At 30.5% G+C, this 62,264-nt stretch overlaps 9 protein-coding genes across 10 annotated transcripts; 5 read left to right on the forward strand and 4 right to left on the reverse strand.

The window, feature by feature from the left end:
• Positions 1 to 389: 389 nt before the first annotated feature.
• LOC137821808 (EPIDERMAL PATTERNING FACTOR-like protein 6) lies at positions 390 to 1,475 on the reverse strand. Its single transcript, XM_068626565.2, has 3 exons — positions 1,296 to 1,475; positions 1,026 to 1,108; positions 390 to 826 (listed from the first exon to the last, which is right to left on the reverse strand). Exons 1-3 carry the CDS (start codon positions 1,462 to 1,464, stop codon positions 593 to 595), a joined length of 486 nt encoding a protein of 161 aa, XP_068482666.2. The 5' UTR covers positions 1,465 to 1,475; the 3' UTR covers positions 390 to 592.
• A 6,974-nt stretch (positions 1,476 to 8,449) lies between these two features.
• Positions 8,450 to 12,533, reverse strand: LOC137820400 (IQ domain-containing protein IQM1). Its single transcript, XM_068624473.1, has 9 exons — positions 12,185 to 12,533; positions 11,326 to 11,836; positions 10,983 to 11,097; positions 10,834 to 10,899; positions 10,627 to 10,715; positions 10,418 to 10,505; positions 9,951 to 10,181; positions 9,661 to 9,762; positions 8,450 to 9,277 (listed from the first exon to the last, which is right to left on the reverse strand). Exons 2-9 carry the CDS (start codon positions 11,775 to 11,777, stop codon positions 8,831 to 8,833), a joined length of 1,590 nt encoding a protein of 529 aa, XP_068480574.1. The 5' UTR covers positions 11,778 to 11,836; positions 12,185 to 12,533; the 3' UTR covers positions 8,450 to 8,830.
• A 9,548-nt stretch (positions 12,534 to 22,081) lies between these two features.
• On the forward strand, positions 22,082 to 23,839 carry LOC137822483 (uncharacterized). Of its 2 annotated transcripts, none has more exons than XM_068627372.2 (4): positions 22,082 to 22,238; positions 22,595 to 22,787; positions 22,907 to 22,968; positions 23,414 to 23,839. In XM_068627372.2, the coding sequence occupies exons 1-4, from the start codon at positions 22,217 to 22,219 to the stop codon at positions 23,629 to 23,631; spliced, it is 495 nt and encodes a 164-aa protein (XP_068483473.1). In that variant the 5' UTR covers positions 22,082 to 22,216; the 3' UTR covers positions 23,632 to 23,839. The 2 variants fall into 2 exon arrangements, with proteins under 2 accessions (XP_068483473.1, XP_090152047.1); XM_090295921.1 differs by having other exon boundaries at positions 22,099 to 22,238; positions 22,595 to 22,746.
• A 2,329-nt stretch (positions 23,840 to 26,168) lies between these two features.
• LOC137822482 (uncharacterized) lies at positions 26,169 to 29,184 on the reverse strand. The gene is made up of 10 exons (XM_068627371.1): positions 28,758 to 29,184; positions 28,449 to 28,543; positions 28,085 to 28,152; positions 27,938 to 27,981; positions 27,766 to 27,843; positions 27,529 to 27,682; positions 27,024 to 27,176; positions 26,785 to 26,895; positions 26,575 to 26,640; positions 26,169 to 26,448 (listed from the first exon to the last, which is right to left on the reverse strand). The coding sequence occupies exons 1-10, from the start codon at positions 29,006 to 29,008 to the stop codon at positions 26,350 to 26,352; spliced, it is 1,119 nt and encodes a 372-aa protein (XP_068483472.1). The 5' UTR covers positions 29,009 to 29,184; the 3' UTR covers positions 26,169 to 26,349.
• Positions 29,185 to 33,919: 4,735 nt separating this feature from the next.
• On the forward strand, positions 33,920 to 35,346 carry LOC137820514 (Ribosomal protein S16 family protein). The gene is made up of 3 exons (XM_068624638.1): positions 33,920 to 34,173; positions 34,301 to 34,346; positions 34,738 to 35,346. The coding sequence occupies exons 1-3, from the start codon at positions 34,041 to 34,043 to the stop codon at positions 34,958 to 34,960; spliced, it is 402 nt and encodes a 133-aa protein (XP_068480739.1). The 5' UTR covers positions 33,920 to 34,040; the 3' UTR covers positions 34,961 to 35,346.
• An 8,876-nt stretch (positions 35,347 to 44,222) lies between these two features.
• Positions 44,223 to 44,949, forward strand: LOC137822439 (uncharacterized). Its single transcript, XM_068627326.1, has 2 exons — positions 44,223 to 44,720; positions 44,905 to 44,949. The coding sequence occupies exons 1-2, from the start codon at positions 44,223 to 44,225 to the stop codon at positions 44,947 to 44,949; spliced, it is 543 nt and encodes a 180-aa protein (XP_068483427.1).
• Positions 44,950 to 45,069: 120 nt separating this feature from the next.
• Positions 45,070 to 47,709, reverse strand: LOC137822440 (uncharacterized). The gene is made up of 5 exons (XM_068627327.2): positions 47,581 to 47,709; positions 46,971 to 47,506; positions 45,850 to 46,835; positions 45,350 to 45,624; positions 45,070 to 45,270 (listed from the first exon to the last, which is right to left on the reverse strand). The coding sequence occupies exons 1-5, from the start codon at positions 47,707 to 47,709 to the stop codon at positions 45,070 to 45,072; spliced, it is 2,127 nt and encodes a 708-aa protein (XP_068483428.2).
• Positions 47,710 to 49,641: 1,932 nt separating this feature from the next.
• On the forward strand, positions 49,642 to 52,980 carry LOC137820844 (nucleosome assembly protein 1;2). The gene is made up of 11 exons (XM_068625126.2): positions 49,642 to 49,837; positions 49,920 to 49,963; positions 50,138 to 50,233; positions 50,636 to 50,728; positions 51,063 to 51,141; positions 51,219 to 51,280; positions 51,397 to 51,581; positions 51,689 to 51,866; positions 51,954 to 51,997; positions 52,148 to 52,337; positions 52,629 to 52,980. Exons 1-11 carry the CDS (start codon positions 49,792 to 49,794, stop codon positions 52,695 to 52,697), a joined length of 1,086 nt encoding a protein of 361 aa, XP_068481227.2. The 5' UTR covers positions 49,642 to 49,791; the 3' UTR covers positions 52,698 to 52,980.
• A 1,913-nt stretch (positions 52,981 to 54,893) lies between these two features.
• On the forward strand, positions 54,894 to 60,782 carry LOC137821753 (DNA repair protein recA homolog 3, mitochondrial). Its single transcript, XM_068626502.1, has 8 exons — positions 54,894 to 55,159; positions 55,267 to 55,324; positions 55,601 to 55,818; positions 56,211 to 56,298; positions 57,615 to 57,787; positions 58,230 to 58,376; positions 59,366 to 59,500; positions 59,939 to 60,782. The coding sequence occupies exons 1-8, from the start codon at positions 55,088 to 55,090 to the stop codon at positions 60,323 to 60,325; spliced, it is 1,278 nt and encodes a 425-aa protein (XP_068482603.1). The 5' UTR covers positions 54,894 to 55,087; the 3' UTR covers positions 60,326 to 60,782.
• The last annotated feature ends 1,482 nt before the right edge of the window (positions 60,783 to 62,264 follow it).

Below are 62,264 nucleotides of genomic sequence, written 5' to 3' on the forward strand. Positions count from 1 at the left end.
GATTTGTGAAGTGTATAATTTCTATTATGCTGTTAGCATATCAGCTCTTTTTTAAATTATTATAGTACCTTATCTATATGATGCATATACATTACATTTCTATTATTATTTTTTTTCTATTTTTCTCGAATATTAATCTGCTATATTATTTATTACAGTTTTCATTTATCCTAATAATCATTTCTTTTTTGTGTGTGCTATTTCTTTCTTTCTTACAACTTAATATTTTCTAAGTTATTACAAGCCCTTAAGATGTGGTGTAAGAGGGAAGGTGTGCTATTACATATTTAATCACACTGCTAAACCAGCTTAAGAAAATTGTCATGGAAACTTTTACAAAAGAAAAAACCATGTAACTAAGAACAGTGTAATTGTAAAGCTAAGCCAGGTTTCATAACAGCAAATTAGCAACAATATAACACCTTGAGGTAAAATAAACAAATAATATAATATTTGTTAGGTTTAATTAGCAACCATTCATCTAAGATCAATGTGGAGAAACTTGCTGGTTTTAGCACAAATCTGAATCAGTTTGTATCCAAAGATTCAAATTTCAAGGCTATGCACAAACATAGAAGTTCTGGTTAGGTGATCATGGGTTGAAGTAAGTATTGCCACATTTGCACTTCCATCCTTCAGGCTCGTAATTGGCATACTGAGCACCCAGAAGATCTTTGTTGGTAGGAATTTGAATAGGATCACAGGGAATGCAGCCTCCACATTTGTGCTCACACCTTGGTGGTGTTGATCCTAGCCTGTTCAGTCCCCTTAATGCTTCTTGGTACCTTTTGACCTTTGATTTCAATGTAGTTTTTCTTTCATTCCCCTGCAACAACATGAACATGTAAAACACAAAACAAACATGTAAACTTATCAAAAATGTTTGTTTGGCACATGAAATGGAAAATATATGTATGACATATGATAGATTTAATTAGAAGAGATGTAGTGGTACCCTATGATCAGTGTACTAAACTTATACATGCCCTTAATAACGAGTTTAGTTCCAAGACATGTAGTGGTACCTGTGTAGGGTCAAAAACATGTTTTGAGAGGCCTTGAATTCTTGTTTGTTCATCAGCTACTGTGGAAGACTGTTTGAAGGGTGCTGTTGGTGATAACCAAAAGGTGGAAAAGGCAACAGTTCATTAGAGAGAGAGTGGTAAATGGGATTTCTGCTACTTGGACTATGAGATAAGTGAAGCAGTTAAGTGTTTATGTAGATTATATGATGTGAAAGGGGAAGAAAAGTGATTCTGTGGCAACATGTATGTGGATGAAATGAAACTACTGACCTTGTTGAGTTGAAGCATCAAACAGGAACAAAGGCTTGCTTTTTACGCAGACCAAGTGTGAGAGTAGAATTGAAGCCATTAGAATGTACCACATTCTTCTTGTCTTCACAGTTGTGGACATCCTAAAAGGATTTATGCGAAAGGGTGTTGTGAGAGAAGATAGGTCCATAATGCAAAAGCACTTCTAGCAGAGTTTTTTGGGTTGCAAATGACTCTCACTTGAAGAGACCAAATACCACTTTTGCTAACTGAGATTGGGGCAACGTGTCACAAAAAGAACAAAAAAGTGAACACTCAGAGATATGCTCAAGACCCCACCAAAGATCTGTGGAAAAATCCTTTATCAAAGAGAAGGGAGTTTCTCACTCCTCAAAAAAGTGGCATACAGGTTGGCATTTCTAACATTTGACTTGTCATATGAAAGACAGATATCAATCCAGTAACAATTTCTTGATCCTATTTGATTTTATCCCTTTCACATCATTCATCACTTTTTATTTCTTCTTACCTTTGCTCTATATACTCAGTAGTAGAGTGTCAAAAATATTTTCATATATTAAAAAACTATGATGATCTACCATGTCTTAAAAACTTCACAATAAAATGTTTTATGACAAAAGAGAGAGAATCTTACCTTGTGTTATATAATAAAATGTTAAAAACATATAATATAAAGTTCTATCCATTAAATACTAACTGCAGCAGGTGCACCTGATTCGGATTCGTTGTTAATTGATTACTGAGCTACAATGTCCCTATATAGTGTGAAGCTTCAAAAATATGCAGAAGACTGCCTAGGCTGCAGAGCCACTTCTGTCATAATTTTTCATTTTTAACAGTCTGAAATGACTTCCCCATACCGACTCAAATTCCTCGGTTGAAAACATTATTAATATATTATATAGTTGTTGTTGATTAAGAATTGGAAGTGTACTTTTCACCATTAGAGGAAATTATGAAGGAAATATGTAGCGGCTAGAATCATACAAGTCATAATTGCAAGTGCCTCAAACTGGAACAAATGGTACCATGCAGGCTAGTGTGGCAGGAACAAGATTGATTAAATGGCAAACTAAAGCAATAGAGGCAGAATGGAATGCATCATTTCATGGTTAAGTCAATTTCATGCAGGTTGGTGGGAACAGGAAACATGCAGTGAATCAACCCTCATTGAATTGAATCACTATGAATGATGGTCAAAGGTGGGTTGGAGGAGAGCAAGGTTGATATATTCATGATATTGACTAAAGTGGATATGCATGAAGCAGTCTTTATTACTTATCTCAATCTGTACCCTGTGCTCACTCACTCAAAGTTGTTTCCACAGACACCATTTTCAGTTTGATTTTCCATTAATGAGGAGTTGAAATTTCATAAGAAGCTTTGAACTCAGGTGAGGTAGTATTATGTTGACAGCAACCAAAGAAAAGGGCTTATTTCGATTGGACTTGTCATATTTAAGAACATTGTCTTTTTTTATCAACAACATCTCTCAACTAAAAGTTAACTTTTTTCTTCTTTTATAGTGCAAGATCATCAAAGTGAGTTTTCTTTAATAAAACCTTCTTCATTTATGTAACTAAAAATCAAACACATAGTAACTTGTTTAAGGAATCTAGTGTTTTTGACTTGGACTGACCTTGTTCACCATTGCATTATATTATGACTTCAACCCCATGATTCTTGCTTAATGTGCATTTTAACTTTATGCTTCTTTAACTTGGATAGTAACTTATGTTCTTGGGCTCACACTCTGCATTATGACAACTTCTTCACTCTCATCAAAACTAGTTCCAAAGATTGAGATTGGTCATGAATATTAGGACCTGTTATAAATATACTTACATATAATGACTCAGTACCATCATGCTTTTGTTCTAAAAGAAATGAAAATATACTCACTTTTCGTGCATGTTTGGTCATCCACCAAAATCAATTTCTCTCGTGTTGGTATACACATATAAAATCTTGATTGAAATTAATGATAGCATATTTCATACGTGCTTAACTATTTAAAACTAATGTTACTTAATTGTATACAAAACTCAGTTAAACAGTGATTAATCATTCAAAAAACAACTACTACTATAAGTCTTTTATAATGATCACAAACAGTTTTTTTCTTTCTTTTTCTGACAAAACCATTAAATAGTTCCATAAATTTTAGTTTTTTTTAATAAACTGTGGGATTAACACCATCGTCTAAATAACATGTTCTACAGAAATCAAACTTACATTATACTTTTCCTACAATCTCAATGTCTATTACCAAGTGTCTTACACTGATCATTACCAATAACTATGATTTCATTGATCTTGTTAGATGGTGTCCAGAAGATCTTGTGCTTTATGAAAATTCCCCCCCTTTAAATTCATCAACAAAATGATATAACTTTACAACATGATTTTATATGGTACAAATGAATTCCATAGTTTGTGACATGCACATGATGGTGTGTCATACTGAATAGGCAAGAGGGGATGTGAGAAGATAAACAAAGATGTCCTTTATCTCCCATTTCCATAAGCAGAAGCCGCCTTGGAAGAAAAAAAGCTTCAGCAACAGAAGAGGGTATGACTGATGAGAGATATTTCAGTGTATAAATACTTTGACAGTGATGGTTGCAGAGTGTGGTAGGGAGAAAGATTGGTGCAGTGCAGTTTGTGCATTACCCAAGTTATCTTTGTGTGCCCTGAAATGAGATTTTGGATTGTGGTCCCTCTTCTGCAGCTATATTGTGCAGTGTAGTCTACACACTGCAGTCTGATGCCAAAGATTACCATATCAGTGCAGTATGGACAAAAAGAGCTGAAAGAGAAGTGGCCCCTACAAAATTGGTGTGACTACCCCAAAATTAGTTAAGACTATTTCATGGTGAACCAAGTGATTTATAGATTAAAAAAAATATGAAAAGAACAAGAGCAAGATCAATGAATGACACACTTTTGTGGCCATTCTTCTTTTCTGGAGTATGGTGAATGATTGAGTGATTTGATGATTCGGTCCTGAATTGTCTTCACCAATTGATATCCAATCAAACATCAACTCAGAACTCTTTGCTTTGTTTATGTTAGAAGCAAGGAAGGAACAAAGTGAGAGAGTGAAGAATATATCACCTATCTCCCTCTTTTGTATTCCTATTACTAAAACTATAACTATATATGTATAATTTATTCATGATATTTTTAATTAAAAAACATATTTACTTTTAAAATCTATCTTTGAAAAAGAAATAAACACAAAGAAATGTTTCTATAGTAGAAACCTACAAGTTCATGTAACATATCCTAGAGGCTAATGTCTAATTATTACTTAAGAAATCGTATTAGTTTTTATTTGATTACTTTGTATAATATATAATAATTTGCTTATTCAATCACTTCATACTAATTAATCTTCCTCTAAGATATATATTTTGGTTGATCACATGGAAATAATATTTAGAAAAACATTAAAAATAGATATAAAAAATTAGAAACTAAGCATGCAAAAATATCAGTTCTGATTATGTCAATGGTCCACCAATTAAGTATGTCTAGTCATGTTAAATTAAATTGATTAATATTAAGAAGAATGGTTAGTTCTTAAAAGGCATTCAAAATAATAAAATAATGTCAGACTTATAGAATTAATAAATTAGTTCTTATATAGAATGAAAGACTATTTTTTTATTTATCAAAAAAGGAATAAAGAGAAATTATAGGAATTGGACTCCAACTTTCTTCTCGGAATTCTCCTCTAGAAAGTTAAGATAAAATTTCTCCAAACAAAATAAACTAAAACCATTTTGAAAGTAAAGTTTGAATGAATAACTTGTTAAATATAGAAACTTAAAAAGCCTCCAAACTTTGAATTTGGATCTTCTTTTATTTATAGCTAGATCACAATGACTTTTAGTGCTGTCAAGTTGGGTTTTTCAGAACGACCATATTCATACATCATTATCATTTGGATATCTTAGTTTTGACTAAGAAACTCACATTTTAAACTTATTTGTGCTCTTTTGGTCAACTTGGGTGTTTGCACACTTAGAACAGAAGGTGGATTCCACTAATAAATTATAATAAAAATCAAATAAATTTGTAGTAAAACAATTAAATGCAAAAGAACGCGCTAGAGGAAAAACATTCCACAAAGTTAATGCATGTGTAAAAAACGACTTTGTAAGAATTGCTCACCTAGGATTTTTGGATAGAAGGTATAATGGTCAAAGTTTGGTGGGGATTCGTTGGTTAGTTGTTAGGGTTTTGTTCTTTTATAATGATTTTCATCTTTTAAGTAGTTAGGGTTGTTTTTAGTGTTGTGAGATGGAGACTCAAATTTTTATGATTGTAATATTTTTTTGATGTCTCAAGGATTAAAGTTGTTCTTCACCAATCAAGTCATTTTATGTGACTCAAACACAAAAGAAGACTTTTGTACAAGTCTTGAATAATACATGTAATATTCTTCTTTAACAACTATTTTCTCCTTGTATTAAGGGAGATTAATGAAAATGTGTATCTCACAGATTTTGAAGATTGCAAAAGTTACCTTTACGGAAAAATAATATTATCTAAAGGTGAAAAAACTTTTACTCATATGAACATGTGCAAAAAGTTGGATCTTGTCTGGAAATATCTAAAATCTTATAAAGTTATTCTTTTGGGAAGAGGGTTTTATGAATTTGCTTTTTCATCCTTGTAAACATGAGAAAAGTCCTAGCATTGGGGTCTTGAAATATCAATTTGAGTATCTTGAGAGTCATTAATTAGACTAAAGACTTTTGTGACATCTTCCATGAAGCTCACCAAAGCTCAAATTTAAGTCAGGACCCACGGTCTTCTTATGCAATATTGGCAACCAAAAGCAATTCTCTCTACAACGAGAAAGATTGATACTCCTCTTTCTCTTGATGACTACACCATGAATAAATCTAGATGTTTTTTTTGCTAGAGTGTTGGTTAATATTAATATGTTATTTGCTTTTCCTAATCAAATTTTGGTGGAAAGATTGGACTTTGATTTTATCATAGATATTGAATTTGAGAAGTTGCCTTCATTTTACTTTTTATGCAAAATGATAGGGCATGATATTTCTAAATGCGGACGACATCTTGATAACCTAAATAACACGACCAAACCGCTTACTGTTTTGTCAACACCTACTGTTGTACAATATAAACTTGTGGCTATTTAGACCAAGGAAACTAATGATGTCCCTCAGTAGGAAGTGGTTGGTGTCACAGATAAACAAAATTATGCGGTAGAGGTACATATATATCATAATGTATGGGTGGTGGAAGTTGAAGGAGATGCTATTGATTTTGATATCCTTGTTGAAGTTGTTGTTAATTAGGTGGAGAGTGGACCTCTTGTTGGTTAAAAGTTTAAGAAATCGTCTAAAGATATAGGGGTTAGTTCATGACCTCGGGATGATATTTTTGTTGATATACCCTCTTTGGAAAATGTTTATTAATTTGATGATTTGCTACAAAACAAAGAACTCATTATCCCCTGAAAATTTTGGTCTTTAAGAAGGATTATCTAATCTCAAATTTGCAACTAATGCAAAAAAATTCTAAATTAGTTGTTACCAAATTGATTACTTTTAAATCTATCTCTCAAAATTTAGACTTGCAAAATTGTTTTGAATTTCTTTCTGGTGATGAACAAGAGTCATGTCCGACCATCTTGCTAGCAGATACATGTGAATCTAACCGACTGGTATTTTCTTAAAAGAAGTCAACTTGGTCTTTAAGTTCTGAGTTGAAAAGATGGAAAATGAGGAATCATTAAGTGAAGAAGATGAATCAGTTCAAACCTCTAAGAGACTAAAATGTCCTCTTAAAGCTAGAGTGAAAGTTAATAAGATGACCTCCAAAACAAGTCAAGCCAAAAAAAAGTAATGGTAGTGATGTGAAACAATATCATTTGATTTTATTATCGTTGTTGAATGTAAATGGGGGTTCATCTTTTTAGATTTTTGAGATTCAATCGTTCTTTTTTGTTGTCTTTTTGGGAGCTATGCATTAGAGAATGTTCTTTTGTTTTCTTTATTGGCTTTTATTCTTTTTTTCATTTTGTTTTTGGTAAAAACTTCCAATGTAGTTTCTTAGGTTACCACTACAAAAAAATCATATTAACCCACAAATTATTATCCACGGATCTAAATTTGTAGGTAAACTCAACATTAACTAAAGATTATTACTCATAAATCTTTATTCGTAGATATTATTTACGGATTTTCATCCATAGGTATTACGTACGAATATAGTATGTAGCATTACTTACGAATATGTATTTATAAGTATTACCAACAAATGATAAATTTACTCAGTCATTTATATATGTGAGTATTATTAATAATATTAATAATAATAATAATTCTCATTAATAATATTTTTATTAGTTTATTATTAATAAGTTACTAATATTATCAATATTATTAATAATATTTATTATAATAATTAATAATATTAAATTTATTAATAACATTAATAACATCAATAATTTTAATAATATTAATAGTATTAATAATATTAAAAATATTATTAATATGAAAAAAATTAATAATTAAAACTTAAAAATATTTTCATATTAATTTTTTATAATATATGTATATATATTAAATAAAATAAAAGATAACCCCTGCTAGCCCACCTTTTGGTTGGGTGGGTTAAGGCCACCAATATCTCTAACTACATTGGGTTAGCCGATCATGTCTCATCCATCTTAATTTCATAGGATAATATTCTAAAATCCGAACAATAAAAGAAAACAATTAGTTAAGCATCAAACTCAAATTTAACTCAAAAAATATATTTCTTAATTTAATACATTCTTTGAAGTCAATGGTATGCATTTTTTGCCTAATTTTTTTGGTACTGGAAAGTTATTTTTGAATTCAAAATTATTCTATTTTTTTTTTAATTTAATGCATTGTTTGACTTCAATGGTATGCATCATGTTGCCTAAAACTTTTGGTATTTGAAAAAGTTACTTTGAATTCAAATTAGTCTATGTTGAATTACATAAACTCACCTCACATGTTGATAATAATATATTGTTAATTTATTAAAATTTATTATATTGATTAGTAGAATTAAAGTTAGCAAAAAATATACAAACACGTTTTTTTGTGTGCATATATATATAAGTAAAAAGCTAATAGTTGAAGACAAAAAAAGTTATTTCATTTATAGCTGAATTTGTATAGCAGACAAAAATTGATGTTGTGTTTAATTAGAAACTTATACTCTAATTACAATGAAGAATTAACTAATGGCCTTTTTAGAACAAAGGAAAACAAGAGATTAATCAATAGTGTTAATACACAATGAAGAAATAAACAAATTCTAAAACCAAAATAGAAGAGGTTTTTTGTCACTAAGTGAACTATGTACTTGGTCTGAGGCAATCCTTAACTTCACCATTAATTCTCTTCCATGCTTCTGGTTCTGTCTGATTTGTTGTGAAATTTCATATGCACTTCAGATATGAAAAATGGAAAATTTTCAGAACCAAAACAAAACCAAACATGCACTTTGTTGTCTTAACTTGCAGTAGGAATTGAGCGTCTTGGGCTGGGCAGGCCCATGTAAGCAAGCCTTGGAGACATTCTGACTTTTGGGCTGGGCCTTGGGGATGGGATTGGGCCATAGGTATATGGGCGTGCAGAAGCAGGCCTAGGGGAGAGGTTAACTTGCTCCAAGGCCCTTGATTGAAGATGTTCAGGGTAGTCACGCACACACCCTATCCTTGGTCCTGCTCCTGTGGACCACTTGCATGTTAGCCTCTTAGAAACATCAAAAACTGGGACCTCAACCTTCTTTTCAATCTCTTTCTGAACTGTTGTTGCATTAATGGTGATGCCATTGTTGTTCACTGCTGACCCTGATTGGAAAGGTAGAGGAGGACCCTTCATTTGCTGTGACTCATTTATGTCACTAAATGAAGTGGACCCTACAATTGAAGGGGCATCATCATCAATGGCACATTTCTGCAAGGACACAGTACAACAGATGAATTAGTAACCGATAAAATAGTTATAACCGATATAACTGATAAAGCCGTTACAACAGATAAAACATCGATGAAGTCGTTACAACTTCAATACAACTGATAAAGCCGTTACAACAGATAAAACATCGATAAAGTCGTTACAATTTCAATACAACTGATAAAGCCGTTACAACCGATAAAACATCGATAAAGTCGTTACAACTTGATCGATAAATCGTTACAACTACAACTGATAAAACAGTTACAACTATTACAGTTACAACTGTTACAGTTGATAATCTAAAATATTATAGAAATACTTTTCATAGATTATTTGTTTCACTCTCAATAATTAATTTCACTTGGTTAAGAAAAATTTACCTTCACATTGGAAAGGTCCACATTGTGTTCGTCAAGAAAGCTTATAAATTCCTTGAAGTTCTCTTCTGTGGGGTGATAGTGACCACTGTAAGGCCAAATAGCCTGCATTGTTTATCAGCACTTTGTGTATAAGTCACAACAATAATTTGAGTACGTGACAAAATGCATTAAATTTCTCTAAAGTGATGTAACGTGTAAAGTGGAAAAGTTTGTCTCCATGCATGATTCAATTAAAGTACTATCTTTATGAACTTTAGATTAGGAGAAGGAAAATATTATGTGTTATTTACCTCAAGTACGCCCTGTTGAGCCACTAATCTTCCTGCAGCTGTTGTAGCAGCACCAGCTAGAAAGCTAGAGTGTTGAAATGAGCCTTTCTGCTTGCGCCCCACATACAAGGACCTTGTGGTGCTGAGAACAAATATCCATTTGGACTTTCCATCAGTGTCCACAAACCTTCCATCCTCTCTGTAAACTAGCTTCCCCTCTTTAACAATTACTTCATATTCTTCCCTTTCTTTCTGCAATGGTTACAACAAACATAGGTTAATACTTATTCATGCACTTCACAAATTAATGTAAAAAGTTTTGTGTTGCTAATTAACCAAAAGGACTTAATAGTTATAGTATAACTTTTAAGTAGTTTGCAAATTGTACATGATGGTTTCTGATTAAATAACAATATGAAAGACTTTACACCCTTAAGTACTGTTTATTTTCTTCATTAGAAATGTAAGGTTGATCAGTGATAACTTACTGGTCCAAGATATTTAATGCACTGGCGTTGCAGGATGGCCCTTGGGCATTTCTCAAGATTAATTTCTTTACCATCTCCAACATCCAACCTGCAAATCATAAAGGACAAAGTTAACCATCCAGATCCTTAGCTTCTACAGTTTTTGCCAGCAACAAGATAAATGTAGTCAGAAGATATAGATGATTAGATATCTTAGAACAAGAGTTTACCAGTAGAAAAATGGCTGGGTGCTTTGGCTTTCAAACCAAATATCATAATACATGTGCAAATTGTGTCCATAACGATGACGTGGGTCAATCTGTTCAGAAAACAAACAAAAAAATGCACATTCACAACATTAGATGAGACCATAAACTAAAATGTAACATAATTTCATGGCTGAATAGGAGTTATTGATGAACTAATGGGTAACTTACAGCTTCAAGCCAATGTTGCAGGGCCAACTTTTGAGCCTTATCATCCTTGGACAAACCTTTTCCAACCTGTTCACATCCCAAATAAAATTATAAGAATAAGAAGATAAGATAAATGAATTTAGAGAAAGTTGAATTTCAATGGAATATACCTTAGCAGCTCTTGTCCTTGCTCTCGCCCACCGTGACATAGCTGTTTCTTGTTTCTCCCCATTAAAGAATGAAACAGAACTCCTTTTAAGAGCAGCAAAGTCTAATGCTTTCCACCTAAATCAATTAAATATCATAACCAGTTAGTAACATACCAAACATAATGAATGATAATCTTGACTGAAAATCCACATAAAGATATGATTTCACTAGTAATAATTGGAGAAAGGCACCAAAAAAACACCAAGAAATCACATCTAGATTTTGATTTCATTGTGTGTTTGTGTAGATGTAACTTGCTAGGATGAGAGGATCCTAATCTAAAAGAACTTGTTTGAGACTTACCAGAGCTCTTCCACAACAACAGCACAATCTGCAAGGTTTCTTCTGGTGCGGTAACTCTTGTAGACTTTTTGAAGTTTAGTTGCGGCAGCATCAAGCTCACTAACTGGTCTTGGGGAAGAGAAAACCACTTCTTTAGGCAGAGAAAGAACAGGCACTGGCTTCTGTTGCATCTGTTCACTTCTCCCAGAATCCATGATCTCCATTCCTTGAATGCATGAAAGGTTTTTTTCAAAGATCATGTGCTCGGGTCTGCAATCCTTCAACTTGCTTGAGCCAGAGATACCCTTTGATAACACAGAAGTGGTGTCTGATTCTCTTTTCTTGAAGCTAGCTGATCTCAAAATCACAGCCCCATCTTTTGAACCGAAGCTGAAATTCAAAGACAGACCAAAGAGAGAATGTCTCACGATTTCTTCCCAGGCTGATGAGAGTAAGGAAAGTGATAATCCCATAGAGATGTAGATCCCCCACTCTTCAATTTCTTTGAAGAAAACTATCACTCTTTTGAGTCCTGCCAATATAACACACTTGTTTGTGTTAGATGAGTTATTATAAGTACACCACACATCCACCCCAGAAAACTATTAGAACTCCACATTTTGTTGAGCTAATTTCATTTCATAATTGTTCTAGTCACCACCGAATTTTGAAAGAACAAAAAAAAAGTCCCTCACAAGCAGAATCACAACTTTTCTTTGTCCTCTTTCTGTTTTGTTGATGAAGAAAATGAAATAGAGCATGCATAATCCATTACTTGTTTGTTTAACCATGCAACCAACCCCATGAATAAAACTAGTTTGATTTTGTAACAAACAACTTCATGAAAAGCAGGAGATAAAATCCAACATGAACTATTTACCTTTGAGTATTAGATATAGGTCTTTGGTCTTTGTTGCAGGATCAAAGAAGACAATATAAATGAAGAAAGATAGGATATGTTAGTGGCTTTCTCTGCTTATATATAAGCTGTAAAGAACACAAAATTCCACACAGGTAGCAGACTTTCAAATACGTGTCAAGAATGGAAAAAGAGGGTAAAGGGTTGGTCTTTGAATTCCACAAGGAATCTGCCAACGCAACTTCGAATGGGAAAATAAATGGTGGATGGTCTTCCAAAGTTTAGCCGTGTAAATTATATTTTTATTTTTCCAAGTCCAACCCACAACATGGTTTTGAGTGGTTCAAAGGTTACGGTTTGAAATCGACCCATTTTTTTAGATTTTTAAAGGTACATAGACCCTTGTAGATTCCATAAAAGGGTACAACAAACACTAAAATTTGATTAGGGTTAGGCTGCTGGTCAAACAAAGTTAGCTTCTTTGATGTTCCATTGGAAAGGAAACTCTAGCATTGTAAATGGGTACACAAATTTTCACTCTTTTTGTTCATATTTTACTCCCTACCAAACAAGGGTCCTGTACCTTATCCTCACTCATCATCAAGAATAAAGTCAAATTGTTATTAATATCTTAAGACAAAATTATCATTTCAGACATGAATGTTTTCAAGGTATTGTGGTTTTACATTGATGAATTTATACTTAAATTTTAATTTAATTAATACATTTAATTTCTTATAAAAAAAATAGATACAACACATGGTCTTTTAAAGTTGGAAGATTAAATGCATTATTCCTTATGAAAGTTGGATATTAATTATGTTTAATCGAAAATTTTAGTGACACTATTTCATTGACAATAAAAAATAAATAAGAAATATTTAAAATACTATGTGTAAAAACTTAATTAAAAAAATTAAGTTATAAATGAAGTAAATTTAACTACTATTATTATTTTTTTGAAAGCAATAGTGATTAATTAGTGAAGAGCACGTGTTTGATAAAATGTGTGACAGACAAGAAAAAGCTCTGTAGCTTCAACCTGTTACTGTATTTTGTGTCCTTTTTGTGTTTCTTTCTGTTCTAATTTATGACTTTTTCCAATTCAACATCTCTGTTTTACCATTCTACCCTTTCATGGAGATTCATCTTCACGACCAATTTTCTATGATGAGGTGTTAATTTGATTTTTCAACTCACATGGTGGTAATAATAAAAATAATAATAATACATACCATAATATTAATTTATAATTAATACTAACTCAAAAATATTTTAATTACACGTTAACCCTTCATATAAATAAATATAGACGGCTCACTTCACACTCCAACTGATATTTTTATTTTTTATTTTTATTATTGTAAAATATAATTTATATGTCGAATATAAATAAATATTTTCATTTATTATTTTATAAATATATATTTTTAGATTTTATTTCATAATTGACTTTATTATATATTTTTTATTATTTATTTTTAGTAAATAGTAAATTATTAGTTTTTAAAGTTTTTTTCTTTAATTATTTTATGTACACGTTTTTTTTTACAACATGCTCAAATTTAGAATTAAAAAATATACTCATTTTTATTTTTAATCTGTACAAGCTGAGCCACAATTATATTAAAAAGATGAGGCTTATTAATCAATAAATTTTATACGAATCAACTCATCTCAATCCATTTTTTAGGAGTGAAATAGGAAACAGTTTATAGCACAAGTTAAACTCTATAATTAATAAATTTTTAGATATTATATTTAACCTAAAACATAAATAATATGAAAATTAAAAAAATGGCATTAAAGAATTAGAGTAGTTAGTGAGGGTCCCTTGTGTGTTGGATCCGAAATCAATACCACGTGTTCCCTTCTCATCGTACAGTCGTGAAGATTAAGTTTGGGGATGTTGAATGTTCTTGTACGGACACAAATCTTTCAAAGTTGGAGACCAAAGTTATTATATGTACCAAACACTAAATAATTCACATTTAATTTTAAAAAAAAAACTTATATATATAAATATTTTCTTAATATCATAATGGAATAATATTCTTGACATACACACCATTCGACTCGAACATGAATCATGTTGAAAAATACTCAAACTTCAGATACAACGAGATCAACTAGAATAAGTAGTTAATCACTCTCTACAAAGAATTAGGAGAATATTAGGCTTTCATGGATCTAGGATAATCCTCAGACCCATAAGAAAATTATAAATAAATGAGAATGATTCTTTGACTATACTACTTGTAATCTAAACATATTCACTGTTGAGTGTTGGAGTATCTTTGCAGGTATTCACCTCAATATACTAGGAGATTCAAGAGTCGAAGAACCGAGAGATACTAGGAGATTCAAGAGTCGAAGAACTGAGAGATTGAAGAAACTGAAACCTTGATAGAGAAAATCTGGCTTTGTTGAATTCTGTAAAAACAAAAGTTATTTCAATTTAATATACTTATTATATTTCTTTTTAGGTATTTTTTAATAAAGTTTATGATGTTAGCAACATTGCTATTTTATATTTTCATATTAATAAAGAGATAATATTATTGATCATTTTCTTAATTAACCAGAGAAATAGTTATTAAGAGATTAGGTAAAATAAATCAAGATTATATTAGAAAAAAATAAAAACATTCTACCATCTTGATTATTTTTTAATCCATACACAAAAATCTTAAACAAAGAATTAGTAAAATTTGACTTTAAAGTAGAATGTTAAAAAATATGTTGTCTTATTCTGAACGTGAAAGATGTCTTGTTTAATGAAAAATTGTTTTCGAAATGGGTTCAAAACATGTTGAAACATAGGCAAAATAAGTGGTTGGAATTGTCTTTGTAATAGGGTTTTAATGTGGCGGTTGGACATTAATAAGGTATGTGGAAAGACCATTTTGTCACTTTAATATATGCTTCTAGATTCATCATTTCATAACTATGCTAGGAAATGCATAAAGATAAAATATCTCTCTTAGTACGGTTAATTATTTATATTTAAACATAAATCTTAAACTCTAATTTGAAACCTCTAACTAAGACTAGATAATAAATTTATATTATATTTAATTTTAATTTTTTTATAAAAACTCTTAGATATCACTATAAAATTTGACATTTTAATTAGGTTGACCCCTCAAGTAACAACAATTATCTATCACCACATGAAAAAAAAGTATTATTAAAAGAAAAAAAAATACAAAAAATATAGGGAAATTAGACCAAAAATCTATATATTAACAAAAACGGTACATAGGTAATATATACCTATTAATAAAGAACTCTAAGAAAAAGGGTAGATGGAAGCCTATTATACCAATAAAAATACTCTTTGAATAATAGCAAGCTTATCAGGACATGCATTCCCTTCACGAAAAATGTGAAAAACCCTAAACCCTAAACTTGATTTTCACACAGTAATTAAGACAAGTATTCCACATATTACAAAACATCCAAGGAACATTAGTCATAGGAGTAAATGTAGCACAAACCAAGGCAGAATCACATTCAAGTCATAAACTAGTAAGACCATCTTTTGAGCTTGTTCAATAACATGTATAATTCCATAAAACTCAACAACCAAAGCAGTCTGAACATCAAGAAAAGCAAAGAAACCACTAATAAATTCCTCCATATTCCCACAGAAAATACCACCACAAGTAACAAGACTAGAAAAACCCTTAGCAGCACCATCAATATTTATTTTAACTCAACCTGAAGAAGGAATCTTTCATTGAACATGAAGAGGAGATAGAACTTTATCAATAGGAGTATTAATACCAAAAATTTTAAGCACATTGAAATCAAATATATAATTTCGCATAGAACTTTTAGACGAATTACTCACTAAACAAGTGAGATCTTTAATGACTGAAATGACTGTAGAAACATCAATTTTAATGTGAAATAAAACATAATTTCTCATATGTCATATCATCCTAATAGAAAAAATTATCACAACAATTTTCTAATGTAATTATCTTACTATTGTATGAATACTTAATTTAAATTATATTGTATAGATTTTGGAGTTATCGCAATATATCAAAATGCTCTTAAATATCTATCTTGATAATGATGGGACATATCATATATATTATTATATTAATATCCATATTCTTGCTTTTAAACAAATATATGTATCAATAATGGACTTATTTTCTTTAGAGAAGATGACAAAATAAGAAAAATTATATTAAACAGTTTTTTTTTTATAATATTGTGATGATTTTTTAATTTCATCATATTATTTTGAATGTACTTTTTTAAAAATAGATAATATATTATTTTTTTAAAATGGATGATAGCAATGTTAACACTTGACATGAATAATGAATGACATTATTTTGTTTATACAAGTAACACATTACAAGAGGAACAAATGTCATACAACATTACAATAATGTTATCACCATAGAAATTATATTGACTCATTCTTCTTAAAAAGAAAAATCAAATTAAGAACATTCAAAATAGTTAAACAAAACTAAAATAATTTATCATGATTCTAAAATAAAAAAATATTCAACTTAAATTCTAACTTTCAACCATTACTTTACATATAATGAATTGTATTACTAAAATAATAAGTATTTTGAAATGTAGTTAACATACACAATCAATCATAGTACATTTATAATCAATTATAAATTATTCATCATTAATTATGACTAATTTTAATAATAATATTAAAAATAATAAATAAAATTAATGAGAAGATTATGTAAACAATAAATAAAGTAGGAGATAGTTAGTGGAGGAAGTACATATGCAGTTGATGTGAAATGATACACATTCCCATTAATGACTTCAAAGACTCACACATAACACTTCTTAACATGGTCAAGCTGGGAATTGGTCCATCATACACCATCTTACCAATCAAATCCATATTTTTTTTTATGTAACATTACAAAGAAAGAGAGACAAAGGAACTTCACAATCATAATAAATAATGAAAGGAAAATAAGTTATAAAGAAATATGATGCACCATCAATTTGCAAAATGATGGAAATATTAAAAATTAAAGCCAATGAATCTCACTATTAAAAAAAATATTAAATCAAATTTAATTTTAAAAATAAAAAATATTTAATTATTATATTAATTAAATTATATATTATTTTAAACACTAATTTTTTTTTAGTATCGTTTACAAATTTATAAATTAATTTTTAAATGTATGAATTTGTTTCTAAAACTAAATATTAAGATTTTAATTACCAAAATTTTAGCTATCGATTATTTTATATTCTAAAATTGATAGGTAAAATATTGGTAGTTAATTAAATATTAATTAATTAATTAAATATCAATTAATTAATTAGATATCAATTAATTAATTATTAAATTAAAAATCAATTTATAAATTTAAAAATTATTTTAAATAATCATTTAGATATTATTTCAAAAAAATTTAAAATAATAATAATTTAGTCAAAAAATCTTGGTATAAATTGTTTAATTGCCTCAACTATTTTCTTCTCCTAAGTAATGTTGCACAATAACTCCACCCCACTATAGGGTTAGTTCCAAAATATCTTTCAATCCTTTGAATTTATTTGAGTTTGACCATCACTTCACCATGGTGGACTGGTTTTAATTTCCCCTAGTCATAGGACATCATATTTTTGTTCTTTGCCGTAAACAAAAAAAAAACTTGGTACAACTAAAATTTGTGTGAAAATTTGGGTTACCAAGTGGGTCAATATGGTCAAAAATCTTGACTATTCAATAATGTGTCTATCTTTGCATTCTACCCTTTTTTTCAATCCACGTTTTGAATGGTTAGGTATTTTCCTTAGGTCATTCTATACGTTCCAAGAATACTTTATTTCCCTCAACTTTATGGTTTGAGATATTTAAATTTGGTCAATGCATAAACTTGTACTTAAAAAAATCATTAAATAAAAATTAATTTTAGAGACAAAAAATAATTAGTTACTACGGTTACTAAATTAGAGACCATTTTAAAGACTACAAAATTTTTTGATTTCTAAAATTGTTTCTATTATTGATAAATAATTTTTAAATTGATATCTAACTAGTTACCAATCTTTTTGCTATCAAATTTAGAATCTAAATAATTGGTAGTTAAAACCTTTGTAGCTAATTAGATACCAATTTATAAACTATTTATCAATAATAGAAACTAATTTAGAAACCAATAATTTTGTCTGTCTCTAATTTAGTCACTATAGCAACTAATTATTTTTTGTCTCTAAGATTTGTTTCTATTTAATGATTTTATTGTACAGTTGCATTGAGACTTTGGTGGTGCATATGAAATTTTTATGTATAAGAAGATGGTAGGAAAAGAAAATTATATAAAAAAAATTATAAGAAAAATGGTAATATCTGATTCTCTTGTGTATATTTAAATTACTCCATGTATAAAAAATATATACAAGTGTATGAAAACTTTATCTCCAAATTACAAACTAATTATGTAAAGATCCACTATTATAATCTATTTACGGTTTGATATTGGTTAATTATAGAATTAAAAGAGGTATTAAATTTTAAATATATAAAGGTTAGAATAATAACGAAGTGTATCTCTTTATTCAATTTATTTATTTATTGTTAAAAAAAAAAACTTGCATTGAAACTGGTAAATGTATTTGGCTAAGATGTGTACCTTCAAGTGGACATTATATTATAGATATAAAATACACAACATGAACAACTCTTTTGACTTTTCTGTTTATTGTTCCCAAAACTTCACACATGCTCTTAGTTTTTTTCATTTCAATGTATTGGCCACTTGCATTCTTCCAAAGCAGCCATGTTAAATTATCTTATCTATCTGTATTAATTAAACTTGTTTGATTTAAATCCAAACAAATATATGTCATAATCACAAAATGTGCACATTAATTTACTACTTAATGTGACACCAACTTATGCCCACACTCTCAACCATTTAATACTCACAACCGTACCTCATATTTATACTTTCAATGTTGAGTAAGGCAATACATTTTTATTAACAAAAAACTAATTTACTAAAATAATTAAAATAGTTTATTTTTTAAGACTTTCTTACAAGTTATATAACATATTTTATCTCCTGATTTCTAATTTATACGTAAATTATAAGTTTTTACCATCTTTAATTTATTTTAGGATATAAGTTCAAATAGTTTAAATAAATAAACAAATTTAAGCATATACAATTTTTAAAAATAAGTTGAATCATTAAAAGATTAATAAAAATTTAATTATTTAAAAAAATAATATAATCACATAATAATTTATAAAACAAAAAATTTATTTTTATTTATCAACTAGTTTACCAGTTATTTATACCAAGTACTGTATAAATAAAGCTTGTAATCTAAATTTATAAACTAATTTTTTTCAGCTTGTATGACTTATTGCCTAATTGCCAACTACTAATTAACTTATAACCTAGTTTTTTTAAAACACATGTTGGAGATCCCACATCGACTAGAGATTAGAGCCTTTCATTGTATATAAGTGGGTGCAAACCTCACCCTGTTGAGCCGGTTTTATGGGATTGAGTTAAGCTTAAAGTCCATTTTATAATAACACATCCTTAATAAAAATAAAAATAAATTTTAAATATTAACATATATGACTGAGGGAGAAAGAAGAGTCTATATAAAAATAATGGCCAATAATTTAAGCATGTGACAGAATGAGATGAAATTTAGGGTTCATGGAAACTTCAAATTGATTAAAGTATTAAAGTAAATTTAGGGTTCATCTCAAGGCACATTGTTAATTAATTTAGTACATTAAGATGAGTCATGTCCACGTACTTCATATAGAGGACTTCATTTTTTTGTCCTTCTGCAAATCAAACCATACAAATCCATTGACCAAGACTTTGTTTAGAAGACGAAAATCAAAATAAAATAAAAATAGACATGTTAATATAGGACAAATAAATCAAAATATACAAATAAAATAAATGGTATTTTATTTCACTTTTTAATTTTTTTATGGTTTTTTTACTAAAGGTGATAATTTACGTTGACTCCCTCACATTGCAACTATTTTCAACGAGATTATCAAACAACAAAAGGCAGTAGAAGAAGATAGGGAAGAGGAAGTTGCTTAGTTTATCTCAAAGAGAAGAATTCGAAATAATTGAAGTGATAATTTTAATAATTACAAAAAATATATTTTAGAGATAAAATTGATTAAGTTAAATACTATGTTATAAATTAAAAAGTTATTGATATTTAAAGTATTTTTTTATTATTAATAAAAAATTATAAATTGGTATTTAATATTTATTATCAAAATTTTAACTATTAATTATTTTAAATTATGAATTAATTATATAAAATAATTTTTAGAATTGTAAAATTCAAAATACTATATTCACTATAACGAAGAAAATGATAAAAGATACATGGAGTTAAACTTAATTTTTAATTTTATTAAATTAAATATTTTGTCACAAAAAAAATTGGAGGTAGGTTATAAAATATGAAAGTGGATGAAGAAATTATCTTGGATTGGCCACGAGCTCTCCAAGTAGAATAAAGGCAAATGCTTCCTACACCCAATTATTTTTAACCTGCATCCAACATATTTTTTTAATTTCCAAAAATGTTCTTAATTCCAGAAATAAAAATCCAGAATTGAAAATAATATATTCCGAAAAAATAAATCTGGAAGTGATTATTGAGTTTCGGAAATAAAAATCCGAAAACAAAAATTAAAATTCTATTTCGAATAAAAAATCCAGAATTGAAAAATAATACATTCTGGAAAAAAAAAATCTGAAAAAGAAAGTATTGTGTTTCGGAAATGAAAATCCAAAAACAAAAATGAAAAACTCATTCCAGATAAAAAAATCCATAATATAAAATTTTGTTCCAGAAAAAAAAAATCCAGAACACATATTTTGAATTTTTTTTTAAGGACAGTTTTGTCTTTTCCGTGGGAGCGGGTGCAGTGATAGTGATATGGTGCAGGAAGCAATTGCATAGAATAAAAATCTAAAAAACCAGACACGTAGATACACACAAAAATGCAAATAACATGGACTTTGATAGCAATAGGCTTTCAGAAAATTCTTCCTCCACCATATCAATTTCAATCTACACCAATCTACACCTGATTTGTCACTAAAATAATAAAAATATTTTTATAAAATGACAAAAATATCTTAAATGAAAGGATAACTATGACTACAAGAAAATCATTCAATTCAATAGAAACCGATTTTAAAAACAAAAATTAATTATTTGTTATATTAACAAAATTAAATATTACTTTAGAAACTAAAAAAAAATTTGATATCTAAATTAGTTTTTATTATTGATAAATAATTTTTAAATTGATATCTAATTAGATACCAATTTTAAAATCTAAATAATTAGTTTCTAAAACTTAAGTAGCTAATTAGATACCAATTTAAAAACTATTTATCAATAATAAAAACTAATTTAGATACCAATAATTTTTATAGTCTCTAAAATAGTATCTAATTTAGTTACTATAGAAATTATTTGTGTCTCTAAAATTAGTTTTTATTTAATGATTTTTCTAATAGTGTATGGATAAAAGAAATACTTCAAGAACCCCTTTTCTAAAATAATTTTTTTTATTTGAATTTCTAAAACACGTTTCTGAATTTTAGAAAATTTTTTTCAAAATATATTTCTAGATTTTGTGTTTCAGATTTTTTTTTCATAATGTATTTTTAACATCTCAAATTATTTTTTCAGAATGAGATTTTGATTTTTGAATTATGAATTTTCAAATTTAGAATAAAAGATAATTTTTTAAAAAAATTAAAAGATAATAAGATGCAAATTAGAATGTTGCAATTTCTGTGTGGATGACAGGTTGGCATCTCAATCCGACAAATCGTTTGAGTAAACGAAGTGAACGAAAAGTTCCCTTCACTTTCTCTTTCTCTTTCTCTTTCTCTTCATCTCCTTCGTTTTGGTCGTTTTCGCTTTTCCAACAAACTCTTCCATAAAACCACGTCAACACTTTCTCAACAGGCCCACATACATTTCTCCGTTAACCTTAAAACCAGCAACCTTAAACCCATCATGCCAACAAACTCATTCTCAGGTACGAATACCAACCCTTTTCTCTTAATCAATCCCATCTAATCATTTCTCCCACCATCTGCAGAACCTTTTATTTCCCATTGCAATTGCTTTCACATTTCTGCATTTCTGTTTATTTAATTCAATTTTGCAAAATGTAACCCTTATTGCATTATTCAGCAGATTTTGCATTGGATTTTGCATTATTGCCTTTTAATTTTTCTGGTATCAAATGTTAATGTTAGCAAGAGATTCGGAATAGAAGTGTTTTTTTTCATATTGTAGGACCAAAAAATGGTAAATAAGAACTGATTCGCAATATGGGAAGTTTGTTATGCCTAATCTTGGTTAGATGATTATGGTTTTTTGTGGTATCAGTTAATGAAGAAAGAGCAAAGCATTATTCAGAGCATGAGAACAGGGAAAGTCATGGACTGAGTGGTGGTATCGATGAGAAGACTTCAATGGATGATGTTAGGGCTCCAAATGTGTTTGAGAGAGCAAAGGAGGAGTTTCAGGCCCTTTCTGAGGTATTACTTCACAAGAAAAAGATTCCTACTTCTGATATAAGGTTATCATCCCCTCATTACACACATCTTTTTATAGAGAAAAACAAACAAAATTTGGCTGCAGAAAAGGGACTCTGCTGCTGACAAACTCTGATTTCTATGTTTAATTTGTGATATGTAGAGATGAAAATCAAATGGCTGAGTCAATCAAACATTACCAAGAAGCCCCAAGCTCTCCATCAGGTATATATGTATGTATATGGTAGAAGATCTCAAATTGAACTAGAGATTATGATATTTCATAATATATAAATGAGTACAAACTTCCTTTATTGAGTTAAGCTTAAAGTTCACTTCTTAATATACATTACGTGAGTAAATTTCGCTGCTAATTGTTCCAATTCTTTTAAATGCCTGCATACATCCATGTTGGTCGGAGGGAATGTGGTAAGGGAAGAAAGAGATATGATATTTGAAGGTTTTTGTTTTGTTCAATTTTAAGAACAGAAAGAGGGAAGATGAGTAGAGGAGAAGAATTGTACTTATGTATTTGAATGCAAAAATCATGTCTTGGCATTCACAAATAACCAAAGGCTTCTTCCAAACCAACATGGTTGTTGATTGGATATATAAGTTGAGGGCCAATAATTTGTTGACTTGATAATAATAAGAGATTTTTTGCTGGCAGAAAGAAAAGCAAAGGCAGCAAACATATTTGTGAAGGCTAAGGAAGAGATTAAAGGCATGATACACCATGAGAAGTCAAAACACCATCATAAAGAAACTCATGGAAAGAATGATGATATCAGTGATAATACTCCTACCAGTGAAGTTAAGGGTCCGAATGTCTTTGAAAGAGTAAAAGAAGAGTTTGAAGCTGTTTTCCAAGCTATGCATCCAAAGTAGGGAAAAATGGCAATTTTCCTGCCTTAACATAGAAGGATGGTGAAACTGTTTGATTAGGACTGTCATCTGCATTATAAACTACAAACATGTTCTTATAAATACCTTTTCTGGAATTGTAATAGTATTACACTCAGTTAAAGTATTCAAGTGTATGTGCTGAATTCAGTGTATGGTAAGTATTAGTGAAGCGTGTTGGTGTTTATCTAAACACTTTTGTGACCTTTTTCCTCCTTATTGTGGACCCATTCATCATCATCTTCTTCCTTCACCATGACGATGCCGTTTTCAGAATCAAGCTTGTTTGGTTCCTTTGCTTTCACTTCCTGAATCACACTCAGAAACATCCATTTTTGTTTCTTCTCTTCCAAACAACACTTTATTTTGCTTTATCAGTCTCAACGTTCATGTCCATTTATTATTAAAGTGTCTCACTCAAATACAAATACAATGTGATCGTGTATATTTATATTTAGAAAAAATGTTACATAGTTAAAATCATCTCTTTATGACTTTTTAATATTTCTTCGTGGGTTCAGTAAAAGATTATTTATTCTTCTAATTTTATTAGTTGTAATTGTTAATCTAAACTCTTATATTTACTAGGGTTATAAAAGAAATAGTTTGTCATAAAATAAAATAATAACAATAATGACACAATTCAATATTCGTTTTACAGAAAGGAAAAATCATTTTTTGTTTTGTTTTAAGTCATTGTATTTTTATTTTTCGTTTTTTTTATTAATTTAGCCGTGAAAGATAAATTTCATTTAGAGTTATTAAATTAAGGAATAAAAATAGGATGAAGAGTAGTATTTTCAAAAATGTTTTTCCAAAACAAAAAAATATTATTATCAATTAATTATAAATCGTGATTTTTAATATATTTATCGTAAGAGTGTGATTGAATAAAAATATTAAAATAGTATGCATTATTTTTTGCTCTCGTTTATCTACTAAGTCTTTGTAGACTTTAAAATCAGAATGCGTTTCGAATAAAGAGCGTATAAAATTTTTATACTTGACATTGCATAGAAAATTAAATTAAATTTTTTTATTAATGTAATATTCAAGTTAATATTATAGTATTTATATATCTATGAAATATTTAAGAAAAACACTGATAATTAGTAAGAAAAAAATATTATTATTATCGTTGTTGTAATTTATTATAATTATTTTAAAGAAAAGTAAACACCTATAGTACTTTAGATTTTATTAAAATTAAATAAAAAATAATGTATATTGATATATATATATATATATACATATATATATATATATCATTATATATAGTCTATTATTATTTGCTCAATTCGTAATTATTAACTTAAAATTAAATTATATAATAAATAAAATATAATGCCACTTAATACGGTACTAAAATTACCAAAAGAAAATAATAATTAAATTTATATATAAATACAATTAGTGCCAACAAACAATTTTAAAGTTTCTGAGTGTGTACATATTAAATTTTTAAATTACATAATAAATAATACTAATATGAAAAATTTAATACATTAATATAACTATGTCTATTAAATTTGATCATATGTAATTAACGGTTACTCTAAACTTCACTTTTAATTAATGATAGTTAACAATTTAAACGAGTTTCTTTGACTACTTAGGTAACCAGTCAGTTTTTAAAAATATTATTTATATAGTATCTCATACTTCACCTTAAACTTAAAATAATCTGACTCGACTTAAAAATAACTATAATTTGACCAATAATTATTTTGGTCAAATATTACATTTAAATCAGGCTGAATTATTTAATCTTATATAATTAGTCTAATTTTAAATTTTTTAATTTAATTAATTAATATTTATAATTATATAAATTGAGAAAATTATTACTTTAATATATTAAATTACTTTATTATAGTTATTATTTAAATTATTTAAATTTTAATAAAAAATATATTAGCATATATACTAGCATATTCGGAACAAAAATACACATACCAAAATAAACTTGAAAATATCAAACGATTAAATTAGTGTAATTTCATGCTTAAGTATATTGAAAATTCTCCATCTACTTTATTTCTAAAATATAGCTAATAACTAAAACTAATTTAATTTGAATCTATTTAATATTTAATCTAGTGACAACTCTTAAAATTATTTTTTTTCATATTAAAGATATTTTTATTAAAATGATCTATGTATTATGTTTCTTAAAATTTATAATGTAACCAAATCTCTTTAAGTTTTTTTTTTTTTGAAATCTGTAGTAAATAAGGTTTTAAAACACAAATAAAGTTGATTTTTTGAGATGTGAGTGATCACTGTCCGTAAGAACTTATACACGCGGTGTACTGGACAAATACCCACACAAGTACTCAAATACAACATGAACTTCTCAGAAAATTTTGAATATCAAACCTAATAAGCTACTTTTAAAAGAGTAAAAATCCAACAAATCCAGAAAAATTACAAAGTAAAAGAAAAGAATAAAAATGAGTGAAGAGGAAGAGAGGGAGAGGAGAAAACCCGAGTTAGATGTGAGAAGAGAAGAGATAGTGAAGTTGTGTTCGAAACCTTTGTTTATATAGATTAAGTTAATGTGATAGAATTTGCCCAATGATACATATACTTTCTAAGATCTCACAATATCAAACTTGTGAAGCATTACTCTCACTTTCAAATTGACACAATTACAATGCAAATTGCTCTACAATTAACACCACACAGAGATAGCACCTAGGCTCATTGATCATCACTGAGTCCAATAGCTAACCACCTGGAGACTGATGATTGAATTTCCATGTCACCATTTTCATATAAACACAAAGGGGTGACAGTAACCTGTTTTGTCATTCCAAAAGGAAAAAATGGCACAAATTAGCATAACAATATAGAATGCTCAGTTCCCACCAATGCACCCAAAAAACCAAGCATAGGGTAGGTAGAAAACACAGAATTGTCACTCACAAATCCCTCTTCAAGTGCGCTAGAGTCTAAATAATCCTCTTTATTCTGCTGCCTTTTTTCTGTTAACTGCAAATGAGAATTCAGGCCATGAATGCAATTTGTTGTCATACAAGAGCAAATGAAAAGAAGCATCAACATGAAGAAGAAAGAACATATTTTCAAACGTGTGAGAACCATATTTGTTTGCTTAGCAAGTCATGTTAATGGTACCTCCATTCTGAAGTACTTCTTTATGCTTTGTTGAGAACTGAGTTTCCCAGCAACACCAATTGATTCAATCTCCATGTTCCTGTGGTTTGAGTTTAGACGGCGAGCTGCTGCCTGAAGAGTTTTACACAAAGCAAAATCCATTGAAAAATGAGAGAATGAAAGAATGTTCATGTGAAGAAGAAAACTAGGTGTTGAAACATGAATTCATTGAGCTGTGTGATTAGATGAGATAGTCTTACAGCAGCAGAGGCATCTCGTCCTAGTTTTGCTAACATGATTCCAAGATTTTGCTGGTTTGACATGTAATGGCCTGCAGAAGGGTTCCTATTTGTTGACACAGCTTGCCAATTTAAAGAAGCTCTACTTGAACTTTGTCTTGTCACTTTGACACCCTATTCACAAAAATGTATTGGAAAACCCAATGTCTTACTAAATGTGACATGATTCAGTTTTGATAAACTTTTCATCAAACCCTTACAGAAAAGGAAATAAATTACTAATCAATCTGATAAGTAAAAAAATCCGTATCAGACACGTCTCTTAAATAGTGTGTCTGTGTCGGATATACCTATCTGACACAAACACTCATAGAATACTTGAAAGACGTATTAGTAAAGTGTCCAATTCAAAAAATATTTGTTGGATTTCTCACGTCAAATAACCAAAGAAAAAAAAAGTACAAAACTGAGGTGCAATTTTTGGCAAACTCTAGAATATGAAAATATGATGATCAAGAGAACAAACCTTATTTGTCAGAGGACAGCTTGGGATCCCTATATTGAGGAAGCAATTCTTGGGGAAAATCCCTTTCTGTATATCACTTATGGCTGCGTGAATTAATGGCAAACATACCGTAACTGCATCCTTTAAATCACTTTCACAACTCACATTCTTTTCCCTGCAATGCATTGCATAACATAGTTCATATGATCATAGGAGGGACAAAAGGAGAATGGAAAAATAAGAATGCATGACATATACCAGTTCAATGATACACAAAGAGAGGGCACACCACAAATCATTGCCTCTCTAGCTCCAGCTACAGCTCCAGAGTACAACCTACATTGGTAAAAACACCAATATAAAATACCAAAGTTTGGAAGCTAAAAATTGAACTATAAGATACCAAAAGAAGAGCTCATCACACACTTACGTGTCATAACCACAAGCTGCTCCTTTGTTTAGTCCACTAATTACCTGGTTTGAGAGTAATGCAATTAAAATGGTGGTGAGAACACTGTGTATATATATGTATGTATATATATATATATATATATATGATGATAGATTTTGTACATACCAAAACAGGTTTTGACCAACAAAACAATGCCCCGGATAAAGCCAAAGAGACACAGTCTGCTGGGGTTCCTGAAATAAAAGTAAAAATTAAATAAAATCAAACACCTTGCATCTAAAAACGTTTTCCCAATTTAAAAAAAAAAATATATAAAAAGTTTAAATCCTAGAATTCTCACGCCAAATAACCAAAGAAAAAAGTACAAAACTCAGGTGCAATTTTTTGAGTAATGTTAGAATTGGTTTTAGTCAGAAATAGAGTTACAACTCAATAATCTATTTGACATTTAACGAAAACCTTCATTATGTAAAACCACTTAAAAAGAATGGCATACAAAATCTGTTCATAACCAAAAGTGTGAAACTACCTGACACTTCATAGGCATTGGCACCAGAAACTTGTGCTGAACACACAGCTAGTGTCTCCCCAGTGGTAACCGAGTGACCACACACCGATCTATCCCTGCATCAGCAAAATCCCATTGTAAAGATCCTCAAACCAACCAACCCCAATTGAAGTTGTGTCATGATCCTCACATTGGAACAACTTAAATTTACGAAAAACCATTGTCAAGATCTTTAAGGCTTAAATCAGCCCACCCCAGTTGAAGTTTTTCCATGATCCACACATTGGAACAACTTAAACTCACGAAAAATCATGTCTTGAGGAAACTTACGATTGTGGGGCGCAGACATAGACATCAAGAAGAGCATCACGAAGGAGTGCCTCGACGAGGAATGTGAGACCAGGAGAGTCTATGCCTTCACCATTGGTGACTAGTACCACAGGTTTTGAAGAAGCTTTGTTTGGTTCCTGAGCTTTGCTGTGGTGCTGTTCCTGCACACTGTCCTTCCTTCGGATCAGTGCTTGTTGGAGATTGGAAGCCAGTGCATGGTTCAGGAAGTTGTTCTTCACCGATGTGGCCATTGGAGTCAGAAACTTAGTACAATTGTAAAGTGAGACACAGAGGCAGATAGATGTTGTAAATTGTACTTTAGTCTCTCTGCCAGATTCAAATGACAACCTTGTGGAGGTTTACATTTATAAGGTTGTTCTTTTACTTCCACATGTTCTAGATTTCAGTATATTTTTTATCCATGGTTAACAGAAGTAACACATTATGTTGTTCATTTATGTATTCTTAGTTAAAAGGAAAGAAGATAGAAAACAAAATTTTCTTTTCATTAACTTTTCTAATTTAAATTTCAAAATTCTCTCTGTTTTTCACTTTCTTTTGACTTTGCAGCACTTTCTTTTCTCTCTGTTTCTTAAGAATTTAATTTAAATATCTTGATGTGTATGGATTTTTTTGTAATATGAATTCAATCGCTGTTATACAGGCATCACACTTTTATTAAATTTTATCATAATCAAACTTAAAATCATTTCTAATAAATAAAATATCATGCAAACCTAGCACAAATACGAACACTAACACAATAAGAATACAAACAAACATGGAAATATGTATAATTTATAAAATGTAGAATACGAATACGGATCTAGATTTATGTGTGCTTATGAATCACTCCACATTTATGCTATGATAATATTAAAGTGTAATTTATGATCATGTGCATGAACTGGTGCAACTATATCTCTATGTGTATTGCAAGTTCCTCTCTCATTCACCAACTTCTTCACATGTCTTGCTTTTATCAGTGTGACCATGCTGCTTCTTTCTCTCTGATATCATCAAACCAGTTTCTGTCAAATTATTAATTTGCACCTGTTCTGCATTACTTTTCAACTGTCATCATAGATTCATAGCTTGAGCCAAGAAAAATTACTGATTGAGAAGCTTTTACTTATGAAGAACTATTTTACATTTTAGAATCAACTATTCATTTTACTTTATTTCAAAGTTTTATGATTTACTTGTTTTCCAAGTTTTACTGTGTTTACTAAATTTTTATTTTTTCTTATTTCAGTAAATTTTCGACATCCTTTTTTTTATTGTAATCACTTCATTCATATGAAAATTAGTTTTAAAGAGTTAAAAAGACAATTGTTTTAAAATATAAAAAAAAGAAACAAATATTATTTTGAAATAAATAAATAATTTTATTTGCTTACAAGCTTAACAAATGACTACATTATAGAAAAAAAAATCTTATTTTTTAAAATTAATTTTCTTAAAATTTTAAATAATCAAATTTCTCTTTAATTCTCAGAATTTTGATCTCTTTTAAAAATTTCTATGCAAATAACATATTTTACAATGAAACATTTTAAATTCTTTGTATAATTAATTTGATTTGTTTTTTAAAATATTCTTCGTCCACATACAGAGATAATGTTTGTGTAGTATCATTTATGGATAGAGGAGAAATAATTTCACCCTAAAAAATGTGTTTGAGATATACTTAAATGTCCACACTAAGATAACGAGAGAGAAAAAATAAATAAAATAAAATAAATTAATAAAAAATAAGTGAAAATAAATTTATTTAATTGGAAAAAAGGAAACAAAGAGGGAATTAATATAAATAAATAAAATATTATTAGTATAGGTGATCCATTTTTTTTATAATATTGTAATTACAAGAATATGGTATATGCTTGATTGTTATAGTAACATTCAAATTAAAAGCGTGACAATATAACGTTAGTTCACAGTGTTGAAGTGTGGAAGCAAATCATTTAAGTCCACCATTTCAAATAAATTTGAATCTGAAAAGGCAAAAGGTTCACAAATAAATTCCAATAAAGCGTGACTTTGTACATCAACTCAAATAATTGTCCATGTTTTAAACACTTTTGATGTATACCCTTTTTTTTCTAATTTGATAAAATATTTGCAAGTGCACAAATAATTTATCTTTGTAATTTTAGTGTATGTTTAGATTTATACTGTTCTTGCATGTTTGATTTTTTGGTGAGGTATTTTATTATACATGGTATTTAGATATTTTTCGTAGAAGTCATTCGAAGATACATGTGAGCTCTTTTGCTTATTCGATTTGAGATTGGAGGATTTGCATCCACTTATATACAATCAAAGGCTCTAATCTCTAGTCGATGTGGGATCTCCAACATACTCAGATATTTCTTGTAAGGATTATTTAGGAAAGTTGGCGTTCACACAAATATCGTAATAACATTAAGTTGGTCCTAGAACGATCTCCCTAACCCCCACTACCAGCTATTACGAAGTGGACTTTAAGCCTAACTCAACCCCATAAAACCGGCTCATAGGGTTGAGGTTTGCACCCACTTATATACAATGAAAGACTCTAATCTCTAGTCGATGTGGGATCTCCAACACCAGCAACTAACCTATATATTTTGGTGAAATTCCTAAAATGTAAGTCGAAATCTACAAGAGTTAGTTATAAATGTTCTGCCTAACGAAACGATTGAGTACAAATAGAAAGAAAGAGATGAGAGTAATATTTTTATTTTTCAAATTAAAAGCTTTCATGTTAGCCATCATTATGCAACTTAAGATCTTACCTAAGTTGACACCTCAAGTAACAACAATCATTTGTCATCACATGAAAAAAATATTATTAAAAAAAGAAAAAAGAAAGAAAATACAAAATATACTGAGGGATTAGATCAAAACCCATATGTTAATATCTCCATTTTATTTTCAGATGAGTATTCCCTTTTGCAAATAGTAAAATATTTATTGTAAAATAATTATTCTGTTATAAATTAAAATTAATTTATGCATAAGTTAGTTTTAATATATATAAATTGTTATTTCTTATTTTCTTATTTTTATCTGTAATCATATTTTAAAAAAGTTGTCTAACACCCATAAATAAAAACCTAACCTTATGATTATATAGAGAGTTGTAGTTAATAGTTTTTAAACTTCAGTGAACACAATTTTTAAATGAGAGTTATTATTTGGCTTATAACCATGTTCATACATTTAAAAAAACTCCCCATTTAAAGTTGCATTGGCTTTATAACCAAGCAAGGCATTGATGATTGTGATGAGGATGCAAATTGAAGTGAGGAAAGTGCATTGGACCAGTGAGTGGATGCACCTAAGAGATACTTAATAATATCAGAGATGTGTTCCAACATGCCTCATGAATTTTCTTGTAAGCAACTCATAATTTACAACTACAAATCACTGATGTTCATGGGTTTTCAGTTATTTAACTCCTCTATTTTTAATCTATGAATCTAATCTATTAACTGATGGTTTTATTTAAATTATGTATATACAAATAAAAGATATCTAACTCCTAAATGTTCACATTTCTTTTTACTCACTCACATTTTTATTAGTACTTTTTGTTTTTCTAATAATTTTTTCTTACATAAATCAGAGTTAAGACTGATTTGTAATATATAATTTTATAAATCAGTTTTGTAGGATTAAATTAAACTTAAAGTTCCTTTTTTAAAATAATATTAAAGTTATTTAAAATTTATCCTAACAAGAATCTATATTGAACTTATCGTGTTATCTGTTATCAAATCGTTATCAGACAACCCATAAATATTTAGTCTCATGCATGAGTGACATAATATTTACGCAAAAAGAAGAATGTGTTGAAGATTTCACGAAACAAAACTGATTTTTTTTTTTTTGTATATAAATCAATACAAACATCATCTTACGTACTAAAAAAGAGAGTTAGACTTAATAATTCATCTATTGAGATTTATTTTCATGTATCATGAAAAAAAATGTAAACCTTTCTATTATTTCAATACAATGGTGAAGTTTTTTTTATTTTCATCTCATTCATGTTACACAAAAACATATTTCTTGGTCCTAAAAGAAATTCATAGTCGTTTTATAGAGTCTTAGATATATATGTTTTTATAAATGTATCCTTTTTTACTTTAAGTTCTTTTAAATATGTTATCTTTTAATTTTAGTCTGTATAAATATTTTTTAAAATTTATAAATATATTATAAGAAAAATCAGTATTATTTACTATCAAAATTTATAGTTAATAAAAAACTATTGGTACAATGTTAAGTTATCTATGAATTTTAAACAAAAAATAATTGTGCATGAATTTCAAAATACGTACTCACATTTTATAAGTTTTGTTGAAAAACATTTAGATGGAAAATAAATAATTTATGATTCAAGAGTTTTAAAAATTATATATAGCATTAAAAAAACTCATTCTTATTTTGTTTTAAAAATCTTTATAAATTTTATAAAATCTCTTATTCATCTTTAGATTTACGAGGTCAGATAGAACACACGATTTAGAAGACATTAAAAACATTTTATAGGTAATTGCTAACCTTTTTAAAATCCTAAAATATGTTTTATTTATTTTGTTTGAAAATTTATCAATCAATTTTAATATTTATATCGAAAGATTAGACGTATTTTTTTAATCTTACCCATCAAAATTAAAGTTTTTTTTAAACGTTAGTTTTTTCATTTAAAAATATTATTCTTATGTTATATCAATTAAAAAATAAAATAAATTATGTTTTCAGTCTCCTTTTAATTTTGATTATTTACTCTCTTTTTTTAATTTTAGCTTTCATATTTTAAAAACTCTATTATTTTAGTCTAATTTAATTTTGTATATTATTCCGATTGGATCTTAAACTTAACATATCCATTCAGTAAAATAAAAATGTAAAAGGTATGCAAATTAAAGATGAGATTAAATTACATATCTATAAAAGAAAGACTAAAATAATGAAAAAAATCACAAAGACCAAAATAAAAAAAGAAAAGAAAAATTAAAGCAAACTGAAATTTCAACTTAACTTAATGAAATATTCTATTTATACAAATTTAACCTAAAACATATATTTTTAATTTTCATTCAATATAAGTAGTACTACATTAATTGTTATTTTGAAATAAAGAAATTATTTTATCCAATAAAATGATAAAAGTTTCAGAATGTGAGCATGAGAAGCCCGATGCGTCGTCGTTCAGAGCAAACCTAGGTGCAGAAGAAAGTGTGGTTCTGCGATTAAACCCAGAACCCTATTATTCCTTTGGCTCTGAAAATGGTGGTGAGGATTCGGCTTTCGCGGTTGGGATGCAAGAACAAACCCTTCTATCGGGTCATGGCTGCTGATAGCAGATCTCCCAGAGATGGCAAACACCTCGAAGTTCTCGGTTACTACAATCCCTTACCAGGTTCTCACAATTCCCCTTTTATCTTGCTTTTTCTAATGCCTAAAGATCATTTTTTTCAAATGCCCAAAGGGGATTAGTTAGATTCATGCCTCTTATCGATGTTATCGTTTGTGTTGTTTCCTCTCAGGTCAAGATGGTGGCAAGAGAATGGGTCTCAACTTCGAAAGGGTGAAGTAAGTCACTCTTTCTTTGCTCTGCGAATTTGGGGAAGGTGATTCATATTTCTATGATTATAATTTTAATGAAATAAGCTAAATTGTAGAAGTTCATTTTTAAGATTATATTTTCAACTTGTATATAAGCTTGGTTTAGTTTATGGAGATACTTTTCTTTTATTCTCATCTCCTAGAAGTGGTTATAAGAAAATTTACCTTATCATGTCCTAGTTAGAGTTAATTTAGTTGTTTCTGAGAAAGAAAGAAAGAAATAGAAATTTCTGGTTGTGTGAATATCCTATCTTGTTCCTTTTAGAAGTTATTCACTAGGGTCTTTTCTTGCTTACAGAAATGAGGAAGCTCTTGTCATTTTATTTCCTGATAGTGATTTTTTTTTGTTCTTCTTTAGGTATTGGCTTTCTGTTGGAGCTCAGCCTTCAGAGCCTGTGGAACGGCTCCTATTCAGAGCTGGGGTACTGCCTCCACCACCTATGGTCGCAATGGGGCGTAAAGGTGGAGTACGTGATACTCGCCCTGTTGATGCTCTAACTGGACGTGTGCTAAATCAAGAGAAGCCGGCTAATGAGAAGAACAATGACCAGGAACATGAGGCTGCTGAAAACCCTTTTTAGGATGTTTCCCCTCCCCCCTTTTTTGTTGACTATATTGTTCTAGATATATTATTAATTTCTAGTTTGCCAATTGGCTTTACAGGAGAGCTGAATAGAATAATAAGTACTGTTTGCTTGGAGAAGTTGGGTTCTTTTCTGGGGTTTGATTTGACACTCATCAAATTCGTAGGCTGATAAATGTTATCTGTAATTGAGTCAATGGAAGTTAATTGATAGGATATAATGCTCTGAGTTGCCTGCTACTTTTGTTTTGTGCAACTTCTTTAAGTTGCTAGGGCGACAGCAAAGGTAGTTCATTTCATTTTGGGCATATTCCTCCGTTGCACTGTAAATGGATTTGTGGTATTTTGTACTCTCCAGTTGATTTCTTTGTTTCCGTGCGTGCATTTTGATGTTACCTATTTATCCTGCTCATACCGCATTCCTGAGAGTGTGTAATGAAGCCTGAGTGCTATTTGTTATTTTGCCAACTCAAGTAGCAATTGTCTAAGTTGTGGGTCTGAACTGATATGCCAATTGCCGTTCTATTGTTTAATTATGAATTCAGTCATAACGCTTTCTTGCAAATATTGAGGAACTCTAATCAGCCATTGCTACCTAATTTTGGGTATTTGTGTTATGATATATTTGTTTATTCTCTCAGTAATCTTATTGTATGCGGATGTTTGTGTATGATAAGTGTTGATTATTGTGGTTGTTCAATGAATGATTGTAGCTACAGGTTTCTAGTGTTGCCTTGCTATGGAATTCACAACAATGATGACATTTAATCCTGAGAAATCTGTGGCTTGGTTGGCTAGGAGTTTATCTTGTTTGACGGTATACTTCAAAATTTGAATGCACACCACCAGACTTTCAATTCATGGCTTATTTATTTTTGTTTATGGTAAAAGAGTGAATCGTTATTATATTTAAATTCTTTCAAGGATTATATTCGATCCCTTTGCCTCCTCCTTCTAATCTACATATCTCGTCATGTGACAAAATAACCTTGGCTTAGGAAGGCCTGACATTAGCACTTATAGTAGTTATAGGTAGTTGATCTATTGAGAATGGCTTCAGTCTTAAGAATCAGCAGCATATGTTGAGCATTATTTAATTCTTAGGTTAATGCATTTTTTTATTTTACTTTTCTGTTGAATTTGGATTCTCTTGTAACCTTGTGCGAATTCATTATTGTTGCAAATTATCATTGATGTAATCCTGGTACAAATTTATTTAATATTATGATTTTGAATTCATAAGAAATTTCATTTTCCAAGCATGTTGACCCTAGAACTTTGTATATAGATTGTTTTGGTTTATGAACTAGCGAGAGTAGAATGTTCACGTCGTTATGGTAGGTTTAAGGGTGAAGTGTGAAACTTCAGTGTTACCTAGTTGCCCCTATGATTTGATTTGCCTGAGTAAGGAATTTGGTCTCTTAATAGGGATGATAACAGAGATGTATGTGATGAGGCAAAAGGAAATGTACTTCAGGATGTTCTATTCTCCATTTAGGTTCAAAGAAAATCCAGTTTGATGATGTAGTAGGGACCTATATTGCATAGACACAGATACTGATATGATACGGACATGGAGATTCATACAATTTCCATCCAAAATGTAGAAGACGTGGATACGAATCTATATATTATATAATTATGAATTATATAAAATGACAATAAAGATTACAAGTATGTTTCAATTTTATTTTTTTTTTCAGAAAAATGTTTTTCCTGATTGTTTAAAAGGATTTATTCATTATTTTTATAATTATAATACAAATTTATAATAAAGTTTCAGTTTTTAAAAAAATAATGTTTTTTTTTTAAATTGTGTTAGAACCGTGTTAGAAATGTTATAAATCTAACAAATATTTTTTGAATCGGACACTTCATGGATACGTGTTCTACGGATATTACGATGTGTTTAACACGGACACACCATTTAAGAGACGTGTTCAAGCTTAGGGATTTTGGATTTTCCAGCTGTGTTTGAATGATGATTCTACTACTCATTTTATAACCCTACTATCATTGTGGACTAGACATAGTCAAGAGAATAAAGGAATTTGCAGCAGAGTATGTTTAGACAGAATGCTTCTATGGGGTTTCATCTGCGTGATCAGTGGGAAATAAGGTTGTTGTACCACTTCACAGTTCCAAATGTAATTTCGGATAATCTTCTTAATAGGAAGAATCACATATCAGCTTAGACAGTTTATTATTCAATTCAAATTAAAATTGTTTGAGTTCAATGGTTTGGGTTTGAAACTTGGTTTGAGTGGCTTAAGTAATTCAATCTAAATATTTTTTATTTTTTTTAATACTAAGTTTTAAACTTGATTAACCTTATTTGAATATGTATTTCCAATCTTATTAGCTAATTTTAAATAGTTCTTTCTACATTAAAAAAATGGTGTTTTGTTTCTCCTATTTTTATCTTCTTTCACCTTAATTTTATTTTGCTACATATAGCTTTTGTTTTGATGAGTTGGTAGAAAGCTGAGAGAATGAAAGTAAGGAAAGGAAAAGAAATATAGCGAAAAAAATTGTTTGAATTCAATGAAAGAAAGTGAAATAAATGAGAGATGAATAAAAAAAAATTATCTTGGTGTGTTTGATTTGAATGATTATAAATGAGTTAATATAAGTTTATTTTTGCATTACAATTTATAAATGATTATAAATGAGTTAATATAAGTTAATACAATTTTGGATGATATATTATGCAATAGTTTAGTGAGTAAGTTACTAGAAATTCAAATAAGTTGCACCAAAGTATAAGATTAAATAAAATAAATGTCTGGAAAATAATATGGAGTCCACAAATCTAAATAAAAAACATAAATCTATAAAATAAATTATACAAAATTCCTTAATTGTTAATATTTTTCTCCAATAACTTTACTTTGATGAATGAATTGATTTAAAGAAAGAAAATTCAAATCAGAAGTAAGTGAGAACGAATGTGAGTACCCATAGATTGAATACTAAGATACACATCATTATCCTTATTAACAAATTATTGATTAAAATACTCATAACTATTATTTATGAGTATCTATTATAAGAACCTGTTTGGTATCCATTGTGGATTTTATCAATGAATATTCATGAGTTCGTTTTTTTGCCTTATCCCTAATTTCAACAATTTGAATTGTTCCAAACTATTTATGCTTATGGAGATTATTTGCTCATTACAATCTATTTTCATTATGCTACCTACAAATGTTCTTAAATTATGATGTTTTAAGTAAATTGGATCTACCTTATTGCATAAGTCCATTAGTTTTTCTGCCACTTGTTTAGGCAACCCCCTTTTACTTTAGGCAGTTTCTTCTTGCACTCCTACATTTTTCTTCCTGCATCCTACAAAGACAAAGACAAAATTGTCCTATATAAACTGTACATTTTTCTTTTTATTCCGGATTATGAAATCCAGTAAATTTTTGGATTGACGCTTCCGGTAAATTTTCAGATTGGCGCATCCGATAATCTCCCGGATTAATGCTTCCGGTAATACATGAATGATAGTGTTAATCCAAAATAAAAAAAATGCAAAACATCCATAATTGGAAAAATCATTCTGGATCCGCCAATTCGTAATTCAAAATATGCATTATGAATTCAGAAATCCATAATTGAAAAAAATATTATGGATCCACCAATTCGTAATAGAAATTAGACTTCCAGATTCAGCAATCCGGAAATCAATAATTTATGCAAACTTTGCTTCTAGAACACCCCCTCATCCAGAATGCAACATGATTCACTTCCAGATTGATGAATTCGTAGCACACTTCCAGATTGATGAATTCGTAACACACTCCCAGATCCCAAAATTGTGGGGTCAGTTTCGAAATTTATGAAATTATGGGGTGCAGGAAGAAAAATGTAGGGGTGCAAAAAGAAACCGCCTTTATTTTATATACACATTCTATGCATTACTAAAAGGTTAATGTGAAATAATATTCCTTTTCTTAGTCTCAACATTACGCTCTTCTCACGCTTCCATTACTGTTGCTTGTGCTTGATTAGGGTTCATTTGTTTCTTTCCTATTCCCGTTGCATAGCAATTTCAGGGTGAATCTACATCAAGAACCAATCATCATCTTCACCTCTAAGTGTAAAAAATGTCACTTTTATGCTAATATCATTAACCATGTCAACAACATAAGAACACTTTGCACTAAAACCCTAACAATATGCACTAAATATTGAATGAATTATTTACTTTAATGACACATATATTGAGTGATAATATCTTATAGTCCAAAAGATTTTCTCACCTTTTTCTATTTTCGGGAAAGGAAAGTTTGTTGAAGAAGATGTTTTGATGCTTCCAAATTTATGTAACAAACTTAAAGACTTTGTTGTTGGGTGTGTGTTGTGTAGTAGTTGTTAACTTGTTAATTGACTCCTTAAGATGATCCAAACTCATTTGAATCTTTATATTTTTGAAAATATGGGTTTTCTAAAAGGCTGTGAAATTTCAACTTGTTGAAATGTCGAAACAACCTCTTGTTTGACACTTAGTTGTTTTTAAAATGATCTGGAAAAGTTTTGCTTTGTTTTGTCTTTTTGTCAAACATAAACAATTGGTTATTTCGATAAACCAACTGATTGATTTTATGAAAACCTTAATAGGAAAATTATTTCAATCGACTGTTTTGGAAAACAACCTGTTGTTTTCATAACATATTTCTGTTAAGTGGTTTGTACTTATTTTAAATGCTTCTAACTGCTTTTAGTTTATGATATAATAACTTTTACCACTTTATTGAGTTTATATAAAGGTTGTTGATATTCTTTTTGAGACTCTAAGAAAGAGAGATTACTTAAAACATTTTTCAAGAATTCAAAAGCTTTAGATCATCTCAAGTGTATGGAATAAGATTGAGTTTTGTATACTTCTAAACTATAGCTTTGTAATACCTCGATGTATTTTATTTTCTTCTCTTTGAAAACGATATTTTTGTGTGTAAGGCAGTTTCAGAAAGGGTTTCTGAAAACTGTGGTGTGTATTCTTTAGGGATTCAAGAACATCACTCTTGGTGTGTGTTTTGTAATCTAGATTTGATTACATAATAAATTCTCAGTGGTTAACTAAGGATTGGATGTAACTCTTGGTTAATAGTGAATCAATATAAACTTCTTGTGTGATTCTCTCTATCTCTACTCTTATAAATTGTTTTAACTTGATTTCATATTCTGTTGGTATAAACAACCCGTTGTTTTGTGAAAATAATAGGTTAATTTTCTGAAAATAACCTTAAAACAAAATTTTATTGAGTAGAACCAAAAATCAATTGGTTAATTTTTTAGAACTTTTCACTCTACCTTCAAACTTTGCGGACATCTTGTGAAAACAATTCACTCCCTCTTATTTAGGTCACTAATTCTAACAAAGCTATCATTCAGTAAACACCAACACTCATTGATCACGGGTAGAGTGTGTTATGAACATTGGATTATGGAGGTCCAAAAAAAAGCTCACAAAGTTGAAATATCATATTTCTCTTTGAGTTGTTCAATTCATACTTGACCATAACTTTGCTTTAGTAAAATTTTATATTTATGTTCTTAACATGATCCAATTTTGGTATAAATTATGAGATTTTAAACCTTTATTGTTTTCTAAAAAGTCACTAGACAAAATTGAATTATTTGTCTGTACAAAAGAGTTATGCAGATAACTGCTTTTGAAGACATGAATGACCCCATATATTTTTTGTTTTCATTTATTTAGTATTCAATTATCATTTCTGTTGATGATATTTATGCTTTGTGTTATGCATGTTTTGAATATAACCATTAATTTTATTAGTTTTAAGAGTAATTGTTTGATATCTATCTTGGTAAAACCCACAAATATTTGCGTGTACACATGTTTTTGCTATATCTAATTTTAATGTGGTTCAAATTATTTTAAACAACCTATAAACATATGCTTATGGCAATTGATGACAAACTCTTTGCATTAAGCTACATTCAAATCTCTCTTTTATGACAATATCATTAACCATGACAACAACATAGATAAACTTGTCACAAAACTCCAACAATTTCATAGAAGGGAGCCTTTCCTTTGACAACCACAAGCAAGGAGCCATAATATTCGACACTAAATAATTTTCGTACTCACATTCTATGTTTTCGACAAGGAAAATTATCATTCAATAAATACCCATACTCATTAATCTTAAATAGAATATATTATTGATTTATGGAGATAAAAAAAAAAAATATATATATATATATATATATATGTATATATATTTAGAGTTGTTGAATTTAAAATTGATCATGAATTTACTCTAGGGGAGGCAATGCAGGCTGGCCCGCCCCGCATAGGTCCGCCCCACATAGAATATGCAGGCTGATCTTTCTAGCCCGCCCCGCATAAGGGTTGGCTTGCGGGCTAGTCCGCATAAGAAATATTTTTAAAAATTAATTTTTTAAATGAAATTTTTGAAATTTTTTATTTAGATGCATTAGGTAAATAATATCATAATATTATTTCCACAAGACATGCGTTGTAAGATGTTATTAAAATTTCCAAAATGTGAAATATGAGTCTACATGAAGAAAATATGGAGGTGTAAAAAAAAATTCTACATTTTAAAGTTATGCGAGCCAACCTGCCCCTCCCCGCACTTAGCCCGCGCGGGCTGCGGGTTATGCGATCCACCCCACATTTTTTTTAGCGGACCCGTCCACACGATCCGCCCCACTTTGCCACCCATACTTTACTCAAATAAAAGTTGACATTTATGTTGCTGATATGATCCAATTTTGATATATCCTAAAAAAATTGACTCTTTAATTTTTTTGAAAATCTTAAAACAAGATTAAATTATTTTTCAATACAAAAGAGCAATGCACAACTATTTTTGAAGACATACTTTGTAACTTTCATAACTTCACATACTATTGTTGAATAAAAAAGGTGCATAAATAAATAAAATTAATATATTTTGTGTTAATTTATTCAATATTCAATTATCATTTGATTTTCTCAACATTATTTACATTTTTTTATTTTATTTTTCATTATTATTATCACTATTTTTTCCCATTATGAACACAAATCAATTACATTGACAACACTATTGGTAGCACATAAACATCAAAGCACAAACATATAATTGCAATGTTCAAACTTTATTCTTTATATATATATATATATAAATAAATATAATTATTGCTTGTCTGAGTGTTTTAATGGAGCGTACGTAATCGAAATGGAGAAAAAAAGTTCCAATGAACCCCAATTACAATTCAAAAAGAGACAATGACTCAAATATAAAAGAGAGAAAAACAGAAAAATAATATATTTTTTTGTATTCACTTGTGTATTACAGAATAAAATGCATGTATATATTAAAAAAAAGACTAAAACCTAGTTAAAACTGAAAAATACAAAAAGACTAAAACCTAGTTAAAACTGAAAAAAAAGTTGAGTCAAATCCTCTCCATGCATGTTTCTCCAATACAAAAAGACTAAAACCTAGTTAAAACTGAAAGGCAGTTTCTTCCTGCACCCCCACATTTGTCTTCCTGCACCCCACACTCTTGTGCAAAAACAAAATTACCCTTTTAAATTTTTAAAATTCCAAAATTACCCTTAATGTAATAAAACCCTAAAAACTTAAAATGGTTGCCATTTGTGCGTGGAGGCAGCGTCTTCTTCGATAGCAGCGGCGCAACACACATTGAATCTCGGCTTCTTCTTCCAAATCTCATTCATCTCTCATTCATAAAGGTAAGTATCATTCATGTGTTCCAGACTTTGAGATCCGTTTTTTTCATGGATTGTTGTTTCCGTAAATGTTATTTCACATTCCAAATCACAGAATCCGGTAGATTTTCGAATTTGGGAATCTGGTACTTTCCCGGATTTGTGGATCCGGTAGTTTCCCGGATGTGAGGATCCGTCACCTTTCCGGATTTGTTGATCCGGTAGTAGTCCGAATTTGGTTATCCGGTAGTATTCCAGATTTATGAATCCGGTAGTGTTTATATGTAGCAAAAGCTTTAATTCGTAAATGGTTATTGAAGTAGGAAAACCATTAGACCTCTGTTTACTATTCCTCTATTTTTTTTGCTTCGTTTTTTTTGCTTGGAACTTCTCCTTTACCTCTAAAAATAGCTAAGCATTTTCGACAGCCAAGGAAAGGTTCATCAAATGTTCATGTATACTTTATAAAAGATTAGAATTAGATGACATGTACACTGTTAGTGCAGGGTACCACATGCAAATTTATGCAGGTTTATCAATATAAGCTGAATATAACTTGAATGGTGTAATTGAACAGAAATGGTGAAGACTAGGGGAGGAGGTTCACAAGGTGATCGTCTACGTCCCACAACCTCTGTTAGAAGAAGAAGACATGTTAATGAAGATGAAGAACATGTTGAACATGAAGGTGCAGAAGATGTTGATGTTGAACTTGAAGAAGCTGAACCCCAAATGGAGGTGGAGGATGAAGACGCACCTGAAATAGAAGGTGAAGGTTATCCTGGAGGTCCACGGGATAGGACACCATTGACAGGTTATGAAGACCATGTGGCCATGCAATTATGGAATGGTGTGGTAAGTAAATATGTTGTAATATGATACTTGTTCATTGTTAATTTGATATGACTTTCGTTCATTAAATTGTATATGATTTTGGTTGGTTAAATTAGGATCAAGGAGAGTTAAAATTGGTGTCTCATGGTCGAAAAATGAGTAAGATGGGTGCTCCTCATCGTCGGTTACTACCTGCAGTGGAGTTGTCAGGTTTAGCTGCACTTATTGGGGCAAGCTATGACACGATAGACAAAGGACTGTTGTGTGCCTTTGTAGAAAGGTGGCACCCAGAGACAAATTCATTTCATCTGCCTGTAGGTGAGTTGACTATCACATTGGATGATGTGTCGAATTTGTTGCACCTCCCAATTATGGGGCAATTCTACACGTATCGAGCTTGGATACAGCTACGACGACCGATTTGCTTGTTGATTCACTTCGTGTAGATTAGGGAGTAGCAGCTACTGAGACTCGTCATTGTCGGGGTGGACATGTGCGTCTAAGCTGGTTGAGGGAGATGTATGAGGACGCATGTACCAAGAGACAATGAATTGTTGTTGCACGGGCATATTTGCTACACCTAGTAGGTTGCACCATCTTTGCAGATAAGAGTGCTACGTCGGTTAGTGTATCCTACTTGGGATTATTTGTAGATTTAAGACACACCGGAGGATACTCGTGGGCAGCAGCTACTTTGACCCACATGTATGAGCAGTTGGGAGATGGTTCCTATGCAAATACTAGACAGTTAGTTGGGTATGTCACGTTATTTTCATCATGGATATATGAGCACTTTCCGAGTATTGAACACCGACAGCTTCGGGATGACTATGTTGAGGATGAGCCGCGGTGTATGAAATATGTGGTCGGGAGTAGGTTGTCCACACTTGCCTCAGTTCGGATGCAATTAGATAGCCTCTGTGTTGGTGTTGTTCAATGGATGTCTTATGAAGAGCATAAAGTGATGCGTCCTTTTGAGTGGATTTCATTATTTTCAGGGTACATTCGGTTGAGGGGTTGTAGGCAGATGCATTTGCCTGAACGTGTACTCAGACAGTTTGGATATATACAGTGTATTCCTAGTCACACAACCACCGTTCATCATGGCGATCCATCCACATCTGATATCGGCCATCGATGGTTAGATTATAATGCTAACCTCGTACAGGGTGTAGTATTAGCAGCTGATGTTGGAACCTGTGTAGAAAGACTTAGTTTGCAATTATTTTTGAATTTGATGAATGAACACTTTGGTTATGAAATTAGACAATTCTTCTTCCGCATTTATAATAGTCAGAATGTTAACATATTCATTTATCAATGCAATTACAACTATAAATGTCGTCTAATGGACATAATCTGTGTAAACATTTGCATCCGACTAGTATAATATGAACACCATGTTTTGGCAATTGGATAACAATGAGTAGACCATAAAATATATGTTGGTGGAATCGGGCAACCTTCTTGCAACTGAACCTGTTAAAAATTGTAAGCAATGTCATTAATTATGTTTTTCTATGATTCCTAAAATTCATTGATAATGAAGTTTAACAAACCTGAACAAAATGATTTCCATGAACATGTCCAATACAGATGATGCGGTGATGATTAAAATCTGTTGGAGGTTGGGATCTTAATAGATAAATAGTCAATGATTGTTTAAGAGATAAACACACAACAATCACATTATATCGATTTGCAATAACGTATCCCATATCTGGTATTGTCATCCACTTATCTGTACTTATCTGCAAATAGAAGAAAATGTAACAAGTTAATCCACTTATACACCTTTTTACAATTAATAACATCATTTAGAATGAATACAATTACCACGTGGTCAACTAGAAGTGAATTTTTCAAAAATTCAAATCGTTCATCCCCGCCAAACAAATCAATATATTCTTGACGCCATTGACAAAGTTCTTTATGCAAGTTCATGCGTACAATAGCCCATGACTCCTCTCCCATACCCAATAATGCACCAACCGCACGATAGCCACAATGACCGTTAGCCTTAACATCAACAATATCAACAATGTAAGGATGAATTCCCACCAGAAATTGTTGTAGCATTGGTATTGATTTGGTTGGAGGAGTCTCTGAAATAAATCCCTTGCTACATTTCAAACTAGATGAACTATCATGTTGTGAAAGAATGGCATCAACATGTTCAAAGTAAGAAGGAATTCGCTTCGTTGATCTACCAAATTTACTCTAACGCCCTTTTAGTGCACCTTTTGTTTTGACTTTCTCCCTTGGTGGACATAAAGACGTGTTATCTAGATAGGTAATCTCACGTAATTTGGCTTTGATGTTAATCTTACCAGCCATGTCAACCTCCTTGAAACGATTCATGATGACAACCCACTCTTGTTGGATGGACAACTCTGCTGAAGTATCATCACTTGAAATATCTAAAAAGCTTAATCGTGTCCAAATGAGATGCACTGACTGCAATGGTATGCTACCCACACCAAAAGAAGCCAATTCACAAGCACAAGGAAGGCCATGAGTAGATCTAATGGTGCACCCACAACGAGATTTATCTAAACCAACATATTGAACTCGATCACTCTCTTCTGCAATATACTGCAAGGCATATTTCGATACGAAGCCAAACAATTTCTTATATCTTGTTACATTGAAGACATGACTCACTACATGCAAACTTTTTTCAAATGAAGATTTAATTGCATTATGTTGTAAGATGATCATCTTATTAATGGATTCCCAACAAAAGCATAAGTCCCCCATTGACGTCTCAAGGATCCTCTTTAAACTCCAATGTGCAGCCTCAACCCTGTTACTTGTCGTGTTGCCTAAGTGCATGACTTTATCCGTCCAAGCCTTAACAAACTTTTCTTTATGTGGATTTAACCAAGTACTAATCACATATTCAGTAAATATAGGCCATGGTGAACAAACAACATTAAATGCCTCAACGCGATGTTCATAGGACTCTACATTTTCACAATCAACAATTGCTCCCCAAGATTCCATCACTTGATCCCATTCCTCTTTTGGATGAACAATCATTTTACATTTAGCTTTAACATTTTTATCAATGTGAAAACGACATAACAAATTAGCAACTTCGGGAAACACAACATTTATTGCATTCATTAGAGCAATATCTCTATCACTAACCACAACCTTCGGGTACGAATCAAATCTCAAAAACAAACCTTTCAGCTTCTCAAGGGCCCATACAAAGTTATAATGATGTTCTGATGCGAGTAACATAAATGCAACACTGAAGGTCAATCCCGTTGAGGTTACACCAACAACTTCAAACAAGGGCATCCTATACCTATTAGTTTTATAGGCATTGTCCATCATCAATACAATGTTAAAGGCATTCAATAGCTTCACTCAATCAGGGTGTGTCCAAAATAAATCTTGCACAACATTCGTCCCTTCTTCAAACCTAGACCAATGGACATACATATCACGCTCAAGTAACATCATCAATTGTTGCATTTCAGTTCTATCACCTCGTACTGATTTTTTGTACATATATTGTGCATTATAAACTTGCTTTATTGTTCTCACATTTTTCTTATTATGCTTTTTCAATGTCAGCAAAATATTTCTAGGCTTCACCGAACTGTCTGTCATGTCCATAAGCATTGACTTCTCACTACATGTGAACCTACCAGCATATGGATGACCAACCAATGTATTTGCCAACTCATGATTATGAGACCCACAAATTAATTTTAATATCCACCCTTCACCACTCTTTACTGGATACCCTCGTAATCTGAAAGGACAACCACATTTCCTAATTCCACTCTCAGTAACCTGTAAATTCTTCTTATATCGTCTGTATTGACCTCCTCTCTCACAACCTAATAACACAAATGTTTTCCTTCCTCGTTGGCCAGTTGAAGTATCCGATCTCAATATCACAATACAAAAACCAATGTCAAACCCAACTTTTCCAACCCACTTTAGGAGCTCATCCCGAGTACAAAATACCTACAAAAGTTATCATAACAAATTATTTACTAATTAACAAACAACTTAAAAATACTTTACAAACTTAACTTTACCTCATCTGTAGTAAACACATTTGTACATTCATATCCCTTCGATTTAGATAATGACTTCTCAATATCATCATCATCCCACACATTCACACCATCATATAATTGTTGTTCAAATTCTTCACTACTGTCCATGCTTCTACAAATAAAAAAAATAAAACAAAATTATTTCCGGATCCATGAATCCATAAGTTAAAAAAATCATTCCGGATCCAACAATCCATAACTCAAAAAGACTATTATGGATTCAGGAATCCATAACACAAAAAAACCATTCCAGATTCATGAATCCGGAATGCACCATAACACAAAATATAATTTTGGATTCATAAATCCGTAATGCAAGTAAAGCATTTCGGATTCATGAATCCATAACACAAAATACTGTACCGGATCAACCCATCCGTAATGAAATTTAAGCTTCCGGATTCAGAAATTCAGAGAACAACATATTATGGCATTTTACTTCTGGAACACCCCCTCATCCGGAACACATTATTTCATTTATTCCGGATTCATGAATTCGGAAGGTATTATCGGATCCTGATATCCGGTAATTCTGAAATTTCCATAACCACTGTGTTTCTTAAAAAAAGCCTTTACTCTTACCTCTATAACCGAGACAACACTTCGGCAACGTTGTGTACTCCTCCGCCTTGCTTTCAACAATTATGAAGAACCTCCACAACACTTGAAACCCAAGGATGAAGATGAGCAGTGACTGTGAAAGTGCTGAACGTTGCCCTTTTCAAACTTTTGCTCAAGATTAATGATAGAATATTTAAAATTGTGGGGTACAGGAAGAAAAACGTGGGGTGCAGGAAGAACAAGCCAAACTGAAAAGGAAAGTTGGGTCAAATCCTCTCCATGCATGTTTCTCCAATCCTATTACACTGTAACATCTTAAAACACTGAGGCACCACTGTTTTTAGTATAATAATTAATTTTATTAGATTTAATTTAATATTTTATGAGAAATGATTTAACTTAAACATAAATTTAAAAATATAATTTGTTTAATTATTATTCATTTATTAATAATTATTCCAATAATCAATAAATCTAATATAATAATAAAACTTTTATCATTAATAAATTTGATACCAAATATAAAAAAATATATCTGCAAATTAAATTTATTATTATAGTATGTTTTAAATTTTTATCAATGAATTTAATACATTATTAATTTTAATATTAAATTAATGTTTTTAACGTTAGCTTAAATAATAATTTAAATTTTAAAAATTCACTGTAAATAACTATCCTTAAATAATACGTGTCCTAACTATTATATATTTAAGTTAACGATTAATTATGTTTAAAAAAATATTTAAATTATGATTAACTAAAAAAACCCCTTTAATAAACTAATCTAGTACATTATTTATTCTTTAAACAACATCTTTAAAAATTACAATTTCTCAATAATAATACAAAAAACATTTTAATTAATAATAATAAATTTATTTTCAGTAATAATGATATCATAAATTTAGTACCAATTTTAATTAATAGTAATGATGAATTAAAAATATTTGCAAAACTTATTAATTTTTAATATAATATTATTTTACAATTTCATTTACTAAATTAAAACATCGATATTTATTTATTTATTAATAGTATACTTTTATTATATTTATACTCATATTTATTTTTCTATTTATATATAGAAATTCGAGTCCTATAAAGCCAAATTCTGACAAGTTTTCAGCAAAAGAATACCAAATTGAGATTCAAAATTGATCTCAGAACCCAAAGTCCAACCTAAAAAAGTAGTTGCGTAAATTTATTTAAAAAATAGTGTAATTAGATAATTTTTCCTTTTAAAAAATGGTATATTTTGATTTCATAGAATATATTTCTGGGATAATATGTTAACACCATATACAGTAAAATACATAAATTAACATTTTATTTATTTTTAATTTAAAATATCATTATAATGATTTTTTAAGTATATATATTTTACTTTTCCGGTGTTAAAGAAATATTTTCTTATATTTTGAGCATATTGAATTATTTAATTATGAAAATAAAATAGTAGTAGTAAATAGTAATAGTAGTAGGGTGAGAGGGTAAGGAGTGTTGTTTAAAAAGAGTGTGAGAAGAGGATTCGTCAAACCCTGCTTCATTCCCTCTTTCTAGGGTTTTAGTTCTCTTCCTCTTTTCCCTCTTTTCCCTCTTTTCCTCTTCAACCTTCTTCTCTTCTCAATGTCCAACAACAACCAGAACATCACCATGACCGATCTCACTTCAGGTTCTTTCTCCTTCCTCTCTCTTTTTCTCAATCTTCCTTTTCAATTTTAATTTTCCTCACTTCCTTTGGTTTTTCTGTGCAGCACTCAACGAAGACAATCGCGCCGATCTAGTCAGTGCTCTCAAGGTATCCTTAACTGTTTTGCACTTCCTCAAATCGAATTTGTTTACACTTTGTAAGGTTTTTAAGGATAACGATTCTTCTGTTTGCCTCGCCGGAATACAATTTTTGTTTTGTTTGCTTGAGTATTGGATTCTTTCATTGGTATTTGATTTTTGCTGGACTGAATTTTTTGTGCAGAGTAAGATACAGAGTCTTGCTGGACAGCATTCTGATATTCTGGAGACTCTATCGCCTGTCGTCAGGAAGCGTGTTGAATCTCTTAGGGAGATTCAGGTATATACTCTTTTTGTTAATTATGGCGCTGCTGCTTTTTGTGGATTGCTTATATTTTTATAAGTTCAAATTTTAAATTGGGAGGATTGATTTGTGGAGTTTATTGTTTTTGTTGAACTTTTGTATAATCAAAAGTAAGGTTTGACTGGGAAAGAACGTTTTTGCAATGATGTGAACTTCTTTATTTCGATATTTTATGACTTTTGTGGTTCGCCCTGACTATATCTACATTTGTTATGCGGGTAAAACAATTGTTTTGAGTGTTGATTTTGAATTGGAGTTTTATCTCTACGGTTAGACCCTTTTCACTGATTGTTTTTGACATGAGCTTCTCCGTAATTAATCTGTCTTTTTTTATAATTAGGCTATGTCAGCTTCCTAATATGTTTGTTGAATGTTCAGGGTAAACATGATGAAATAGAGGCTGAATTCTTTAAGGAGAGAGAAGCTCTTGAAGCTAAGTACCAAAAGTTGTATCAGCCGTTGTACACAAAGGTATCCTGAGTATTCTGTAATGTAGAGACATGCATATGATGTTTAAGTTATCTTTCTGTGTTGCATAATCTGCTTCTCGTAGATAACAAACTTGATGCTATTTAAGGAAGACAATTTTGTTTATGTAATGTAGAGACATGCTTATGATGTTTAAGATATCTTTCTGTGTCGCATAATCTGCTTCTCGCACATATCAGACTTGATGCTATATAAGGCAGACATTTTTGTTTCTATTAATGATCTTTTAATCTATTTTGAAATTCTTGATTCTGATTTGTATTGGATAATTTGATGTAATATCCTTGTCAATGAACTTATTAATATATGGATGCAGCGCTTTGATATAGTAAATGGTGTTACTGAAGTGGACGGGGCAGCAAATGAAACAACCGATGAATCAGAAGAGGATAATGGTGGGTAGAGACTATATAATGAATCCTTATTCTGTTGTTTCAATTATCTGAGATAGCAATTTCCTTGTGACTTGTAGAGAAAGGAGTACCTTCTTTTTGGCTCAATGCAATGAAAAATAATGATGTGTTGGCTGAAGAGGTTGGTCAATTTCTTACCAGCTGAATCTTCTGAGTTTTGCCTCAAATTTACATCTTTAGTTGGACCCCAAAAATTATGTTTTAAGTGATCCTTTTACTGTTTTTTTTGTGAACTAGATTTCAGAGCGTGATGAAGGTGCTCTCAAGTTTCTAAAAGACATCAAGTGGAGCCGGGTAGAAAACCCTAAAGGATTCAAGCTTGAGTTTTTCTTTGATACCAATACTTACTTTTCAAACTCTGTCTTGACTAAAACATATCATATGATTGATGAGGATGAACCTATATTGGAGAAAGCAATTGGGTATGGTGTTCATTTTACACGATTATGTTATGTAATGTGTTTACAATATTGTCCAAAGGGTTTAGGCTCGATGTAGATTAAGTTTTGGTTTCTACCCTTTTTAATAGGACGGAAATTGAATGGTACCCGGGAAAATGCTTGACTCAGAAGGTGTTGAAGAAAAAGCCCAAGAAGGGTTCAAAGAATGCTAAACCAATTACCAAAACTGAAAACTGTGAAAGCTTCTTCAATTTTTTCAAACCACCAGAGGTTCCTGAAGATGATGATGACATTGATGAAGATTTGGTATGACATTTTGTCTCAATAAACTCGAGGCTAAAAGTAAATACGAAACTTTTGTGCATTGCTATAATAGTTTCACTTTTTCAACAGGCTGAGGAGCTTCAGAATCAGATGGAACAAGATTATGACATTGGGTAAGCTTAATTGATGTTTTGTACTAATACAAGCCTCATAATTTTTATTGTCCCGCATGTTGCATGATTATCTTATTCTCTGTCCAAGCATAAAATGATAGTCCTTGTTTCGGTATTCTTGAATATAAGTTAATCTTGATTCCTGTTTAGGTCAACTATAAGGGACAAAATTATCCCTCATGCTGTATCTTGGTTTACCGGGGAGGCTGTTCAGGGAGATGAGTTTGAAGACCTGGAGGATGACGAAGACGAAGATGATGAGGAGGATGAAGAAGAGGATGAAGACGAAGATGACGATGATGAAGAGGAAGAGGAGGAAGACACTAAGACTAAAAAGAAGGTACACTTTATTTTATTTGGAGTATCGAAACCTTGTTTTGTTTGTTATTTGATAGGTTGGAACCAGAATTAATGTATTTGTTTTTCACCTGCATTGTTACCAATTTACTTTGGAATGTTGCAGTCATCTGCCACTAACGTCCGATATTTTGACTGTGGTCTGAATGAAATTATACCTGGACACATGATTTCGCCCAAGATGTCTTGTTTTAAGTTTGTTTGTTATTGTGTAGTTAACATTCTCTTTATTTTTCATTACTCTGGTCACTGTATTTGTATTTCTGATTTTCAGAAGAGTGGAAGGGCACAGATTGGTGATGGTCAGCAGGGTGAGCGACCTCCAGAGTGCAAGCAGCAGTAGTTTAGTTCTTTGATGTGTTATGCAGCTGATGAGTATTTTTGAGGTCCTATGGTGCCTGATGAAAAGTGGGTTTCAATTTCGTGCGGTTTTTGGTGGTCCTTGATTCATTTTCCTCCCTAGATCCTATAGTTTGAATTTATTTTAGTCCTTTTTTTATCCATTCATTTGGAGAGAATGTGGTTATTATATATAGTGAGGGATACTGTGATTTGTTATGTTGGAATTTGTATGTCATTTCAGATACTTAAATTATTTTATAGGCCGTGTGCTATGGTTACTATTATTTATCTTGTTAATTTTTTTATACATAATTGTTTTTAATATGAATTAGTATTTCCTAAATGATATATTTAAAGTGTTAAATGTTTAGACGGGGCAAAATTTACTGTAGTCCTCAAGAAAGTAAAGTTATACACTCTTTTTAGAGATCTTACCCTTAAGATAATGTCTTCGTGAAAAAATTGAAGTAATGACGCGATGCACTTGTACCTTGGCAATGTCGGTGTGTATTGAATACTGAACAGAATGTTTTGATATCTTTCGCATCTAGTCCTCATAGATATTAAATATACTTAATTTAGTAGAAATCTCAAAGCATTAACTGTAGCTACATTGTTTTTATGGTGTAAGATTGTTAAGTTACAATATTTAGTGCAATCCAAATCCCTTGATAGCAAGATCTAGTGCAATCCAAATCCCATTCCCACCCCTTCCATCAATAATGCATGAAAACTGCAGTTGCAATATGTGCCATAAAAACTAAAGGCTCGCGAAATTCAACTTTTTTCTAAAATCCATGAGAATCAAAATTATTCTGGTTTACAGAGGAAGTGAACAATATGGACCGAGTGTTATCAGAACTTATTGGTATTCAACTGGCAAAACGGATAGAGCTTAAGCACTGTTTTAAATGCCTTGTAGGATGATAATGATAAAATATACACAAAAACTTGGTAAAACTGTTAGCAGTTTATATTTTTATGAGATAGAGGTTCATTTAGTGTTCTAAATACCAAAAGAATGTTGGAGGCTCATATAGGTAAATAAAGTGAGTTAAATAAAAGATTATACGTGTAAGAATATCCATAAAGTCATTGTTGTTGTATCTTTCCTAGCTTTAGTTCATTTTTAATGGTTTGGTCGCCTTAATATTTGGATATGATGCAGTTGTTATCGTCTAGCATTTGAATCTGAATTCATAATCCCTGATTAATACAAAACAATTTGCACTTAGAAAAGGCAAAATAATGATATTGAACTTCATACACAAAAATAGAAGTATTAAAAATTTAAGATCGTATAAAAAATATCACCAAACAAATAATAACACACACAATAAATAATTGTTTTTCCCAACTAAATACCTCCTAACGTGTTTAAGTAAAGTAGAAATCGTGATATAAATTTGAAAACAGTTATAAATTATTAAATATTTAAAAGTCATGCAGGTAAATGAAGGGAGACAATTTTACACCTCAACATATTTTTTGGACAAAATTTAGAACAGAATAATACAGTAATTACTAAACTGTTTCTTCCTGCACCTCCATCACTTTTTTAGCCCACCTGCATAAATTTTAAAATTCTCAAAATTATCCTTTACTAAAAAGATAAAAATAGAAACAATATTTTACATTACAGATTACTTAATTTATTCCTGCACCTCCAAAACTTATTTAAGAAAATAATTTTCCAGGATTATGTAATTCAAAAGTTAAAATTATCACTTTTAGATTATGCAATCCATAACCTACTTCACCACTAATTTGAAACTAATTCAAGAAAATAAATCTTCTGAATTACATAATTCAAAAGGGACAATTTTTAACTTTTGGATTATGTAATTCGAAAGATTTATTTTTTTAAATAAGTTTTGAATTATGTAATCCAGTATTGTGAGTTGTTAAATAGGTTTTGGATTACGTATTGCAGGAGTGAAAGTTTTTGATTTTTGGATTACGTAATCTGTAGTGTAAAATATTGTTTCTATTTTTATCTTTTTAGTGAATGTTAATTTTTTTGAGAATTTTAAAATTTATGGAGGTGGCTGAAGAAGTGAGGTGCAGGAAGAAGCAGTTTAATTACTATATTTTTTTTTTCTTATTAAGTCAGTGAAACTTCATGGGCCGGGCCCAACAAAGATGTAATAGACACGAACCTTTCCTTACACAAAACAAAAAAGAATTGTTCCCTAGTAATTGGAAATGGCAATGGCAATGGCAATGGAAATTGAAAATGGAGGGAAAGCAAACCCTAAATTCATTGCACCAATATAAAATTAAGAGAAAAAGAAGAGAAAAAAGACGTTCTATTTTACTTCAGAAACAGACACTGCACACTTCATTTGTGAACAAAAACAAATTATTATTCCTTTTTAGGGCCTCTGTTCCATGGCGTGGCTGCTTCGCACCGCTAGCTCTTCTATTCTTAAACGTTCTTTCTTCCATTCCGACCTTCTGACGGTGATGCATTATATGTCTATTTTTAAAGATTATATATTTTTTGAAAAAGTTATTCTGTTCATGAATGAATGAATGATGATGATTTTTGGGTACCATTTTGCTTGCAGCGCTTTTGCTTCAAACCTGGACTATTGGGCACGTCTCAAGTTTTGAGCTTTTCAACTCGTAAGGGTTTTCTAAAGTATTATTTTGGTTTTATTGTGTTGACTCTCGTACTTGGGTAGTTATTTGTTGCTCTGAACCAAGCAGGATCAGAAAAAATGTGCATTTCACTTGTTTTTATTGCATGGGTTTTGTGCCTTTTAGTCATAGTAAGGGGGTTGCTGCCTTTTTTCTTCCTGTAACGTTTTGTTTTACTACTTTTTATTTTTTTGGGGTTTTCTTTGAGTTTGATGCTGATTACAAGTTTATAGCGTTTTTAATTTTTTTGTACACTTGAAGGTAGAAGGAGGTCTAAATCAGATGGAAGTGACTCAGGTGAAGAGAACATGTCTAAGAAAGATGTGGCCCTACAACAAGCTATTGATCAGATCACTTCTGCATATGGAAAGGGATCTATCATGTGGCTTGGTCGTTCTGTGTCACCTAAAAATATTGCTGTGGTGTCTACTGGTTCTTTTGCTCTTGATATAGCACTTGGGGTTGGAGGTCTTCCAAAGGTATCTTTTTATTCTTTTGTACCGGAACCAATATTGAACTCTTTTAATATATTGAATTAGTTCTTTTGTTGATAACAATAAGCCTTTTCATTTTTTTTGGTGCGGGGTGGGGGTTCAATTTGTTAGCTTTCTCTCCACAATTCTTTTGTGTATTTGCCAATTATAGTTGTACAACTTTATCTGGTCTTTGAAAATACCAATTTATATAGCTATCATATCTTGTTTTTGCAACTGCAAAATATGGTTTTGGTTATGAGACCTTGCTAGCATTTTGGTATCCATATATGTTAGCCACTTATTTGGGATATACATATATCGAGAAGAGCATCAAGGATTGAAACAATCCTATATTTCATTATGCAACCTCTATTTTATATAACTGATGTGTGTAGGGGCGTGTTGTGGAAATATTTGGTCCAGAGGCTTCTGGGAAAACAACTCTTGCTTTACATGTGATTGCAGAAGCACAGAAGCTAGGAGGTTGGTTATCTTTTTATGCTATTTTTGAAGTGATAATTAAAATGTCAGTTGCTTTTGGTTGTTTTAAATATACAATTACAATTTCACCTGTCTTATATGACCATGACGGTAATATTTTTGCACAAGTATCAATTTATGTAGCTCAACTTATAAGTTCCATCATTAACTTCTTTCTAAGCACGTATAAACTTAAGGTATCTTAACATTCTTTCCTTTGAAAAGTCTTAACAATAGGATTTAACTATTGAAAATCTGCTATAAGTTAAATACTAGTCCAAATTGAGGTTATAGCAACAAATTGAGGTTATAGAAGCTTCATAGAGAACACTGTTTGTGTTCACTTGGCTACCTAGAATAGAGAACATGTCCTCATATATGTCAGAAGATGCTATCACTCTCTAGTGAGCAATTTTGTAATATGTGGATTCAGATAACTCTTTGTTTATCTTAGCCAGGAGTGGCTGTGTTCAAAGAACACTTGTTTTAGCTATGTGTGGTTGGGTTCAAAGAATACTTGTTTTAGCCAAGAGTGGCTAGGTTCAAAGAATGCTTAGTTTTATGGCTTGGTCCAAAAAATACTTGGTTTTAGGTAGAAGTGGAATACTTGGGTTTAGCCAGGAGTGACTGGGTTTAGAGAATACTTGATTTTAGCCAAGGAGTGGTTGGGTTTTCAAAGAATTCTAAATTGTAGCCGAGAGTGGTTGGGTTTAAAGAATACTCAATTTTAGCCTAGAATAGTTGGGTACAAAGCATACTAAGTTTTAATTAAGAGTTAGCAAAGAGTGGTTACGAAATAATACTCAAGGGGGCTAGGAGCCCAAACAATACTCAATGGGTTAGCAAGAGTGACTATGTGCTCAAAGAATACTCGTGCTGTACTTCACATCATTAGTTTGCTCAGTGGAACTCAATGATTGAGAACATGATGTAGTTTGTTATGTCAAAGAAACCAATTTAAAAATATAGGCTGTATTTCTCTTTCCCTTTATCCCTTTTGTTTTGTATATTGTAACCATTTGTACTAATCTAAGAGGGAGGGTCACTATAAGGCTATGTCTAACGCAATCCTTATTAAGAAAATCGTTGACAGATCGCTGACCCTTTATAAACTGTTTGAATTATCATCATCAGACAATATTTGTGAAAAGTTTTTAAGAAGAAACAAAACACAATTCAATCCTCCCTTGTGTTTTTCCTGTTTTCTATAATCTGGATTTATGTTCCCATAAGTTTAATAATAACAAAAAGGGTGTATACTTTTGGTACTGTGTACCTTTTGATATATCTCTGTTAATTAATTTGTTTGTATCATGCAGGCTACTGTGCCTTTGTTGATGCTGAGCATGCACTTGATAAGACACTTGCAGAGTCAATTGGAGTAAATACTAAGAACTTGCTTCTCTCACAACCCGATTGTGGTGAACAAGCACTTGGCCTTGTGGATACCTTAATTCGGAGTGGTTCAATTGATGTAGTTGTTGTTGACAGTGTAAGTATGGAACCCTTCATGTTTTGTTTTAACTGGTACTTGCTCAGTGTGAGTGTGATTATTGATTTTGTACATATGCATATAGTGTGAATTGTGAAAACATTAATGCACCCTATTAAATGCTTTAAATCACTTAAAAAGGCAAATATTGACACAAAAGTTTTGGAGGGATGAATATCAAAGAAAAATATTTTACAGGGACTAAAACAACAACTAACACATTTTATAAGGACTAAAATGGGTGATTTCAAAGGGATGAAAATAAAAAAAATTATTGGGGCCAAAATCTTTTATAGGGATTAAAAACATATTTAAGCCTTTTTTTTTTCTTTTTAACTTTAATGAAGTTTTGCTATTTCATTGATATCTTGTTTCACTCGGTTGATGTTCTTATAAGTTTTGAGTTAATGTCTTCAACAATTTGCTATGTTTCCATTTATAGGTGGCTGCTCTGGTTCCTAAAGGTGAGCTTGATGGTGAGATGGGTGATGCTCACATGGCAATGCAGGCTAGGTTGATGAGTCAGGCTCTTCGGAAATTGTGCCACTCCTTGTCTCTTTCCCAGTGTATATTGGTTTTTATAAACCAGGTATTAGCCACGGTTGCATTGCATTGTTATCAAATTTCCTAAGGTTAAATTATGGATATTTATTTATATCGAGGAATTAAGCATGCATAACTAATCTATGTATTAGTTGGGATAGTCTGATGTGTACTCATTACATCTTGGTCTTTGACTATGTTTTGTGGACCTTCTGAGCCAAAGTGCTTTGCTTTCTAATTAGTGGCTGAGGTTGGGGTTGGTTAGTCTTACACAGTCAGTGTGCTTTTAGGTTCATTATTACGAGTTTTCTGTTGTAATTATCATGTTTTATAATCTTTACTTGATTGTTATGTTGAAATTAAACATTTGTTCCCTTTTTTAGCTTTGTTCTTTCCTTTTTACAGTCATTGCCTAGCTACATTTTCTTTCCACTTTCTGTTTTACTCTCTTAGAGCTGCATGAGTACAAAATATATAGTGCCTGCTTTTATCTGTGACTTTAGAGATAAAAAACGTAAGCTATAAAATAATCGGCATAAGTTGTGGTCAAGGGATGTACGACATGCATATGGCATCCTGGAATACCCACTTATTCAAATTCAACTAATTAATATCTTTTTCGAAAATGTTATGAATGTTATGGTATGAGCTTTGTTCCTGGTGTATATATCAGGTCCAGTAAACTCTAAAATGAGATGGAATATGTTGATGTACTTCTGTTTTCTGGATTATCTAAATTAATTGAATGTGATATTGATCTATTTGTAATGAAGTATTGGTGGGCCAGTTTCTATTTGCTATTTAACCAATTTTTGTGATATTGATTGTGCTTGATTGAGGTAGTTGTTTGATCCTAGGGAATGTTCTTGACATGCATGTTATTAAATTTTACTGTTTGTCTGTGTGTGTGTGTGTATATATATATATATATATAGGAATTCGTATCTGTTCTTTTAAATTGAAGTAATTCTGTTGAGATTACTTGAAGAAATGGTTACCTTTTAATTATGGAAACTCTTGTGTATGGTTCTCCAGGTGAGGTCAAAGATTTCTACTTTTGGGGGATTTGGTGGTCCCACTGAAGTTACTTGTGGTGGTAATGCACTGAAGTTCTATGCTTCTGTGCGGTTAAATATCAAAAGAATTGGGTTTGTCAAGAAGGGTGAAGAGGTACAAATCATCAAATTCTTCTCTTCCATGCATACTGCATTACTATTCCCATGCTTTCTCAAATAGCATGGTTTCAAATAAGCATGAGTAAATATGTGAACTTTTGATTGCTCTTTCCAATGTATTGTAATTTGTACCTTTATACAAGTACTCTAACAACAGTTAGATAGACAGATCTTTAATAAAGAACCAAGTAAAATTTTTTACTTATTTTTTTGTTGGATGCATTGCAAGATTGTTCTGATGCTGACCCTTAAACTAGTGCTCTTCACTAGCTATCCATGGTTGACTATTTTTTCTCGCACTTAATCTTTTGTATGTGGTCTCTGCTTGTGCAATATTTCACAGCGGCAGGTCTTAATATTGATTTGAACACATTAGGGTCTAGTTTATGGTATAAAAATGGATACTTATTCTTCATGGCATTTTCTTATGCAGACTTTGGGAAGCCAGGTTCTTGTGAAGGTTGTGAAGAACAAGCATGCCCCTCCATTTAAAACTGCACAGTTTGAGCTAGAGTTTGGCAAGGGTATTAGTAGAGAATCAGAGGTTATTGAGTTGAGCATAAAATACAAACTCATAAGGAAGAGTGGTTCATTTTATGAATATAATGGCCAGAATTTCCATGGCAAGGATGCTCTAAAGAGGTTCCTGGTGGACAGCGATGGTCTACAAGAATTAGCAACAAAGCTCAGGGAGAAGATTCTTAATGTAGAGCCGGAACTGGACCCAGAGGATCCGGCGATGAACGGAGACGTTATGGAAGAAATGGTATCTCTAGATTCTACTGATGAAACTGCTGCTGCTGCTGCCGTAGAAGCATAAATTTGCAAATACCCTTAAAAATGAGGTACTCTAGTTTCCCTGCTTCAAAAATGAAACGTTACTCAGAAGGGCTGTCACGGATGAAGGTGGCTCTAACAAGGTGAAAACGGATGCCTCATGGTTCCTAGTTTGGAACAAATTTTCCTCCCTGTGAGCACAAGGCACATTGCCTTTGTAAATCGAGATTTTTGGTCATTTTATGCTAGCCATGTGGTGCATCTAAGTTTTGTGAATGGGAGAAAAAAAGGACTATCTGATGAGGAATCAAGGGCAATAGGCTCATCAATAGTTAAGTCGTTTATATGATTGTCTGTGTGTATATGTTTTCCTTGTAAGATTTTTGCATGAATCAACACTAGTAGATGAACATCTTTCAGATTATTTTAGCTTAGTATATTAGACTTAACTGTATCTAGATGCACGTGATTTGATCTAAAATTCACTTCAGATTACAAAATGATGCAGAAGCTTACACTAGCTACTTCTCTTTTTAAATATATACTGTTCATCTCAGCACTATTGATCATATAATTATTCAACTTTGATGAGCTGGTGTTTGAATTTCTTAAAACATGCAGCTTGAGTCTCTAATTAGAGAATTTCCATGGCATCTCATGCATAAGCCAACATTCATCTAGTAGACTGAGATAAGTTGAAGACAACAACTAACACTTTAGAAATTAGACTAAAATAATTAGTTATTATATTAGTTAAATTAGAAATAATTATATATATATATATATTTTATTTAAATTAGTTTTTATTATTTTTTTATAAAATAGTTTTTAAATTAATATTTAACTATTAGTTATTAAAGTTTTAGTTACTACCTATTAGTTACTGCTGTTCTAAATTAGTCTCAATTAATTTTTTAGAAACTAATTTAGAATTTAAAACATTAGTAACTAAAATTTTGGTAATTAATTTAGAATTAATTTAAAAATTATTTTATAATATTTTATTAATAATAGAAATAACATTAGATATTAATAATTTTTAAATTAATATCTAATTTAGTGATTAATTATTATTGGTCTCTAAATTTAGTAATTAAATTTAGTAACTATTTAATAATTTTTTTATTTTCTAAATTTAGTTACTATTTAATAATTTTTTTATTTTCTAAATTTAGTTACTATTTAATGATTTTTTTTATTATAAATCAGCATATTTTTTTATCTAATTGATATTGAAATTCTCTAACTTTACTCAAGATACATCACAATCAACCAAACATTTAAATAATCAAACCACATTAAATAATTACACTTGAACCAAATAAAGAAATATAAGCTTAAGTTAATTAGATTAGAATAACTTCCTTTACTTTAAAATCTTGTGCTCTTAGAGAAAAACACTCAAAAACTTCCTTTACTTTAAATCTTGAGCTCTTGAAGAAAAACACTAAAAAACAGTAGAATAACTCAACAAGTTCTTACTTCAAAAATATAATTAGAAAACCAAGCACAACATTAAACTTATGCTAACATATATTCGTTTTTTTTATTAAATCACACATGCGGTGTACTAAATTCTTACTTGCAAAAGAAACAAAAATAAAAGAACTAAAAATTTGAGAAAAAAAACTTAAACAAGAAAAATATAATTAAATAAAGTTAACTTAAACTCTATTACCTTTTAAGTGCCAATGTTTTCAGAACTTAAAATGAAAAAGAATTAAAAATTTGAGGAAAAAAAAATACTTTGACAAGAAAAATATAGTTAGATAGTTAACCAAAACTCTATTACCTTTTAAGGGCCATACCCTAAAAAAAGAAAGAAAGGGAAGAATCAACGTCTCAATAACTTATAAAGAAATCAAAAGTGTTTAACTAAAAAAAAGAGGAAATATTTAAAAGAAATAAAAAATAAATTATTTTATAACTTTAAATAATTGAAATATTCATTCTTGACTTATCTTAAATCTTCTCATCCATTT

Source organism: Phaseolus vulgaris, chromosome 9 (genome assembly GCF_051622355.1).
Source record: "Phaseolus vulgaris cultivar YP4 chromosome 9, ASM5162235v1, whole genome shotgun sequence".
NCBI classification, from domain to species: Eukaryota; Viridiplantae; Streptophyta; class Magnoliopsida; order Fabales; family Fabaceae; genus Phaseolus; species Phaseolus vulgaris.

Coding starts and splice junctions, on each gene's coding strand:
- LOC137821808 (XM_068626565.2), bottom strand. CDS start 1,464: ATGGACCTATCTTCTCTCACAACACCCTTTCGCATAAATCCTTTTAGG. Junction 1,109..1,295: donor TGATGCTTCAACTCAACAAG/GTCAGTAGTTTC, acceptor TATCACCAACAG/CACCCTTCAAACAGTCTTCC. Junction 827..1,025: donor ATGTTTTTGACCCTACACAG/GTACCACTACAT, acceptor ATGTTGTTGCAG/GGGAATGAAAGAAAAACTAC.
- LOC137820400 (XM_068624473.1), bottom strand. CDS start 11,777: ATGGGATTATCACTTTCCTTACTCTCATCAGCCTGGGAAGAAATCGTG. Junction 10,900..10,982: donor CAAGGACAAGAGCTGCTAAG/GTATATTCCATT, acceptor GGATGTGAACAG/GTTGGAAAAGGTTTGTCCAA. Junction 9,278..9,660: donor TGGACCTTTCCAATGTGAAG/GTAAATTTTTCT, acceptor GTGTCCTTGCAG/AAATGTGCCATTGATGATGA.
- LOC137822483 (XM_068627372.2), top strand. CDS start 22,217: ATGCCAACAAACTCATTCTCAG. Junction 22,788..22,906: donor ATTCCTACTTCTGATATAAG/GTTATCATCCCC, acceptor TGTGATATGTAG/AGATGAAAATCAAATGGCTG. Junction 22,969..23,413: donor AGCCCCAAGCTCTCCATCAG/GTATATATGTAT, acceptor TTTTGCTGGCAG/AAAGAAAAGCAAAGGCAGCA.
- LOC137822482 (XM_068627371.1), bottom strand. CDS start 29,008: ATGGCCACATCGGTGAAGAACAACTTCCTGAACCATGCACTGGCTTCC. Junction 28,544..28,757: donor TATGTCTGCGCCCCACAATC/GTAAGTTTCCTC, acceptor TTGCTGATGCAG/GGATAGATCGGTGTGTGGTC. Junction 27,844..27,937: donor GCAGCTTGTGGTTATGACAC/GTAAGTGTGTGA, acceptor TTACCAATGTAG/GTTGTACTCTGGAGCTGTAG.
- LOC137820514 (XM_068624638.1), top strand. CDS start 34,041: ATGGTGGTGAGGATTCGGCTTTCGCGGTTGGGATGCAAGAACAAACCC. Junction 34,174..34,300: donor TTACTACAATCCCTTACCAG/GTTCTCACAATT, acceptor GTTTCCTCTCAG/GTCAAGATGGTGGCAAGAGA. Junction 34,347..34,737: donor CTCAACTTCGAAAGGGTGAA/GTAAGTCACTCT, acceptor GTTCTTCTTTAG/GTATTGGCTTTCTGTTGGAG.
- LOC137822439 (XM_068627326.1), top strand. CDS start 44,223: ATGTATGAGCAGTTGGGAGATGGTTCCTATGCAAATACTAGACAGTTA. Junction 44,721..44,904: donor CAGCTGATGTTGGAACCTGT/GTAGAAAGACTT, acceptor GCATCCGACTAG/TATAATATGAACACCATGTT.
- LOC137822440 (XM_068627327.2), bottom strand. CDS start 47,709: ATGGACAGTAGTGAAGAATTTGAACAACAATTATATGATGGTGTGAAT. Junction 47,507..47,580: donor ATGTGTTTACTACAGATGAG/GTAAAGTTAAGT, acceptor TAACTTTTGTAG/GTATTTTGTACTCGGGATGA. Junction 45,625..45,849: donor CAAGGAGGTTGACATGGCTG/GTAAGATTAACA, acceptor GATTTATTTCAG/AGACTCCTCCAACCAAATCA.
- LOC137820844 (XM_068625126.2), top strand. CDS start 49,792: ATGTCCAACAACAACCAGAACATCACCATGACCGATCTCACTTCAG. Junction 49,964..50,137: donor ATCTAGTCAGTGCTCTCAAG/GTATCCTTAACT, acceptor TTTTTTGTGCAG/AGTAAGATACAGAGTCTTGC. Junction 52,338..52,628: donor ACACTAAGACTAAAAAGAAG/GTACACTTTATT, acceptor TCTGATTTTCAG/AAGAGTGGAAGGGCACAGAT.
- LOC137821753 (XM_068626502.1), top strand. CDS start 55,088: ATGGCGTGGCTGCTTCGCACCGCTAGCTCTTCTATTCTTAAACGTTCT. Junction 56,299..57,614: donor AGAAGCACAGAAGCTAGGAG/GTTGGTTATCTT, acceptor TGTATCATGCAG/GCTACTGTGCCTTTGTTGAT. Junction 59,501..59,938: donor TTGTCAAGAAGGGTGAAGAG/GTACAAATCATC, acceptor TTTCTTATGCAG/ACTTTGGGAAGCCAGGTTCT.